The 72089-nt window shown below is 35.7% G+C and overlaps 5 protein-coding genes, 1 long non-coding RNA gene and 1 pseudogene across 22 annotated transcripts; 5 read left to right on the forward strand and 2 right to left on the reverse strand.

Annotated features, from left to right (window-relative positions):
• The first annotated feature begins 28638 nt into the window (after positions 1-28638).
• Positions 28639-33514, forward strand: LOC113358831 (DNA-(apurinic or apyrimidinic site) lyase-like). Of its 10 annotated transcripts, XM_026602543.1 has the most exons (8): positions 28639-28784; positions 29121-30428; positions 30540-30712; positions 31171-31606; positions 31723-32268; positions 32397-32524; positions 32648-32731; positions 33134-33514. In XM_026602543.1, the coding sequence occupies exon 2, from the start codon at positions 29124-29126 to the stop codon at positions 30231-30233; it is 1110 nt and encodes a 369-aa protein (XP_026458328.1). In that variant the 5' UTR covers positions 28639-28784; positions 29121-29123; the 3' UTR covers positions 30234-30428; positions 30540-30712; positions 31171-31606; positions 31723-32268; positions 32397-32524; positions 32648-32731; positions 33134-33514. The 10 variants fall into 10 exon arrangements, with proteins under 10 accessions (XP_026458328.1, XP_026458323.1, XP_026458324.1 ...); XM_026602538.1 differs by having other exon boundaries at positions 32397-32826; XM_026602539.1 differs by having other exon boundaries at positions 32397-32802.
• LOC113360758 (elongation factor 1-alpha-like) lies at positions 31367-32431 on the forward strand. The gene is made up of 4 exons (XM_026604225.1): positions 31367-31606; positions 31723-31871; positions 31978-32268; positions 32365-32431. Exons 1-4 carry the CDS (start codon positions 31367-31369, stop codon positions 32429-32431), a joined length of 747 nt encoding a protein of 248 aa, XP_026460010.1.
• An 842-nt stretch (positions 33515-34356) lies between the features above and the next one.
• On the forward strand, positions 34357-36532 carry LOC113362195 (protein NRT1/ PTR FAMILY 5.2-like). The gene is made up of 3 exons (XM_026605148.1): positions 34357-34796; positions 34909-35477; positions 35556-36532. Exons 1-3 carry the CDS (start codon positions 34425-34427, stop codon positions 36430-36432), a joined length of 1818 nt encoding a protein of 605 aa, XP_026460933.1. The 5' UTR covers positions 34357-34424; the 3' UTR covers positions 36433-36532.
• A 326-nt stretch (positions 36533-36858) lies between these two features.
• On the forward strand, positions 36859-37917 carry LOC113358833 (chlorophyll a-b binding protein of LHCII type 1-like). The gene has a single exon (XM_026602547.1). The coding sequence runs from the start codon at positions 36954-36956 to the stop codon at positions 37776-37778; it is 825 nt and encodes a 274-aa protein (XP_026458332.1). The 5' UTR covers positions 36859-36953; the 3' UTR covers positions 37779-37917.
• A 2109-nt stretch (positions 37918-40026) lies between these two features.
• On the reverse strand, positions 40027-44687 carry LOC113358836. Of its 4 annotated transcripts, XR_003364757.1 has the most exons (6): positions 44383-44687; positions 44194-44306; positions 43559-43712; positions 42521-42652; positions 40460-40655; positions 40027-40342 (listed from the first exon to the last, which is right to left on the reverse strand). It is a non-coding gene; the product is annotated as an uncharacterized LOC113358836 (long non-coding RNA). The 4 variants fall into 4 exon arrangements; XR_003364756.1 differs by lacking the exon at positions 40027-40342 and having other exon boundaries at positions 40344-40655; positions 44383-44681; XR_003364758.1 differs by lacking the exons at positions 40027-40342; positions 40460-40655 and adding an exon at positions 40696-41499 and having other exon boundaries at positions 44383-44682.
• A 124-nt stretch (positions 44688-44811) lies between these two features.
• Positions 44812-48347, forward strand: LOC113358834 (F-box protein At5g07610-like). Of its 5 annotated transcripts, none has more exons than XM_026602552.1 (5): positions 44814-45708; positions 46054-46221; positions 46660-46820; positions 47457-47523; positions 47676-48347. In XM_026602552.1, the coding sequence occupies exons 2-5, from the start codon at positions 46144-46146 to the stop codon at positions 47718-47720; spliced, it is 351 nt and encodes a 116-aa protein (XP_026458337.1). In that variant the 5' UTR covers positions 44814-45708; positions 46054-46143; the 3' UTR covers positions 47721-48347. The 5 variants fall into 5 exon arrangements, with proteins under 5 accessions (XP_026458334.1, XP_026458335.1, XP_026458333.1 ...); XM_026602551.1 differs by having other exon boundaries at positions 47681-48347; XM_026602549.1 differs by having other exon boundaries at positions 44812-45716; positions 47457-48347.
• Positions 48348-71408: 23061 nt separating this feature from the next.
• Positions 71409-72089, reverse strand: part of LOC113360759 — a 2438-nt pseudogene continuing 1757 nt past the window's right edge.

The following is a 72089-nucleotide window of genomic DNA, read 5'->3' on the forward strand; positions in this document are numbered from 1 at the left end:
CAAGATAATGTTTTAAGGATTTTTAGAAATTCGGAACAAAATGAAATGATAAATAATTTAAAGATAAACAAAATGAGTGTGGGTTATTAGGGTTTTCGGTTTCCACCAATTAATTAAGCAAATTCTACTATTCGTTAAAAATAAATTCCATGCATTTTCAAATATTGTTTCTCTGCTATAGTTTTCTTCGCTTCATGGGTAACGATTCTACAGCATTACCTATCAATCCTAAAGCATATCACGTCGAGGGATTTAACCAAAGAACGCCATATCAATTGAAAAGCATAAATAATCAATGAAATCACAAGAAAAATAAAATACCAAGCTATATGAAGAAAAACTACTAGTCATTCAAATCATTATTGAGCATATAAATATAGAGTTTACACAATTTATTGGTTTCTACCTAAACCCTAACATAACACTAGCTAGAAATAGCTTTCTCAAAAGTCATAAACATATTAAAATTAAACTCTAGCTAATGCAAAATGAAGAATCGAAAACAAAATTTCAAAACCCATCCTTCGTTGTGGCACTGTGGCCGGGTGCCCCCCATTTTCATTTATTCCACATCCTTCTTATACACCTTCCCTTTCTTTTATTTCATTAAACAAAGTATCAAAATAAATTATTCTATGAAATACTTGCACACAAGTTGATGTCGTCATTAGTATCTTTCCCCAAATAGTATTGCCACCTCGTTCTTCCAATGAAATAATAAACTCTCCTTATTTCCAAAATCTCCCAAATGAAGAAAGAATTATTTTATTTCCAAAATAATCTCACGTGTAAATATTCCTCAATTGATTCTTCACATGGCAAATAAATTATCTTCTTTCCCGGTGGAATATATTTGTAATAAAGTAAGAAAGATAAAATACTTCTCATTTTCAGTTTGCATGTGCCAACCCCATTTTGATTTCAATTCCTTTGTTGCGTTTGTTCCTCGCCTATGAAACAATTTTATGCTACTGATATATATGGAGATACAAGGCCAGCTACATTTTGTCATTTTTTTCATTGTAGTTGCTGATATATGGAAATACCAGGCCAACCTCATTTCATCATTGTGGTTGCTGATATATGGAAATACCAGGCCAACCCTATTTCATAATTGTGGTTGCTGATACATGGAAATACCAGGCCAACATAATAAGTGCTGCTGAAATATAGAAATACCAGGCCAGCATAATTAATCATTGTTGTTGATGATACATGGAAATACCAGGACAACCACATTTCATATTTGTGGTTGCTGATATATGGAAGTACCAGGCCAACCACATTTTTCCATGTTCGTCGCAAACACAATTATGTCTCACATTTTGCTGTTTATTCGCTAGATGATCGAATTCACTTGTACTTTCTACAAAATCACTAAAATGGTATTAGTAACTAAAATATTGTATCATAGCTAATATAAATATGGGTACAAGATGTAGCATATACATGCTTATCAACACCCCCAAACTTATATTTTGCTAGTCCTCGAGCAAAACAGAGATATTATGCAATTGATTTTTTTATTTTTTATTTTTTTAATTCTAAGAAAAGTGAAAACCTGCAAAAATATGGATAATTACCCATTCCCCCACACTTAAACATTACATTGTCCTCAATGTAATTGAGTCATCCAACGTAGAAATTAAGATGGGAAATACAAAAATAAACAATAAAAATAAGAGATAGAGACCTCTTTTATGGGTATCAATATTGGATTTTGCTAGGTTTTAGTAGATGTGTACATAGTTGTACACCATTATGTCCTGTCTCGTTGATGTATGACCTGTTTTACGGGTATGGATGTTGGATTTCTAGGTTTTGTAGATGTATACATAGTTGTACATCGTTGTCCCATCTCATAGATATATTACATGTTTTCTGAATTTTGGATGTTGAATTTTCAGTTTTTTTTTGTAGATGTGTATATTGTTGTAATCCATTGTCCTGTCTCATGGATATGTTCCCTATTCTGTGTAAGTATTAGAACTACACTTGTTTAATAAATCACTGTGCTGGGATACTTTGAAGCCATATTAAGTTTGTGTAGTTAGGCCCCAAGGGATTGTGTCTCTTTATTTCTTTGTTTCTTATATGGTTGTTGGTGAAAGGTTAATCACTTCTTTTTCAAGCTGCAGTTTCTTATATTTTATGGTCTTTTCCTCGATGCAGGTTAACTGCTAAACCAACCTCTGTAAACCCAGCTATTATCCAACTAGAGCTTGGCATGGTTGATATTTTTGTCAGTTTTTGTATACTAGAATGACAGTCTGGCTCTCATGGATGTTGGCTTTTTGCAGATTTGTACATGGATGATAGATGTATTCCAATGTAAATTAAAAAATCTAAAAATCATAATTGTATATTCATACAGGTACTCTTTTTGTAACTCTCGGGAAAAACTCTCCGAATATATAAAGTTTGCTAATCTTGGATATGGGGTTTGAAAGATAAATTATTTTTTAATTTAATTTTGTATTTTTAAAATTGCTGCACTATTAGTTACTTTGGACCAAACTGTTAACTTTTGGACTAAATTGTAAATGAGGAAGGTTATTTGTGTACTTTTCATAAAAAAAGACTAATTTGTACCTAGTTGAGTGGGTGAGGACTAACTAGTATATTTGGATAGGATTTTGGACTAAATCGTATTTTTCCCTCAACAGGGGCCGGCGGCTATTTGTACACTAAGGCTAAGTCCTATGGTCTTCTAACCTAGCTGCCAGATTAGCAACCCACGTCAGTTAGGGCAACCTCCTAAGTTATATGGGAGTGCTAATTAACAGCTAGATTAACAGTCCACGTCAGCTGGGACCATTGCCCAGCGTTGTTTGGTTCAGCGCTTTAAATTTCAGCCGTCAAATCAAATTTTGTGATTTTTCTAATCTGTGTGATTTTTGTGAGCGTTGAACGGTTCAGCGGTAACGTCACTTTTTGAACGTTGAACCATTCAGCGCTTCAATCTCGCTGCTAGTTGAACTGCGAGCACATACTAGGAAAGAGAACTAGTGTTAACTTTTAGGCCACATTTTTTTTTGAATTGCAACACTTAACTGCCAATCTAACAGCTTAATCTAGCCCAATAGGACTTAGCCTAAAGACAAAATGCTGGATATATCAAGCTGCTTGCGGATATGTTGATACTCTATTAAATGCATTTTCTTTTTAATTATGAAAAGGATCAAGAATATTTGGGAATACTTTTCAGCTAGCTTAGGGAGGAGATTTCATAAAACTTGAAGTACATTTATACACACGTTTTCAAAAATCTCTGGAACATTTTTCTGCCAGCATATTTTGCTGGACAAAAGAAGCAAAATATCACTAGTAACAACAAAGGCGCGGCTATTTGTCCACTAAACACAAATGCTAGATATTTCCACGAAAAGGGGACGAAAAAAGGGATTGCAGCAATGCAACATGAATACTTCAAAATTATAGATGTATGGGTGTCGTATCGAGCTTGAATACTTGAAGATTTATATAGGATACTCAAATGCATTTTTTTAGCAAGTGCAACTTTTTTCTTCAGTACCAAAAGTATAAGAAATATTTGGGGATATCTTTTGGATAGTTTAGGGAGGAGATATTTCGTACAACTTGACATATGTTTATAGTGGAAATTTTTGATAAATCCAAATTTAAACCCACTCGCTTCTATAAAGCCATCAATAAGAGTGGTGTATATTATAAGTATTTAATTATATAGATCGTTAACCATAGGATCTTGAACTTTATGATTATCACACAATAATATGTAAGTGAAGTTTACGAGGAATACCTAAAAATATCGAGCTTATACGAGTGACATATCAAGTTTGAATATTTGCAAATATGTATAGGATACTGTGCTAAATGCATTTTTTTTGATTCCCTCTGTACCACGTATATAGGCGGAGGGGGTCAATTCTTGTGGATTAAGAAAAGTGTCTTGAACTCATAATTTTTCATGTTTTTTCATCTTTTACCCTTTGTCCTATTCATAACACTATTATCTATTTAACATAAATAAGGGTATGTATGGAAATATTCATCCAGGAAATTGGACTCCGCCTATATGGAGATATTTCTTAACTTCACTTATATTTATATGCACATTTTAAATTATCTCATATTTTTGGTGATATTTTAAACTAGCGTACATATTTGAAACTAATATTTTGAGGATATGCTTGTCTTACAAGGTTATACATACTCACAAAAAATGAGCACATTTCGAAATACCAAACCTCACCATCTACCAATCTTAATGTTAACGGTTGAAAATTAGTTGATTTTCGAGGTTGATTTTTAAGGTAGTAAATGGCGGAGTTATAAATTTCGGAATGTGGTCATTTTTTTGTGGGCATGTAGATCTTGGTAAGATAAACATATCCCCAAAATGTTAGCTCCAAATATGCTACCATTTAAATTTTGTAAAAAAAATTAACATCGAACGTGTGGAATAGTGTAAATATAAGAATGTGAGGGGATCCTCTCTCTTTAAATAAAGGATATAAGATGAACCAACATGCCCACAAATAAGGAAATACAATTATCTCTTTATATTTCAAAAAGTGAAATTACAAGAAAGAAGAAAGTAAAAAGTAAATTATGAGATGTTGATGGAAATGCATTTGATCCATCGAAATATAGTCCTTTACCTCTAAAAAAGGAAAGCAATTAGACATATTGAAATCCCCTCCAGCATCCCAAACTTTATCATCCTCTAAGTCAAGATTGCTTAAGATTGAATTAGGTTCAGTACCAATCATTTAAAGGAGTTTCACCTAATTCGTCACATTTAGGACATTCCTATTGAAAATTAAAGTTCCAAGCAGAAATCTAAGGAGATACATTCACTCACAGTAGCATGTTTCTTTCAAATAGCATTACCTATTCATTCATCCTTTTAGAACATAACCTTACTACCATCATTCAACTGAAATTTTGTATTATGAACAATATGACTCTTGAAATTCAAAATGCCAGCCTATAAACTATAACTCGCTGAAAAACGGGGGTATAACAACCACACCCAATAATTCGTTCGGAAATATGTATGGAATAAACTCCAATGTAATTCCGAGAGCACCAACTTAAAAGTGAGACTCAATCAATAATTATATCAAAGAGTTTATATCTCTTTCTCAATACAATCAGCAAATCAAACAGATAGAAATCTGCGAGCCTGATTGATATGAGAAATAACTTGGATGGTACCAAAGACATCCAACAAACAAGGTCGGATTTATTAACTGATTGAACTACGCACAACCAGTGATATTTCAATTATATAAAAATATAATGCAGGAAAGAAATAACATAGACACCAGAAGTTTTGTTAACAAGGAAACCGCAAATGCAGAAAAACCCTGGAACCTAGTCCATATTTGAACACCACACTGTATTAAACCGCTACAGACTCTAGCCTACTACAAGTTAACTTCGGACTGGAATGTAGTTGCCCTAACCAAGTCTCACACCGATTAAGGTAGAGTCGCGTTCCTTACGCCTCTAAAGCCACGTCGTATTCTGCGCACTTGATTCCCTTAGCTGATCTCACCCACAACTAAGAGTTGCTACAACCTAAAGTCGAAGACTTATAATAAAATTTGTCTCCCACAGATATGTTTATTATTTATTCGAATTTTTGTTCAGTCTTTTGATAAATCAAGGTGAACAGGAACCAACTAATAATTCGGTCTTATACTACCGAAGAGCAACCTAGAAATATTAGTAACCTCACAATAACCTAACTGATTAACATGAAAATTTATCGCGGAATCACAAGAGTCTGAGAGGAAGAACTGTTGTGATTACTTTTTATATGTTACATATCGGAGATAAATCTCGAGTAAATATTAGAGAAGATAAAACTCAGTATGATAGAACAAGTAAGATCAGAATACGCAACTACAGAGAAAATAGTTGGATCTGGATTCACGAATCCCGATGAGTCTTCAAGTCGTTAACCTATAATGGTTCTGGAAAAACCTTGGTTAAATGAGAATCGACTCTAGGACGTAACTAGGAACACACATAACTGTGAGGATTAGGTTTTCCTATTGCTAGATTTCTCCCTTATATAGTCTTTCAAATTAGGGTTGCTTTCAATCAAAGCTAAGATAGCTTAGTAACAAAGCATTCAATATTTACTTTTAGATGAAAACCTGATTTAAGATTCAAGCTAAGTCTGCTAAAAAATAAAGCAATCAATCTCCACCGTTAGATGGTCTTAGCTTGTTACACACAAATTAAATATACCTTCATTTAGATATGGGTTACCGTACCTAAACGTGTATATTAAGTTGGCTCAATAAAAGTTAACCGAAGTTATCCATATGAACACTTTTGTCTTAGCCTATTCATCTAACACTTCTAGATCAAATATGAAGATCAATCAATCATGAAAGATAATCAAGTGAATCTAATTGTGTTTCAAATAGAGTTTTTCAATTGTTCACTATCTCATAGAAATATATGTGAACTAATTGAATCGAAATCGGTTTGATTCATAATCATACGTACACAGTACTTATACAAGAATCAATTCAAGAATATTAAGCCACGGTTTGAAAAGATTCCATTCCTAATGAGATCATAAATATTTTAATTCATGAGTATGAGAATCATACATGACCGATTTTCTAGAACTTTACTACTGTGTTCGCCAACCAGGTACACGAACAGCAGCTTCGGACCTTATCCTAGTCCAGCCGTTCGCAAACCCGGTTCGCGAACAACCGTTCCGGACCCAACTCAGGTAAACCCGTTCGCATACTAGGTACGCAAACAAGAGTTCCGGACTTTCAGGTAAACCCGTTCGCATACTAGGTACGCAAACAAGAGTTCCAAACCTGAATCATCACAATACAGTTCGCATACTAGGTATGCATACCGTGTTGTATCCAGACATGGATAATTGTTCTAAACTCACATTTCAATAATTGAAACATCCTTAGAAGACCACAATTAATGGTTGTCTCACACAAACCATTAGTTTCAAGTAATTTCCAAGTAATCGAATTTGATTAATACGAAACTTCCCAAGCTAACATCAAATAACTGTCTCACACAAATCATATAAGATGTTCAAGGTAATTTTCACATGATCATCTTTTGACATTATATTTAGTTTCCAACAAATAAATCGTATCTAACTAAACTCGTCGAATATGATGAAAATAGCTAAAGCAAAAGGCTTCCCACACATATTTCGAAAATAGATAAGCGAGTTAAACTCGGCTCCAAATATCAAATGTGTATAATGTAAAAGTATATATAGCTATACGACTTAGTCTCATTAGAAGATAGAATAAAATAGACTTCTGAGTGATAGATAGGTTTTAGTCTCCACATACCTTTTGTTGATGAAGTTCCTCCAAGCTCCTCAGTAGCTCTCCGTCTTCAATTGGTGAACGTTGTGACTCGTGAAGTCTAAATCTCAACTACACATTCTATCCTAATCCGAGACATAGCTATAAGTAGACTAAAAATCAAGTATATAGTTTTGATCAACTAAACTTGACAAACAAGATTGAGATAAAAACGCTTACGAGTTCAACCGAGCAGTGATCTAACACCCCCTGACTTAGAAGTATCACTAAGAAAATAAGATTTAGGGTTACCTCCAAATTTTTGAAAAACTATCTTCCTCAAGAGAGTGTTCTTCTCAGCCGCATATTTTCATATCCACTTACTGTAACACCCCTATTTTCGGGCCCGTATATTGCCCTGACCGAAACTCCGAAGTGATACGTCAATATCATAGCCAAAGCCCGGCTACTAAGCCTAAACTCGTTAAACAATTTATTTGGGCTAATTTAATTTATGTTCACTTACCAATTTTGCCGCAACAGAATACTGAGAAAATTATTTAGGAAAATCTAACTGTTGATTTAACCCAATTTTAAATCCACCGGAAGCAAAACACAATTTTGTTTTCAAATAAAAATACTACCAGCATTGAAGACTTAGGATTTAATTAATAGTTAATGATTTTAACACCAAATTGTAAAACTGAAAAACAAACAAAGGTATAGACTCCTCGAATTTTACAGGCTTCATATAAGCTTCAAAATTTATTATAATTATAGGGATAATATATTAATTAAAAATATCAATAGGTATCAATTTTCCAGAATTTTAAATTAAGTTTAACAACCTAAGACTACGGTCAAACACGTAGTTGACCAGCATTGCAGAAAATCAAAACTGTGACATTCTGTTTCACAAAAATTATATACAATCACACACAACTCAAAATTACATGAGGTCTGTCATTTTAGAAAGATAAAATATAGACGTTAATTTTTTTCACAAGGCACTAAGGTCTAAAAATTAGTGGGTCCAGGTTTTAAAATAGGATATTCACAAAATATTTTCAACTGTCAAATAAAGAATTATCTTGAAAATATGTATACAACTCAGAAAATTCTATACTTTTCACTAGATGTCCTTTAAGATGTTTTAAAATTATTACAACAAGAATCATACCAAAAATCGTAAGAAATTTTAAATGATAAACAGTCAACTCGCATCATACAATATTTTACGGATTTGAAACTAAGGCTAATTACATCTTAAAATAGAATTTTAAGGATATACGACAATTTTAAGCATGAAAAATCATTAATACTTATATACACTCAAATTTATAGAACAAAAACGATTTTGTTATGATAGTAAGTGCTGAACCGATATACGGCTGTCTACGTATCCAAAGGGATCAAGCACGACCGTGGTTCATCAAACAATTCACTGAATAAAACATGGTCAAAAACCATTGTAGCCAACCTTACCTGATAAGCTTGTAAAATCATTTAAAAAAAATTCGCCCTCCGGGAACCTGTTTATGTTAAACACAAAGGTCCGCTCGCCCCAAGGGAACCCCATGGGTTTAGCAATCAAATAGGAGGCAACCATCAACTCCTAATGAGCCCCATGTTGTTTCAGGGAGGCAACCTTCAACTCACAAGAATATCTCGTGTCTCGACAAAAAGGCAAGTTCTTTGGGAAGCAACCATTAATTCCCGAAGACTTTAATTTACGTTATGTATACATACATTGCACAATTTCAATATCATCATGAAATGAATAAGTATGATATTATCAACCCCACACCACCATGTTAATTAATACTGATAAAAATGAATTTTAATATTTTTAACTCAAATAAAAACAACATTTAGTTAGTGTTGCGCTTACCACAAACCCCCATTTAAACCAACACTACAAAGCACTAATACAACGAATCATACGTTCTCCACAAAATGATAAATAATATAGCACCGAAACTCTCTTCAAAGTTGTCTATTAACCACTAACTTTTGTTCTCCATCTAAAGTTTTCTATACACCGGGAGAAGATGATAAAAATATAAAAAGGAATTGCAGCTAACTATTGCCTTCCTTCTCTTCTTTTTCTGTACCGTACACTAAACCTAAAAGGAATAATACCCCCGACCTAAACTTTTTGGTCGACAATATAAGCAGGACTACAAGGCCCACTTATACCTTAGGCCCAATAACACAAGTAAACCTTATAACTATTGTAAGGCCCATTTCCTATAATTTAAATCAATTAATTGTTTACTTAACGTGCCTGATTTTTTTCTGTGAAAACTACACACAAACCCATTTTTCAGATTTTTTACACTGTGAAATCCACGCCCAGAAAAACTCAGGCGCGCACTCATTTTCTGTGAGATAATTTCTCACAAACCCAGCATTTATAAAATTATGTTCCGGTCTTTTTCTTTTTCTTCTAATATTCTATTTTTCTCTTCTCTTCTTTCTCTCGTTTTCTACTGTTCTTCTTGTCTCTCTGTCGACCTCAATTCAAAGGAATTGATCTTGATTTTGTGTGAATAATCTCTAGGAAGTTAGCAGCTTGATGAATCGAGGGAGAAGGTGATGGTGCTGAAGTCGATTGAGCTCTGGAAGAAGAAGAAAAGGGTAAGCTAATTTAGGGTTTCATAAATGATTGATATTTTGTGTGAAATCGATCAATTGTCGACGAGTTTGTTGTTAATTGGAGTAGAAATGGTTGTGAGAGGTTTAATTTTGGTTTTTTTAGGAAATTGAATTTCACAGATAGGGTTTCAATGAATGGAAGATGAAGATTAGGGTTCCTGAGTTGGGAAATCATAGATAGAAAAGATGAAATGAATAGTGGTAATTGATATTGAACTATTTGAATTAGGGTTCTGCAAGGAAGGATTAGAAGTTAGGGTTTTGAGAGAGATTCTGAAATTGAAAAAGAACAAAGAAATTCAGGGAATGGTTATAAATGAAATTCAGGTCACAAGAGAAAGGAATGAATGATTGTTGGTGTCCTTTGTGCATAGCTGGGTCTGGTGATCGTATTGCAGGTGTAATGACCCGTCCCTCCACCGATACTGTCCCCACTTAGCCACTGCGGTTATCCGGCAGTGTGGGGTTTACAACGGGCATCGCTGCGGTAATCCAGCAGAAACATCCCGGATGGTCACCCATCCTGGATTACTCCCGCCCGAGCACGCTTAGCTGCGGAGTTTTCTTCCAACTCTGTAGTCAATTGTACTGAAAAAGCATCGGTGTTAGGGAAGGACAAATCATTACTTATATTCCATTCGGCCAACCACTCCCGAATATCGGGGTATTACAATACCACCACCTTAAATGGGAGCTGTCCTCGGCTCCAGAATATATTCGCAAGCCCAGATCCCCGACGTTCCCTGACCCTCATGAGAAGCACCTGGACCAACCCCGTCGAGCGTACCTTCCCACCCTCGGAAGGTGACGCGTCGTCGGCTCTGATACCATTTGTAATACCCTGATATTCGGCAGTGGTTGGCCGAATGTAATATAAGTAATGATTTGTCCTTCCCTAACACCGAGGCCTTTTCAGTACAATTGGCTCCAGAGTTGGAAGAAAACTCTGCAGTTAAGCGTGCTCGGGCGGGAATAATCCAGGAATAGGTGACCATCCGGGAAGTTTCTGCTGGATTACCGCAGCGATGCCCGTTGAAAACCCCACACTACGGATAACCGCAGTGGCTAAGTGGGGACAGTATCAGTGGAGGGACGGGTCATTACAGCAGGTGTTGATGAGGTTGTTATGTTGGTGGAGGAATTGATTGTGACGGGAGATCAGTTGAGCTTTGCTCAATTAACAGTGGTAATGATGTGGTGATTTTTTGGTTGTACTTAGGGGCGTAAATTCGGGAAGGCCAGGCCGCCCGACCCAAACACTAAGACAGGCCATGCTTAATATTTGCGAGCCCGTAAAAAAATTCAGGTCGGGCAGGCCGGGTAAAAGTAGATAATTTGCTACCCAAAGCCCGCTTTTTATACGGGCAGGCCAGGTCGGGCCGGACTCGCCACTATTTTGAAAATATTTTTTTGTTAAAAAATTTTAAATTTTATAATGGATGGTATTAAATTTATTTATTTTTAATACAATATTCTTTTCTTTCTAACATAATTTATCATAAGTGATAGTATTATTTTATATTTAAATTACAATGAAAAATTTCTTATTTTATCCTATAATAAATAATTAACTAGAGTACAATAAACTTTCTAATAAGAAAATATATTATCATTAATGTTTTGAAAAGGTTAATTATATGTAAAAACAGATGTATATTTCATTTTTCTAGATACACAATTGACAATAATAAAAATGGTAACTTTTAAGTCTTTTTAAGAGGATACTAAATGATAGATGGCATAAAGAAGGCTTTCAGGTTGGGCACCAGGACGGGTATCAGGTCGGGCATCATAATTAGTTTCAAAGCCCGAGCCCGCCCAATAAATTAATACAGGCCAGGCGGCCCGCGACGGACCATAACAGGCTTTGGGATACTTCGGGTACAGGCAGGCTCAGGCGGGTACAGGAAGGCCAAGTATTTTTGGGGTGTTTCAGGTATAGGCTATGTATGTAGTGGTGAAGATTTTATCTTAGAACTGTGTTCTGGTGGAGTTGAGATAACAAATTGAGTTGAGGATGAACTGCAAAGGATGGTTGAAAGCTGTGAGGAAACGAAGCAGCAACTTAGGAGAACAGTTGAAATGAAATTTAGTCAAGTTATATGAGTCTGAAATAGGTTAAATTGCTAGAAAAGAGATTGTGGAGTTTAAGTATAATGGAGAATGATGTTTGAATGGAGTTAGCAAATGGATTTAGAGTCAGTCTATTTGTTTAGTTGGAGCCGAGATGCAGTGTGTTAGAACTGGAAGTGCAGGTGAAAATGGTTATGAAATGAGGAAGTGGTCAACATGAACAGTTCTTGCTTGAGACGGAAATGGCATGAAGAAGCTGTGATGTGACCAGAATTTATGCAGTCAGTGGTGGTGATGCTGTTATGACTGCATAATCTGTCATGCAGCTGAGAAAATGTCTGCATAACATGTTATGCAGTCGTGAAAATGGATGCATAACCTGTTATGCATCGGAAAATATGGTTGCATAATGCATCATGCATCAACTGTATCTGTACGCACTAAAATCAACCAAAACAATGGCTACATAACTTGTTATAGATGCATAGTTTGTTATGAAATCGAGAAAATGGTCGCATAATTCGCTATGCGTCTGCTTTTTCTGTTGGATTTAGGCATATACAGCGTTTTAGTGGCTGCATAACCAAAATAATTGATGCATGAACAAAAATATGGTTGCATAACGTGTTATGCATCTTTTGTGGTGTATGCATATTGTGTTACGCATCGTTTTTGTAGGCTGGACAACGAATATGTAGTTAGCTTTCGAAATTTTCCCCTAAAATGATGATCACCTCTGATTTTCTCGTGAAAAACAAAAATTTGATACTGTTGTTTGTACTCGTTGTGTAGCTCTTTTTAAAAGATTTCCAACGATATAAAATTTGTTATTCCAAGGTGCGGTTTTTTAGATATGTTATATCCAAGTTGTGTTGCCAATTATACCCCTGATGATATGCAGACACTTTTTCAAATTTCATATAATTATGGGTGTCATGGGAACAAAAATTAATCTTGGGACATGACAATAAGAATATTTTATTTTTTTTTGCCTGCGCCTAGGTTTCCTTTTTTTTTTTACATATATAAGTGCTACTTAGAGGTAAGTGTGAGGTTCACCTGTATGTAAACCAACAATCTATTGACTATACCCAAGTGTCAATTTCATTATACTTTTTGTCAATATTAACTTAACTAACCAATTAACTAATTAAAGAACAAGAAATATTTTTATTCTCGATGAGTCACTAGGTTTGCTAAAAGAAAATCATCAGTGTAAAAAATAAACAGATAAATAAATTACCAAAATACCTTTTTATATGAAATTACAAAAAAAAAAACTTTTGGTAAAAGACGATAATGCCCTTGCAATTCGGAAGGATATTACACTTACAATGCAAGACTTTATTGACCAGCTTCAACTTCCTAACACCAATACTTCATCTGTTCTTTGATACACAAACCTTTGGCCAATTAACCTAGCTTCATTTCTTTGTTGTAGCAGAGAAACCCTAGATAAAATCCGTCATAGTTTTTTCAATATTCTTCATAACACAAACATGCATTCGGAATAAAGAAAGATAATAACTTGGCAAGTTTGACAAAATACTATTAACCAACAACAATCTTTGACATTTCGAAAGATTTCGCCTTTTCCTAGTTGATAACTTCTAATGAGTTCTTTGAATGATTGTGTCTCAAATTAATATGCTTTCATTTAGGCTTACTACTTACTACTTAATGAAATGCTTAAATAATTTATTGGTAGCTTAGTTAGCATGGTTGCACGAATTCCAAAAAATTGAGAATATAAAGTGCCATTATCTTTTGAGCCAATATCAACAATAGCGTTTTTTCTACTTAACTGGCAAACCAGACACTAATGTTAAAGCAAAAAGAATAGTTTTGAATTAGCTACCTATTCCACAGAGTTATCCAAGAATACCACAAGATCATCCGCAGACTGTGGATGATGGATGACAGTATTTTGGTGCAACTTGGAAACCAGATATAAGTCCAATTGTCGCAGCTCTTTTTAACATCATACAAAGAATTCCATCCACCGTACGACCATATTAAAGAGAAACGGAGAAATGGGATCCCTTTTAGGGTTACCAACGGGTACCCGATTACCCGGAACCGAATCGTATTCGGGTATATCGGGTTCACTTAAGGGTCCTATGATGGAACTCATTAGCAAAATCACTATCCGGCGGGTGGACCATTAGGAACCGATAAGCTTTCAGATCCTAATGGGTATTACCCGTCGGATATCGGGTATCCGAATATTCATATTTTACTTGTTAATTTTACTTAAAATGAAAAGATTTCTTACAGTTTCGTTTAAATTTTTTTCATTTTCCCTTTATTTTCTTATATTTAACCTTAATTAGAACATATATATAGATATAATAATTTTATATGAAAAGTTATTAGAATCAAGCTAACATAACAATTATCAAGATATATTATTAAAAAATATAGTTGAATTTAGCCCAATATATACCCGGACCCGATAGATATTTAAAATTTTTATCGAGTCCGGCTCCGCGTCCATCAATTTAGGAACCGGACCCAGAACCGTTAGGATCCGAAACCGACTAAAATTACAGATTCTGGTTCTGGGTAGTACCCGATATGACCTGTTGGTACCCCTAATCCCCTTTTCTAATCCATTTTCGTGACTTGAACATCGAAGTGAATTCACCTTGCAAAAGAAACACATTACCTAATCCAATCTCTCCATATATGACCAAAACTACAGAAATCAAAATCTTATCAGTATGTCCCCAATTGATATTATTTAAGGCCTTCTCGAAATCCACTTTGCAAAAGATATAAGCTTTATCTTTCCTCTTTCTCGAATCAATAAGTTCAGAAACAATCAATAAGTTCAGAAACAATTAATATGCCATAACTGATCTTTCTATCATGGATAAATGTACCTTGAGATTATGAAATTATGGAAGAAAGGACAAACTTCAATATATCAGCTAACAAGTTAGAAATTTCTTGTAAACCCCTCGCATCAAACTTATAGGCCTGAAATTATGAAGATTTATATTTTCTTTCAAAATCAATTTTGGATTAATACAATCGAGTCTCCATTTGTGAAAGAAAGTAGTATAGAATTCCTTAACCATAGCCATAAAGTATGGCTCGATTACATCCCAAGTATGTTTATAGAATTCCACGGTAAAACCGTCCGGACCCGTGACTTTATTTCTCCCACGCCAAATGACATTCTTCTTCTGTAAAAGTTCTCTCTCAAGAGAAATTATTTCTTCAATCGAAATAAAAGGCAAGTTAATATCATGAAATTTAGGTCTAGAAATATGGTGCTCGGTAAAAAGATAAGTATCAAAATTATTTATCTCCTTCGCTATTCTATTTTTGTAATAAGTAAGATCACCATCTATGTTAAGACAATTAATGTTTTGACCTTATATTTGAAGGACGCTATTTGATGCAAATACTTGGTGATTCTTTTACTATCCTTAAACCTGCACTGCTATTTAGTTATTTGTCCCCATTTCCTAGCCAAATCTAGAGTTATGAAAGCCTGCTTAATTTTGGCATTTTCTCGAGCCAAAACATGTAGGAAACCTCTTCGGAGCTATCAAGCACATCTATTTCCTCTTCTAAAGAAGCAATTTGAGTTTATAAATTACCTAGTGATTTTTTCCAACTTTGATGAAAGAAAGCTTGTATCTTCTTAGCAAAAAATACCCAGGCTTTCCAAAAAAAATGTTAAGTTAGCCCACCACAGTTTAAAATTTTCAATAAAATAAGGATGAAACAAGAGATAATTATCCATCCTAAAGGGAGAAACAAACTTATCTCCAGAATTGCAATTAATCAGCACGGGAGCATGATCATAAATAAGTATCTTTAGTCTCATTTAAATAATAGTCTGACAATGAGCTACGTACCCAATCATCAGAGAAAAAAAATCTATCAAGCCTAACTAAAACGGGAGGTTGTTGGCTATTAATCCAAGTAAAGCGACAACCATTCATATGAACATAATTCAAAGCATTTACTTATAAAATTTTGAATTATCCTGGTAGCGATTCAACCTCCAGATAAATTTCTTCTAGACTGAAAAAGTATGGCATTAAAATCCCCTCTAACGACCCAAGGTTCGTCAAGTTGATGTACATAATTCAATTTACTCTAAAACTTCCCGTAATAACCTATATTGGAAGCGACATAAGCAGAGGTGAGTGCCCGTAAAATATTTGGAAAGATCTCGACGAGATCTACACAATGAGTACCTATTATAGAATGTCAGAACCTTAATTTTATTTTGTTGTAATGATAGTTCATATCAAAGAATGAACATTATGTTAGAACATGGTAGTTCATTCTAGTTATAGCAGTTCATCATTTCGTAGATTGAACTCGTATATGATAGTTAGTTCTAGCAATTTATTTTGTAAAATGAACTCGTAATAGTAGTTCGTTTTGGAGAATGAAGTCGTTGTGGTAGTTCATATTGTAGAATGAACTCGTGATAGCTGTTTTAATTGTAGGATAAACTCATAATGGTAGTTCATATTCTAGGGATGATAACTCATTTTGTAAAATGAAATTGTAATGATATATAAGTATGGTCGTTCATATTGTTAAATGAACTTGTAATATATGTCCATTATGGTCGTTCATATTGTATAATGAAGTCATATATGGTTATCCATATTGTAGAATGAACTCATGATAGGTGTCTGTGATGTATAATGAACTCCTAATGGTATTTCATATGGTAAAATGAATTCGTATATTAGTTCGTTTATTAGAATGAATTCGTATATTAGTTCATCCTAAGAGTTCATTTTGTAGAATGAACTCATATGCTAGTTTATTCAAAGTAGTTCACTTTTTACTTTTTAGAATGAACAAGCTAGCTAGATAGCATGGTAGTTCATTCAAGTAGTTAGAATGAACTCGTACGCATTGTAGTTCATGTTGTATCTAAAGGATAAGGTGGTACTAGTTAGATAGGTCTAGTCGAGATCTTTCCAAATAAATAAAGTTTATTATTTTTTGACATGTGATTCAAAATATATTTAAGATTTAAATTATTTATTTTTATGAAGAAGAAGAATTTTTTTTATTTCTACCACTATTTAGAAAATGATGACGTCATTCCACGTGGCCAACGTTCACCTTTAGGAGAAAAAAATAATATATGGACCAAACCAAAAATATAAACGTTAGAGAAATTGACCAAGTCAACAAGACCAAACAATCACATTTTTTCTAAATGGAAATGATATGAAACACTCTGATTTCTTTGTCCAGAAGGTTCTTGGTGCGAACCTAAATGGAAATGATATGAAAAGTATTTCCCGAAACCTATCATTAAAGGCGCGATGACAATATACAAGTTAAGGAACAAACTTAAAATTATATCAGCCTCAACCCGAGTTGTCAATCGATTAACATTATATCAGCAACACCCGGGTGAATTGCTTAACAGTAGGTAACAAGCTTAAAATTATTTAGGACTATAATAAAACTATAATTAAAGAAGATATGGGCATGTTGGTACATTGTAATTACACTATTTCATAAACTTTAGGAAGAACACCCAAATATTTAAAAACTATCTTTCTAATTTGTGGGTATTTAAATAGTCTCAAGTGTTACTCTTCTTTTACATCCATATATTTTTTTGCGAGGGTTATTGACCTAATCTAGTGGTATTTTATATTTGCTACTTCATTTTACTTAATTCTTGCATAATTATTTTTTGATCAATATCTACTTTTTATCTTGGTCAGAGGACATATATTAATTAGGTGATAAGAATATATTTTGAACGAAAGAGTTTTTCATGCAAATCATGGATCATTATGCAAAGAAATTTTTATGTTTAAGTATAACATATGGATTTCTTTACGACCGTAAGATATATTCACTAGTGGAAATTGGATTTTTTACCACTTCTTAGGATTCACGAAAACCACTATTGCCAGGCTGACATAACTATAGGTGCTGGGAGTCACAGTCGTTTTATTAAAACTTATCTCTGACACAATAGTTTCTTTAGGGGATATTTTTGTAAACATACAGAGCTACCTAATAGTTTCTACATAGAGTTGAAAAACGTCTGTGAGAGAAAGAAAATTCTATAATCCTCTCTCTATCTCTATCTCGGTCTGCACTCCTTCGGCTTCCTTCACTTCTCGCTCACCACCTATCTCTCACACCTTAATAACTCTCTATGTTTACTCGATTTTTTTCTCAAACATAACAATTATTCGCCTGTGAATTAGGTTTTTCTTTCACTTCTTCTTCAAAGAGATCCATCACAAATGAAATTCTTAAACCTACAGTTTTGAGATTTCTCTTAACCGAATCAGTATGAAGAAATCTAAGGTATCTAGGGTTCTTAAAGAGATCTCTGGGAAAGACTTACATATGGGTTTTATTTAATTTCTGTTTTTGATTCTCAGATTTGGGTTTTAGGGTTTCTACGCTGATAAGTTGATATTTTTTCAGTTTTGTTGGTGCAGAAAAAGGGTTTTGAATCAACGGCTTACTTCATGAGAAACAACTTCTAATCTATATAAACATTATATCTTCCCCCGATTTCAATTTGTCAAATTATGGATTTTAATTTTAACATGTTTTTCTTATCTGGAGTTCAAATTCGTAGATTTAGGCATTTTTATCGATTTCAATTGTTTATGTAGTTAGTAGATATTCAATTTTTCTATTGGTTTTCAGTTTTTCTCCTTTTTTTTTTTCAGTAATGAGTTTTCTTGAATGGATGAAGTTGTGCTATTGAATGGAGATTTCCTACCATTTTATTTGTATGTTGTTGTTGTTGTCGTGGTGGTGCTTCTTATTAGGTGGTTTTGGGTATATGGTTTTGGCCGGTGGTGGTAAATGTTCAGAGGTCTGTTTGATGATGTGCTCTCTCTTTTTCTCAGCTCATTAGGAATGATTGGAGTGACTGGAGTAGACTGTTTAATTCTGTTAGCGCTTCTACTTTAGTTAACAGGATTGATAGAAATGGGAGATGGAGATGCTGCTTTTAAATTCAAAACTACGTATTCTAGTGTGGTACTAATCATGAGTAATTTAGGTAATTGTGATGGAGTTAGATGATGCTATGATACAACACTAGACCCTGAACAAGAAAAAGCTAGAGAATTGCTGGAAGCTGCGATATGGGCTCAAAGAAAAAGAGTTACAAACCTACAAGCAGTGTAAGGGAAGTTAGTCTCTTTTCCGGAATGTATTTCTCACTACATTACTTTATGTTGCTGGATTTTTATCAGCCTGCTGACTTGTTGGATTGTTCTTCTAGGTAACGACAACCACCTGTGGGGACGATCGGTTTCTTGCATCAGTGAATATAAGGTCGGATTACCTTCTTTTTTTTCTTTTACATTTAGTTTGTTACTTGTGAGGTATCGCCTAACATGAAACTGTTTTGGATGCGGAGGTAGTGATGTGTGATCTTGGACTAAGTTCATAGCTGAAGTTGGCATGCAATTCTGCACTAATGAAAGTTATAGGGTGAGTGTAGACTCTACTAGCCATGTTTCTAAAGATTGTTCTGCTGATTTATCTAGATATTTGGTGTCTGGCTAATGGTGCGTTACAATTGATGTAACTATCTGAAGTTGTTTAAATCACTGCGTCCTACCTCTGAAGCAAGTCTGTTTCACTTGTAGTTACGTAAAGTAATTGTACCATATTGGTGTTTCTTACTATAGTAAACTGTATCACAGCTGATTGAATAATCTTATTTGCTTTAGATTACGAGAATCAATCTTATATGCACTCCAAAGGTTTTTTGTATCGGAACATCAAAATTGATATATGCGTCCTGGAAAGGAATCCAATCAAGTACTGAACTTCTTTCCTTGGTATCATATTTGATTTCTATGGAGTTGAAGTTTTCTGTATTTCCTCATTTTACATAATGTTAGATGTTTGCTTCACATAAATAATAATGTTTTCTTTATGTTTGTACTGCAGGCCTATATCATTGATTTTGGACTGGATAAAATATCGTGAGTCTACTACTAACCGCCATATTCCTTATAGGTATGCATTTTTCACTTGCTGCGATTTGGTGTGAAATGTAATTAAGTGATCCTCCTTTGCAATTTGATGTGAAATGTAATTAAGTGATCCTCCTTTAGACTTTAGTGTTAGCCGACCTTAAGAGGTTGATTGACGTCTGTTAACATATTTAATTAATGCAGATGCAATGTAGCCGTAAAATGTGTAACAATTAATCCCAGTGGAAGGCTCAATGTAATTAACTCATTTATGCTAGGTTACATGAGTGCCATCGTGGAGAAAAATCCTATTTCTGCACCTCAACAAGATAGTGGAAAATGTTGAAAGTAACATGCTGCTGTTGAGTGGTAATGTTAAAGTTTAATATCTTTTTGATGGAAAGTTAGTAAAATAGTTTTCTTAAGAATTACTTTCAGGACACGACATCATTTCTGAAATGCTACGCAGTATCTCAAGTGTGGAGTGTGTTAAGCAATTCCATTTATTGGATGTGCATTTAAAGGAGTATTCTTTCTTTAAATTTGATGTATGCTACTGATACGAATGTTGAGATGCTTGATTTACAGGGCACTGGGTTCAAGATGACAAAAAAGATATTTCTCCCCATGTCCGAGTGAAAACTTTGCTGCATCACAACTTCTATGAGTGACGACAAATGGATCTTTTTGGTTGTGCTCTGCCTCAAGTTGATGTGTTGGATATGCGCCACTTCGACACAATTATCATAGGTTGGATTACATTCTTTCTTGTTATAGCTTGAGTTCGTTTTTTAATTAGGTTTTCAACTGGTATGTGTGGCTTCAGGATTTATGATATCAGTCTGTGCTTCCTTGTTGTGCAGACTTAGCCTGTCCGTACTCCAAGACAAACTTGCCACTGGGCAGGTGACGAGTTGTATCATTTTTTGCAGAGTCTCTCTCAATGAATCATGTCATGACCGGTCTACATGTAGTGTGTTCTCGATCTTCTTCTGCCCTCAGTTCTTGCAGGTACTTGTATCGTTTCTGAAGCATTTGGTTGTGGAATAACGGTCATTAGTCAAGCTCTTTCTAAGGTTGGGTTGTTGTTTACGATTGATTTAGGTGTTGTAGATGTTGGAAAATCTTATCTGCACTTGCTCGTTTGTTACTAATTTGTAAGTATTCTTCAACCTTCTCTATTTCTATGTTCTAGTTAGTATTGTTGGTGTACTGAGTTTATCTTTGAAGGAGTTGTAAGCACTGTCAAAGACTAATGCAGCTTGTTATTATGTTGGTTGGGTACTCGTGTTTCGTATTGTAGGAGTTGCTGGATACACTTGCTGGATCCTCTTTGCTGGGAAGGATGATGACAAGTAAAGCATGTCTTCATGGAAGACATTGTGACCTACTAACTCACTTACTTGAATTCCCTAGATATGGTGCGTAACCTACGAATCCTTTAGTTTTGTATCCCTTAAGAGACACATTTTCAGTGAATATATAGTTAAGGATGAGGATCCGTGAGTGATTCATTACTTGAATTTATGATAGCAGGTGTATGTGAATGATCAGTTCTTGATCTGGGATCCCGAACATCAGATTATGACAGGATAGTATCATTCCGAGTATACCATTCCTTGTTCATGCACAATACGTAAGTGAAGTTTCCCTGCTCTTATTTTGTCTGGTGACAGTTTCTGCACCAATTTGATTAGATTTAGAATTCTGCACAATTTATAATGCTGGACAGTTCCCATATATAATCATTACACCTATTACATGACTTCTTCGAATAGCATAGACCTTAACCTTGCTAGGAGAGATATGGTCATCCTTGATGCTCATTGTTGTTGTTATTATTGTTGTATAGAATACTTGAGCATGCAGCCTACCGTTATGTATTTTTTATTTTTTCCATTGTTGATTAGTGATACTGTGGCCATATATGTGCAAATATGCTTTGCTTGAAGTATCCTTTATATTGGAGCCCTTTTGTCATACTTCAAGTGGAAGCTTACTTCTTCACTAAAGAGGATGAAGTTGTTGCTGGAAGTGCTCTTGCAGACATGATACTCAAAGAAACCAATCTATACTAGTGTTGCTGGAAGTGCTCTTGTACAATTGAAATTAATGAGTATATTTTCAAAGTTTTAATATGTTGATCTGGGGTAATATTTAGATGTTGAGGTTGTAAACTGAATCCACCGTTTAATATAAATGTTAACTTTGTTTCCATACATATTAATTTTAGCTTAAATTTTGATCTCAGTGCCGAATCAAATTTAAATTCAGCTGAATGAGCTGAATGATTCTGCCGAATCAAATCAAATTTTTTTTTTTGTAAAATTATGAATATAAACCACTGTGTCTATCAGAGTCTTGTCAATACAATGAATATACTGATGAAAGAAGTAGTTTTTTTTAAAGAAATCAACCTTTGCCAGACACAGTCGTTTTAGAAAAAACCACTTCTATATTCCAATTGATAAACACAGTCGTTTTTAAAGATATTACATCTTGTCTTGACAGTGGTTTAACTTCCATTTTCCACTAGTGATTAGTTAGTGGCCTGTTTGGATACCAGAAACAGAAGTCAGATGCAAAACATTTTTGCTTCACAAAAAGTTAACTTTTTATCTCTATAAGTCATTCTAAAATTGTGCATCCAAATTAACTTCTGACTTTTTTTTTCCACAAACCAAAAAGCAAAATAGGATAAAGTGTTTTCGAAAACAAGATATAAGTGTTTTTGAAAATAAAATAAGTTTAAAAACTGTTATTATGAAGTAACTCAAATTGCGATTGCTAAAGGAGTATCCGTCAAAATTACTTTGTTTTATGCGGATTGGTACCGACCCTAGCGTACCCGCATTTAGCAATCATGCTTAGATTTTGAAAGCTATTATTGGGGAGTCACGTTCCAATAGAGGGGCGTCACCAAATAAGACAAAAAATGATCACCCATGAGTAATTTCAAAAACCTTATCTAGAATAATTTTATAATGACTAAACAACCCTTATGTGATTAGTGCTAATAATCTAATAAACTAATAATTCGATTGATAAGATTTTTTATATGATTAGTGATAAAAAATCATACTAAGTGATTTTGGTGGGAAGAAAAAGTTGAAAAAAATGAGAAACTTTGGAGATTTTTGTCTAACTAAAACCCTAGATTTTAAATCACTCAACCAATGTTCTTTTTATTTCTCAAAATTGATGAAAGTAAGTAAAAAAAATTGAATTTTTTAGCTTTTCAGAGATGTTTACGGTTGGGTGTTTCCTTCGTAGCAAACCGTAAGACAAATTTACAGTTAGGTGATGATGAACTTCTAACCGTAACTAGGTAAACTTAGGAAAACCCAATTTTAAACCAGTTACGGCTGGGTTTTTTTCTGTCGAACCCAATTGTAAAATAGTTACGGCTGGGTTTTTATGATCGAACCAAACTGTAATTCAGTTACGGCTAGGTTTTTTTTGGTCGAACCCAACTGTAAAACAGTTACAGTTGGGTTTTTTTGAGGAAAACCCAACCGTAACTGGTTCTGAAACCTAACTTTTTCTACTGTTTCAATCAATCTAACCATTTCAGATGCAATTGTTTTGTTGATTACCATCACTTCTATCAATATATTTCTTCCGCACCTTTATTAGAAAATTCAATCGACGATTATAGATTTTTCGAACCGTCGACTGATCGAAGATGGTGAAATGATTTTGATTGAAAAAAAGAAGGGAATATTTATGGTTGATGAATGAGAGGAAGTTAAGAAGAAGAAGAAGAAGAAGAAGAGCAGATCTTTGAATGAGAATTAGGTTTTGATTTTAGTTTAAGTTTTTACGTTTTGATTTTAGTTGAAGGTTATTTTAGACATTTGGTATTGAATCAAGAATACCCCATAACCAATTTTTTGGTCACTAGAAATCCAAGTGAAGCCCTATATTGAATGTGACGCCCTAAGGCCGGTTCCTATGAGGGTTGGCTAAACCCTCCATTTGCCATGCCAGCTGGCCTGACAAACTGGCCACGCCACTATGGGGAAAAACTTAAGCGAACGAGACTCCACCGAGAGGTTGAGACTAGACCGAGAGGTTAAGACTAGACCGACAGGTCTTATGAAAACCGCTAGCGGTCTACATAAAACCGGTCGGTCTAGTCATCGTCGGTTATTAAATAGTGAAATAACGACCATTTCCCACCACGTCTCCCTATAAATTCACCCCATTCAATTCAATTTAATAACACCTCATTTTCTCATTAACTCTGTCATCTTACTCTTTTGTACCTTTAATCATCTGTTTAATTTTTATTTTCAACTCAATGGATTCTTCTGACGAAAAAGTGCGTATTCATATGGATCGATTTGAAGAACAACAACGAATATTCGTTCAGGCGTTGAAACAAATTGATGATGAGTTAGATGAAGATAAAGATCTAACCAACAACTTGTTGCAGCTATATTCATCGGGGCAAATACCTAGAGATCCAGAGCCAAAAGAAGTGTTCACAAGAAGATATACGTAGCGGGATCAGGATGAATGGCACGAGAAGCTGATGCACGATTATTTTCTTCTCGACTGTATGCTCTCTGATGAAAATTTTCAAGGCCGATTCCGCATGCCCCGACATTTGGTGCTCAACATTATTGGTGAGCTTTGTCAGGTAGAACCTCAATTTAATTATCAGTATGATGCACTAAATATTAGGGGTCATAACCCAGAACAAAAGGTTACTCCGGCCTTAAGGATTCTAGGATATGGCAGACCTCCAGATTTCAATGATGAGTACCTTCGCATTGGCAAAACAACCGCATACAAGTATCTTTCGTTGTTTTGCGAAACAATGATTAATCATTTTGGTCCAACCTATTTACGAAAACCAACTGACGCAGATGTTAGAGAAATATTAAACCAAAATCAGGAAGGGGGATATCTCGGAATGCTGGGTAGTCTTGACTGCATGCATTGGGTACGGACCGGATGCCCTACCTATTGGTCCGATTAGTATAAGGGTCACTACGCAAAACGAACGGTTATCCTTGAGGATGCTGCTTCATATGATTGTTGGATATGGCACGTTTTTTTTGGTCTCCTGGGATCTCAAAACGAAATAAATGTTTTACATAAATCGCCTTTATTTGAAGATTTAAAGTATGAAATTTCTCCTTGGGTAAATTTCAGTATCAACGGGAATCAATACACTCATGGTTATTATCTTGCAGATGGAATTTATCCAAAATGGTCAACTTTAGTTCAATGTTACCGTCATCCACCTTCCGGTGAAATGGGTCGTTCATACTCATATTTCAATAGTAGACAAATGGACCTGAGAAAGGATGTGAAACGTGCTTTTGGAATTCTGAAGCGGAAGTTCGCAATCATTTGTGAGCCTTGTCGTGGTTTAAGTGCTCTTGAAATGCATAAGAATATGCTGTCTTGTATCATTATGCATAACATGGTAATCCAGGAAACTCGTCCTAATAAGAATTTGACTAACCATCAAGACGAAGACTTAAGGCCTGAGATTATACCAGCAAGAGGATTACCTGCAAGGAACTATGCGCAAATGACCAGCCATATTGAGAACAGAACTCTGTATAACAGGTTAAGGGAAGATCTCAGAGCGAATATGTGGGCTGAGTTTGTAAGAGATGGAGGACGAATTTAGTAGTGTTGTTTCATTTGTTATTTTATAATATTTTTTTTTTGGAAATTTTTTAATTGTTTAAGTTTCATTTGTTATTCCATACTTTTTTTTGAAGCTATTTAAGTCTTATTTTTTTAACGGTCATTTAAAGTAGCGGTCTAGACTCAATCGCTAGCGGTCTAGACTCAACCGCCAGCATTCCTTATAAATATACCTTCGCTTCATCCATTTCAAAATCACACCTTCACCTCGCTTCATCCATTTCAAAATCACACCTTCACTTCTCTACAAAAATATTTTTCTGGTTAATTTATGGATGATCCCAGATTCACTGAAGATGAAGATTTATCTCTTTGTAGAAACTATGTAATATACTACCCGAAGAGAGGTGAAGAACGACGGATGTACGGTTTACCTAGTATGAGTTATTTGGGTAAAATTCATGATGCCTTCTTCACTGAGACAGGTAATCCTCATAACCGGGATCATGCTGCTTTGTTTTGCGATTCATAGATATCCAAAAATAGCTTGTGGATTTTATATCTATGAAAAGGATTGTCAGTCGATATCGTCTTAGAGGTGAGACCAATGCTGAATTGGGGATACGAACTCGAGACGAGTGGCGAATATGGAAACGAGAAGATTTTTAATACGAAGCGCATTACCAAATTCTTAAGGAGTTTCTAATAACTCATATGGGATGTTAGGCTTAATATTAGTTTTCATGGATGTTGTCAAGTTTAAGGTTTAATTTAATAAAAAAACTAGTTCAAGTTTTAATGTAATGAAAAAACTAGAACAATTTCATTCACCATAAGTTTTAACTACTACATCTTTTTTTTTGCTTAACAATATATTTTATTAATAACAAAAGGAGTTACAGAAAATTAGCCAAAGCCAATGTTCAAAAACATAACCAAAATAACAAAAATTACAACTTTTTCATGTTACTAAAGAAAGACTCTAGCTGAATCTATAGTAAGGCTGATCTTCAGTTTCAATTCTCTGTAAGAACGAAGGTTTGTGTGCATAATAAATAGTTTCTCCCCTTGACAAAGATGCTCTCTTTTTTAACATTAATTAACATTAAAGCTGATACATTAATTAATTAAGTGACATTATTTCATCGTGGTCTTCATCTTCCTCATATTCAGCTTGAACTCCAAATTGTTTTTCCAAATTTCTCTTGTTTCGTTTTTCTTCCAACTCCTCTGCCAACCTGTGCATCTCCATCTCCCATACCATATATTGTTTGGGATTCGTTGTTGTGGTGTTTGCATTTAGAATCTTATTCTTCTCATAGTCTGAAACAAATTTCTCTTGAGTTTGTCGATGTTTTTCGTCTCCCTAGTTAAGAACTGCCGGTCTACAGCTCTTTGCTTTTCGGAAATCTTCTGATTCTCTATCAAAGTATCCAAAACACCTTCACTTGGTTCTCCTTCTTGGGCAGCTTTTCTCGCCGCTCTTGCAGCGTTTCTTCCTAATAATTTTCTCTTAATCGCAGCATTGACATTCAAGTTAGAGTTGTTTTTTGTTGTGGTTTCTGGTGAAGAAAATGGATTCTCCGAAGGGGGATGAGATGATTGAGATGGTTGTGAAGCTGGCGTTGAAGGTGAAGAAGTGTATGGTGAACTTGCAGGTACATTCTGCATGTTTGCTAACACTTCTGGATTTTATTTAGGTAACACTTTCAAAATATGATAACAACTTTCATATGCAAAAATTTTCCCATGTTTATGGTGTCAATCAGTTCGACACTTTCGTTCGACATCAACATCGACAAGACCGCTCGCTCGAGTACGAGCAGCTTGCATTACAGCAGCGACATATAAGGCAACTTGGGCGTTGATTATAACGAAGCGACCGTACAATCCATTTGCATCACGATCGTTGATGTTCATAGTTTCATCATGAAATTTAGCAAATATGTTATCCCACAACTTAGTAGATTCTTGATGGGAACCATCGACACTATCTTGTGTATAGAACACATAGTTTCTGCAAATGCTTTCATCTTCGGCTACGGTAAATTTTGCACCCCTAATCTTCTTAGTTTTATTAGATTGAGACATATTAAAAAAATTATACAATACGAGTGAATGAAAGAGTTGGATGATGAAATTTGTTTTAGATTAACAAATGTGAAGAATAGAAAAGAGAAGGTGTGAGTTAAAATGGTAGAGGAATGTGGTATTTATAGGGGAGATTTATGGCCGTTGGATCAGATTCTACTCAGCGGTGTAAACTAGACCGGTCGGTCTTATAGGAACCGCTAGCGGTGTCTCGACCGCTCGGTAGAAACTTGACCTGGCCTGGCTAAGTAGCAAATTTTCCAATTAGCTAGGCCGGTTTGCCAATTTGCCAGCTCCATAGTGGGTGCAAAAATGGCAAACTCTTTGGTTTGCCACCCTATAGGAACTAGCCTAATAATAGGTTTCTAGATTTTGTGAAGAAGAAAAATAATTTTAAAATAAAAGGATAACTTGGTAATTATACTCTCTCCGTTCCATTTTAGATGAGTGTTTAGGGTTATTTTTTGTTCCATATTACTTGACAGTTTTCATATTTTTCCCACAAAACTACCATCAATACCCTCACATTTTGTCTTGGAACCATAAGTTTATTTTTAAACACACTAATAGCAATTAATGTTTGAAGACTTTTCTCAAAGGCATAAATCTCTCCATTTCTTAATCTGCGTGAAAATTCCAAAAACATCATCTAAAGTGGAACGGAGGGAGTATTTTAATGTACCATATTTATCAAGTCTATCGCTACTGCCTGAAAATAACCTAATCACCCAATGTGTCAAAAAAGAAAAAACAGCTGTTCTAAACGTACCGGGCACAAAAACAATATCTAAACCGCCTCCTCACATCACACGTGGGACCACCGTGCGGAAATTTGCAGGGAACCATTTTTGGGCCCCACCAATGAGAGAGTTGTGAGAGCCCGGATTTTGTTCTGTTTTTCAAGCTCGGTACGTTTAGATTTTTTGAAAAAAAAAAACCAATCACCCAAAATAATTTGCTCCTCGAAAACAAAATAATCTTCATCTTTTTATATCTGCTGCACCTTTGCGACTAGAACTTGAATGCATTTTCAGAAGTCTTGTGAAGTCTACACCATCTGGCTTGAGCTTTCATACTGCTTAACCGACAGGTGATGATACATCTCTAATTTGATTTGAATTCCTCTATCTAGGTCAATCTTTGGTTTTTACAAATTCCCGATAATGAGTGTTATAGAAGCTTGAAATAAATAATTAGGTTCAAATAGGGGTGACCTAGAAATTACTAATCGTCTTGATTTGGTGATTAAATATGGTTTTAATTGATTAATTTGGATGGTTTTTGTATTGCAGTTGTTACCATATAGTTTTTGTATCATTTTTGCTGCAAACCTTGAACAAAAAATTACTTCAATGTTAGATTAGATGACAGGTTTTTATCTCTTCCCTGCTAACTGTTTTGGGTTCTTGAATTGCTTATTAAACAGAGGATGAAACGATTCTTCCAACCAGTTGAAAAAGATGGATCTCTTAAGAAGAAACCCACTCTCACTACTTGTTCCTCACCATCAAAACCAGAAGAAAAAGAAGAACAAAATGGGGAAAGTGTAGTAGTAACAGAAGAAAAAAGAGACCCTTTGAAGTTCATATCATGGAATGCAAATAGTTTCCTGCTTCGTGTTAAAAATAACTGGCCAGAGTTTTCTAAGTTTATTGCAACCTTTGATCCTGATGTCATTGCTATACAGGAAGTGAGAATGCCTGCAGCTGGCTCTAAAGGTGGACCTAAAACTCAAGGAGAAGTGAAAGATGATACAAACTCTTCTCGAGAGGAAAAACAAACATTGATGCGTGCGCTTTCAAGTCCACCATTTCGAAATTACCAAGTTTGGTGGTCGCTAGCTGACTCAAAGTATGCTGGGACTGCTTTATTTGTGAAGAAGTGTTGCCAACCGAAAAACGTCACCTTCTCGCTTGACCAAACAGCATCCAAAAAGCATGAACCAGATGGCCGGGTAGTTTTGGCCGAGTTTGAGTCTTTCCGAGTGCTGAATACATATGTCCCAAATAATGGGTGGAAGGATGAGGAAAATTCTTTTCAGAGGAGAAGAAAATGGGATAAAAGAGTGCTTGAATTTGTTTTACGGAGTTCGGATAAGCCTTTGATTTGGTGTGGCGACCTGAATGTTAGCCATAAAGAGCTTGATGTGAGTCATCCGGATTTTTTTAGTAGCGCAAAGCTCAATGGTTATGTTCCTCCTAACAAAGAGGATTGTGGACAGCCTGGGTTTACTTTGAATGAAAGGAAGCGTTTCAGTACCATTTTATCTGAAGGAAAGCTGGTAGATGCATACAGATCCCTACATGAGGAACACGATATGGACAGTGGCTTCTCCTGGTCAGGAAATCCCATTGGGAAGTACCGGGGTAAGAGAATGAGGATAGACTATTTTCTAGTTTCCGAGTCACTCAAGGATAGGATTGTATCATGTGAGATGCAGGGCCATGGGATTGAATTAGAAGGATTCTTCGGAAGTGATCATTGCCCTGTTACCCTAGAGCTCTCACAGAAAACTAGTATAGATTCTGCTGATGGCTAGATTTAATTTCTATTTATTTGAATGGCATTTGAAGACCATATTGATGCCCCTGTGGCTTATAAGATAATTTTTATGTCAAATTATGTAGAAATTTTTATGTTTGTGAATATTTCATTGTCCAGTAAGAAAAATCAGCTGCTAAAAAAACAAAACAAAAGGGGTTCTTGAATTGCATGCAGTCCGGCTTAACTCAGGGTAACCTTCATCCTCGAGGGTTTTTCAGATTTTATTTAATTTGAAATTCAACCATTATTTTGATTTTGATAACTTTTGTAGTTACGAAAGTTTTGATGTGTTACATTGTAGTGCCAGTATTTCTGAAGCAGAACACCCAACAGGCAATAGACACCTCTATTACGAGTAATTCAGGTGGATTTAGAGCTTGGTAAGTGGATGGATCCGTTGTTGCCTTGACAAGTATATTCGGCTTCTTTGGCTGTATTGGTTTTGGAACCATATCTGAATACTTCCTCGAGTATGTAAGTATTCTCCTTCTCATATTTTTTTAAATTACTACATTGGATCATTTTTCAAAGGTTTTAACTTGGTGATAATCCAATTTACTGAATGAAGTTGGAAGCAATATCACTGTCTTGATTTGTTACCTCGGTTTGTGTTCATAACACTTTTATAAGATTGTCACACGTTAGAACTGTTCTGGGTCTTGTTGGCATTAAGTTTTTTTGTATCTGCTCACTTTTCTCTATTTATTTCCAATTTACCTTGACGTTTTAGTTGAATATGCAAAACCTGTGATGTTATGTGCTACCATTCACCAATGTCTTTTATGTACCTTTCTGTGTTATAATTGAGCAGAGTTCTTGGTGCAGTTGCTTGTTGTTTCAGTTTTTCTTTCTTAGAAATTGTATGTCACTTTTGATTCTAATTTCGAAGAGAAGTTACTTATTGTATGGTTCTTTTGATGGGATTCTTGCAGTTTCTTGCTAATAACTCAATATGGGTAAATAGAAGGTTCACATCACATTGTTGTCATTGGACCTGTTGACTCTGGGAAATCGACCACCACTGGTCACAGCTTGGAGGTGTTGACAAGCGTGTGATTGAGAGGTTCGAGAAAGAGGTTGCTGAGATGAACTAGAGGTCATTCAGGGTTCTTGGCAAGCTTAAGGCTGATGATATTGCCTTGGAAGTTTGAGACCACCAAGTATAACTGCACAGTTTTTGATGCTCCTGGACATCATGACTTTATTAAGAACATGATTACTGAGACCTCTCAGGCTGATTGGGTTGTCCTTATTATTGATTGCACTGGAGGTTTTAAGGCTGGTATCTCCAAGGATGGCCAGACTCGTGAGCATGCCCTTCTTACTTTCACACTTGGTGTCAAGCAGATGATCTGTTGCTGTAACAAGGTATAACTAGTTTCAAATACTATCTTGTTTATATAAGCTGGTTTCCAAATATATTTGTCTGCATTTTTGTATGATACCAGCTAATAGTGTTTTCATATTTTTTTTTATAACTTTAGATGGATGCCACCACCCCCAAGTACTCTAAGGCCAGATACAATAAAATTGTGAAGGAGGTCTCATCTTACTTGAAGAAGGTTGAGTACAACCCAGACAAAATTTCCTTTGTTCACATCTCTGGATTTGAGGGAGACAACATGATTGAGAGGTCCACCAACCTCAACTAGTACAAAGGACCAACTCTTCTTGAGGCTCTTGACAATATCTCTGAGCCAAAGAGGCCCTCAGACAAGCCCCTCCGTCTCCCACTTCAGGATGTTTACAAGATTGGAGGTTTTGGAACTGTGCCAGAGGGACATGTTGAAAACTGGTTTCATCAAGCCTGTTATGGTTGTCACTTTTGGATCCACTGGGTTGATTGCTGAAGTTGAGCCTGTGGAGATGCACCACGAGGCTCTCCAAGAAGCTCTTCCAGGTGACAATGTCGGGTTCAACGTTAAGAATGTTGCTGTCAAGGATACCAAGTGTGGTTTCGTCGCCTCCAACTCCAAGGATGACCCTGCCAACTGCACCTCCCCACCCACCCCCACCCTCCGGTCAGATTGGTAATGGTTATGCCCCAGTTCTTGACTGTGACAGTTCTCACACGAAAAACACACTTTTTCCTACTTCTCCTTTGATTGTCTCTTACTACCGTATAGTCATGCTAATCTTCCAATATTGACATTCTCAGGTAGCCAATGGTGGGCAATGTCTGTTCCAGAGTAGCTGCAATCCCAGAAGCACTTCTTACTGTAGGAAAAAAGGAATGTGATATTCAAGGCCTAATGTACGCGTTATGAGACATTATCACATTAACAGGTGAGCGGATGTGGGGTATCAATCAAACCTTTTTCTTCCTTTCCGTTACTCCCTTTATTTTCATTCTGGACTGATTTTTGTTATGCCAGTGTCTTGATGTCTTGCCATCTTTTGGTACGTCAGGAAATACAGCAAAAATGCAACTCTATTTCATAGCTTATTGATTTCTTCTATATCTCAAGAAATAATGTGAACGATAAGACTGAGGTATTGAACCCGTCTCATACTTAAAGGGATTAATCTTTATGTATCATCTGGTGGCATGTGATCGTCTAAAGGTACAAGAGACCTACATGCATATGGTAGTACTCCACCTGATCTTTTAATCATCTTATCATAAAACCTAATAGTAGTTTCCATTAAACGTATTACTACACATATTTGCGTTTTTGTATCACATTGTTGGACTGTCACGAAAAACTTATCAATATAAGTTTTGAATTGTTTTTTCAGTTAGTTGCACCTACTAATTATTTTGTATTTTAGATTTGGCCTGTATTCTCAGTTTATTGGTTCCCTGGTGGATGCAAGTAGTTTGATTACTGACACCTATTAAGAGAAGTAAGACATTTTGTTTTCTAAATATGAACTTGCTTCTTGTTGTAACAGGGATGCATTTCTAAGGTTTACCGAATTACGGAAGTGAAATTGGCCACCCGTGGCTAGAAATTGAAGCATATGAAGTTTGTCTATTAGATCAGACTTCTTCCCCATGGGAAAATCTGAGTTGAGAATAGAGACTTACGGGCATACTTATACTGATGCCGGAGCCGATTTGAGCTCAGAGTGTCAGGTGAAACTGAAAATTGGTGAAAAGCTGATTGGATAGCTACAACAATTGAGCAATGTTGATCACCTTTTTGTTGCTGGAGCAAGTGTTATAGTTTTTCATCGTTCAGGTTTTTTATCTTATAAATGGGAATCTGTAGAATTATCATTGTACCGGATAAAAGTTAGAATCTAATATATCCTTTTCAATGTTTATTTTAACATTGCATTGCAAATATTTTGTACCATGTTGCGAGAAATCATACATGAAATATTTTATTAATAGCACGTTTAGATATACATTATGAAGTAGGTTTTCGATTTCTAAAAGTCAAAAAACAAGAAGTTAGTTTGAGTATAAAATTTCAGAACGATTTCTAGGATTAACTTATTATGAAGAAAAATATCTTTGTTCTTGACTAGAAGCACTTCTGTTTTTGATATCCAAACGGGCTATATAAGTCAAAGCCCAACAATCAGACAAGAAAATATTTCTCCTTGCCAAATGAAGTTATCAGGAGACTGCTTGCTTAATAGAGTAGCATATCTCTCCCACATTGTAGCAACATAACACAACAAATGCTAGTTTCCTGGATCAAAGGTTCATTATCACCAGTAATTATCCTTATTTGACTGATCCAATAATGAGTCTTTTACTCTTATCACTATTCTTTCCACTAAAGACCCCTGACATAATCAGTTAATAGGATCAACTAAAAACCTTTTTCTTCTAAATCTCAACTAAAAGTAAGATTTACTATTTTCTTTTAACTATACTTAGGTAAGAATTTTCAGATTAAATGAACTTGTAATAAAAAAACACCTACTAAAATGGGGTAAGGTAATATTAGTTATGTTTTCAGATAGAGTGACCACATTTCTCTCCATTTTGACACTTTCAAATTCAGATTTGTAAACTACTGAACAGGTGTAACATTAAGATAAGATTAAGATTAGAACAATTCAGTCAGAAATCTCTCCTAATTTATCTACAATCCAAAGCCACAAACTTGTATATAAATAGTTACTATCATTACACTTGCTTAAACCTCAAACCACTCTTCTCTAACTGTTACTACTACACTGGTGAAACTGTTGTGTGTAACTAGCTAGAGAAGAACCTTAGGAAACAATGGTAGTAACTAATGCAGCTGCGGTAGTAGACGAACGAGGCGTGCAACGTAACAAAGAAGAAGAGTATACAGAAGATGGTACTGTGGATCTCAAGGGAAGGCCTGTTCTTCGGTCTAAGGGTGGGAGATGGAAAGCTTGTTATTTCATTGTGGCTTATGAAGCGTTTGAAAGGATGTCATTCTATGGTATCTCATCAAATTTGATCTTATATTTATCGCGAAATCTCCACCAAGGCACGGTGAGTTCGTCGAATAATGTGACTAATTGGGTTGCTACTACATGGATGACACCAATTATTGGTGCATATATTGCTGATGCTTATTTGGGTCGGTACTGGACTTTCCTCGCCGCATCTGCCATTTATCTCATGGTAAAAACCTCCATCTACGTTAACAGTTCTCTTTATATCTGAAGATTAACTACTGATTTTGTTAATCTTTGCGGATTAATATATGTTCATTTTGTTTTATGTGTTTATACAGGGAATGATCCTACTTACGATGTCAGTATCAGTGCCAGGATTGAAGCCACCTACCTGCGGACATGGGATAGCTGCAAAAGACTGTACCCTACAAGCTTCTAAATTTCAAGTTGGCATCTTTTACGCAGCACTCTACATAGTTGCTATAGGGACTGGCGGGACTAAGCCTAACATATCCACAATGGGAGCTGATCAGTTCGATGATTTCGAGCCTAATGAAAAAAAACAAAAGTTATCTTTTTTTAATTGGTGGAGTTTTAGCATTTTCTTTGGAACTCTTGCAGCAAACACATTCCTTGTATATATACAAGACAATGTAGGTTGGGGACTGGGATTCGGCGTACCCACAGTTGGAATAGCTGTTGCCATCGTAGTCTTCTTGATTGGAACACCATTTTATAGGCACAAACCTGCCACTGGCAGTCCATTTGCTAAAATGTATAAGGTTATGACTGCCGCTTTACAGAAACGGAAAGTACCGTATCCTAGTGACCCTAAAGAGCTTCATGAGCTAAGCTTAGATGAGTACACCAAGGGAAAATTCAGAATGGAACAGACCAATTCAATAAGGTTACTTCTTTTTTTCGTTTTCTTTTAAGTAAAAATTGATATGCTTGAGCTCACTATCCTTTTAACTTTTGTGTGCAGGATATTTGATAAGGCTGCTATAAAGACTAACAACAAGGCGCATAACCTTTGCACGGTGACGCAGGTGGAAGAAATCAAACAACTAATGAAAATGCTACCGGTTCTGATCACAACTTTCATACCGAGTGTCATGTACGCGCAGATAAACACCCTTTTTGTCAAACAAGGCACGACTCTTGATCGGAGAATGGGTCCCCATTTCAATTTGCCTCCAGCATGTATGACAGCGATCGTGACAATTGCAATGCTGATTAGCCTTGTGGTATATGATCGTTGCATTGTGCCCTTTATTAAACGGTACACCAAGAACGCTAGAGGGTTATCATTGTTGCAAAGAATGGGAACTGGTTATTGTTTCCACATCCTTGTCATGTCGGCTGCTGCTCTAAGTGACCGAAAGCGTTTGAGTGTGGCAAGGGAACACGGAGTTTTATCCAAGGATGAGACCATCCCTTTGACCATATTTATACTTGTTCCGCAAGCCGTATTAATGGGTATTGCTGATGCTCTAGTGTTAGTTTCACAGCTCGAGTTCTTTTATGACCAAGCACCAGAGGGAATGAAAAGCCTAGGAAGTTCATATTATTCTACTAGCATGGGAATCGGACATTTCCTTAGCAGCTTCATCTTATCCACAATGTCACAACTTACCAAGAAAAGTGAAAACGAAGGGTGGATAGTTAACAACTTAAACGTATCGCACATTGATAACTACTACTGGTTTCTCGCAGGGTTAAACGTGCTCAATCTAATAGCTTTTCTGATCGTTGCCAAGTTTTATGTCTATAGAGCTGACACAATGGAGTTGAAAACCAACGATATGCAACAAGGCACAGAGATGCAGGAGGACACTACTGTTCTTTCGGTAGAAAAATAAGATTACTAGTTAGGAAATTAATTAAGAGATTGATTTTGATTAACTAGTTAAAGTAGTTTTCTTTCAGTTTCAGTTTTTGACAATTTCGCGTCAGAAGAGAATGAACCTGTAATTTTTTATTCTTTTTTTGTGCTTAAATATATTGCACATTATAAGAACTTTCTTTGTGATTTTTCACTAAGCCAGAAAATCCTACATTGTGGTGCAGAAATCTTAGCTAGATAAAAAAAATCTGAAAATTTGTGTGGTGCAGAAATCACTCAGTTGGAATTGGTGGATATTAGAGAGCCAACTGTGCAGACAATGCAACTTGCAGAGCCAAATGAAAACCTTGCTAGCCAATGAGAAGAGAGTTAGAGATATTCCATGAAGATAATTACTTATCTTTACCCATGATGCCTGCAAGTATAAATCCCAACGCCAACACCCAGACAATAACACAAACAAATTAACCTTCTCATTCTACCATCTTTACTGTAACTCATTTCCTTTGTTCAGGGTTCAGGATTCAACACCCCTCAATGGCTGCTTCAACCATGGCTCTCTCTTCTCCATCTCTTGCTGGAAAGGCAGTTAAGCTTTCGCCAGCTTCTGATGTCATTTCTGAAGGAAGGTTCACTATGCTCTTCCAAAAGAAGACAGCGGCAGCAAAGACAGCAAAGCCAAGCAAATCTGTGTCCTCCGGTAGTCCATGGTACGGTGCCGACCGTGTGAAGTACTTAGGTCCCTTCTCTGGTGAGTCTCCATCTTACCTCACCGGTGAATTCCCTGGTGATTACGGTTGGGACACCGCCGGGCTCTCTGCTGACCCTGAAACCTTCTCCAAAAACCGTGAGCTAGAAGTTATTCACTGTAGATGGGCAATGCTTGGGGCTCTTGGTTGTGTCTTCCCTGAATTACTTTCCCGTAACGGAGTTAAGTTCGGCGAAGCCGTATGGTTCAAAGCTGGATCACAGATTTTCAGTGAGGGAGGATTGGACTACTTGGGTAACTCAAGTTTGGTTCATGCTCAGAGTATTCTAGCAATCTGGGCTACACAAGTTATCTTAATGGGAGCAGTTGAGGGTTACCGTGTTGCTGGTGGTCCACTAGGAGAGGTTGTCGACCCACTTTACCCAGGAGGTAGCTTTGATCCTCTTGGTCTCGCCGACGATCCAGAGGCATTTGCTGAATTGAAGGTAAAAGAGATCAAGAATGGAAGACTAGCAATGTTTTCAATGTTCGGGTTCTTTGTTCAGGCAATTGTGACTGGTAAGGGACCATTGGAAAATTTGGCTGATCACTTGGCAGATCCCGTTAGCAACAATGCTTGGAATTATGCCACCAACTTCGCACCAGGCAAGTGAAGAAAATTTTGTCTTAGACTGCCTATGTAGATTACTCAAAAATGATGGAGAGATGTGAAATATTTAGCGAGGTTGTGATTGTTTGTACATTTTTTGAAAGCTAATGAAGAATTTGTTGTTGAGATAATTGTGAATCTTCTTTGGTCTGTCTCCTGGTTGTGGTTGTTCTAAATTTGAGAATTTTTACTGCTTTGCACAAAGATTTTGGTGCACATTGTTGCTAGACTTCCGGTTGATAGTACTCACTCAAATTATTCAACTTCCCATTGCTCCTAACATGGAGGATGGGCGTGTTTGGGACTGCAGCACTTCAGGTGTTATTTATTTGAAGGATGCTTGTGAGTTTAGCAGGGGGGTGGGGGCAGGGAAGCTGTATCTTGAATAAAAAATTTCCTAAAGATGATAATGTCAGAGTTCCTTCGGCACCAGCTTGTTTATTGTGCTCATGTTTACGTTGCAGCGAAACTGATGTTTGATTGCAAGTGTTTCTACTTTCTAGTTATGACTTCCTGTCTAATTCTCATACTTATAGAATTGCTCAAGAGTACAATATGACATTCTATGAACATTTTACTGGCAATTTTTGTCTTACGGATTCACCGGGAGAATTGCTTACAGTTTTACGATACAGTAGTATAGATGACCATATTTATAGAGAAGGTAATACTTGTGCTGATAGGTTGGCAAAACGAGGTAAAAACTCAGAAACTCATTTTCGGTGGAATTCGAGCCCAGATTTTCTTCACTCTGTAGTACTGTAATAGGGGTAAACAAGAACCATAATATTGGGCATACCAAAATCTTCCAAGGCATAATGAATGAAGACAAAAAAGGTTGTGAAATAGCAAAATCAGATAACCCCTTAACCCGACTTTTTTTAATGGCAAATCTGCCCTTTACGTATTAGTGTTAATAATCTTGATTAGTGATTAAATATTTTGTTTAGTGATTAAAATAATTTTCAGAATTATAAGAGCTGTTTAGATGAAAAATTTGAGGAAAAAAAAATCAAAGTTTTGGTTTGGTTAAGAAGGAGAGAAAGAGAAGGAGAAAGTGAAAGTGAGAAAATTCTAATTCTTGATTCAATGGAGGATGAGGAGGGTCATATATCATCTAAAAAACCTAGGAAAATGCACATCAACTACACCAATGATTCCCAAACCATTGGAGGATGAAAAGGTTCGACTTACATTTATGAGCCGAACCGATCCCTTTATGAACAGTTCGGCTAGCTGAAACTGTTTAGGTACGCGCCGAACATTTGCTAGACACTAGTTCGGCTTGTATAAAATTTTCCTAGAAAGCCGAACCTATTCCTGAGAGTTCTGGAATAAAAATGTTAATGGTTCGGCTTATATAATGAAAATCGTATCAACCGAACTGTTCATATACACTTTCAGGCTGAAAATTTGAAGAACCGTTCGGCTTAAAAAACAACAACATTATGCACCGAACTTAGGCTCGGCTCACAACGCAACTATATTATGCGCCGAACCTAGGTTCGGCTCACAACTCACCTAAATTATGCGCCGAACCTTGATCTGAAACCTGGATATTGACAACTAATGAACAGTTCGGCAAGCTGAAAGTGTTATTGTTATGAGCCGAACCAACTAGTTCGGCTTGTTTAAAAACATCATAATGAGCCGAACCTAGTCCTGAGAGTTCTGGAATAAAAAATGTTAATGGTTCGACTTATATAATGAAAATCGTATCAGCCGAACTGTTCATATACACTTTCAGGTTGAAAATTTGAAGAACCGTTCGGCTTAAAAAACAACAACATTATGCGCCGAACTTAGGTTCGGCTCACAGCGCAACTATATTATGCGCCGAACCTAGGTTCGGCTCACAACTCACCTAAATTATGCGCCAAACCTTGATCTGAAACCTGGATATTGACAACTAATGAACAGTTCGGCAAGATGAAAGTGTTATTGTTATGAGCCGAACCAACTAGTTCGGCTTGTTTAAAAATATCATAATGAGCCGAACCTAGTCATGTGTGATCTGGAAGAAAAATTATGTGAGGTTCGGCTCATAGATGTAAGCCGAACTGTTCATCAATGGGTTGGTTCGGCTCATAGATGTAAGCCGAACTTTTCCTGAGAGTTCAGGAATAAAAAATGTTAATGGTTCAGCTTATATAATGAAAATCGTAGATTTTAACCCACTAAAATCAAGTAGATTTTATCTTCATCTTCAAGAGAATGAAAATACGAAGATAACGCAAAAGGAATGAGGTCATTCCGACATTGGACGAAGAAGTTATGATCAAAACAAGATCGAAAGAATTCAGTCTACAGCGGGAAGTTCGGCTGATAACTCATCAACACGAGTCAGCCGAACCTAAAGCCTATAAATCAATATTTTCAAAGTGTTTAAGGGTGTATAGGTCATTGCATACCCATTAGACACCCCTTATCAATACATCCTGGTTAGGAAAATGACTTTGTATGCCTATAAAGTTTTTAGTATGCCCAATATTATGGTTCGTAAACAATGGCCCATGAGACGAGGCACAACATCAGCTTATCTTCAAAGTGGGCTCTTAAGGTTGTCCGCTTCATTGACAAATATACATAAAAGAATCAATAAACTTGGCTTCAAGAAGTTGGTACTCTAAAACATTTATTTCAACAGTTCCCTATTTTAAGCTAACTGTGCACACAAAGATATACCTTAGGCACAAGCTGATGCTTTGAAATCTCTATTTGACCAGTCTCTGTAAGTGCCAACCATGGCCCATTTAGTAGCATAAATTCAAGTTGGTCACAGCGGGAACATTGGATGCGAAGACCGTAGTCCCCACCGATAAAAGTTCGTCAGCAAAAGGTTTTGTCGTTGAAGGTCGTCATCACCAGCTGATCTAAGTACCTAATCAAGCAAATAAAATGAGGTATAAAAGTAAGAGCGAAACTTTTGTCACTTGCATGGTTTAAAAAGTGCTTCTGGGCGCTTTTTTGCGCTTTAGGTCATAGGCGCTTCTAGAGCCCCGCCATGTGATTTGGTATATATTAGAAGATGAAAGGTTGGGCTTTGAGGCCCAATAGGGACTGCTAGTCAGACTCGAGGAAGAGAAAATGAATGGGGTTCAGTGACGAAGATTTCCCTATGGGGAATGACTGCCTACATGATATGAATGATGCAAACATATTTTTATAGCTCTTGATTATAATAGGCGTATCAGTATGCTTAGTTAGTTTAATTGTTCCTTTTAATTTGTCTGAAGTTCGTATTTTTCTTTTATTAGGTTGGAGACTTCTTATATATATTTTAAAAAGCTTGCTTTCGCTTTTGCAATGCTTCACGCTTCGATATGAAAGTGCTTCACGCTTCGATACGAAAGCGCTTTGCCCCACGCTTTCGCTTTTTAAAACCTTGGTCACTTGAGAGCGGTATAGGAATTATTATTGCTAAAAAAACAGACGACAAAGGGTTTCACAGTTTATGAGAGACGCTTGCACAACTATTATAAGAACTTCCTGATGCAAATGTAAAATTCTTTGCGTAGACATCACAGTTTGGCAGTTTTAGATGAGTTAGTGAGTTCCAGAAGCAGTAACTAAAAGTTTTAAAACAGAGGCTACTTTGAAGAAGCTAACAGAATTATATATACTCGAAATTTAAGATTGAAATCATGCATATTCATAAGACTCTCCTGATTTTCTGTTGACAAGGAATGTTCGGCATGTGAGCTCAACTGCAATTTATCAATACCCTAAAACACATACACAAGGCATCAGGTCACAGAACCAAAAAGGATTCTTCAATGCAATCTAGTCTGCTCTAGAATACGTTGAACGCTGAAAACTACATCCTTGGGTATGAAACACGCATATTTCAAGTTTTAGAGAATTAAAACAATACAAAGATGGGGCAGAACTATACAGAAAGTGAAAAATAGGAATGCGAATATCAACTTGCACTAACATCCTAATTAACTCATTTGAAACAGCTTCTACTTGGCAAAAGCTGAGCTGCAAAAGAACTCTGTCTGCAGGAAGCTAATTTCAAATGAGCAATTCTCTTTTCAGTAGCAAGGTTCAGAAGTCCAATGACCCAAATCCTTAGATGTCGAAAGCAACATGGAATCACAGACAAAAAATGATCCCACTACTGCACTGCATACTAGTGGTAGATAATGGTATATATGAGGTAATGAGTAGGCACCTTAATGCGCCCAGTCTGTTACCAATAAAACACAAATGCTTGAGGGGGGACAGGGGAGAGAAAAACACATTTGATCTTGTTTATTGACAAAAACACCTTTTCAGTTACTAATCGTGTCTTTACTAGACAAAGGATACCTAATAACGAATTTGTAATGAGTCATACCGAGATTGGCTTCCATAAACTAAATTTGTGGATCAAACATGAAAGCTACAATAAAAAGTGATTCAATCCACGACAAGCAATCCTATCAAAAATGTTAATTTCATAGCAAATTCCATGCCTTAGTCACTGATGATCATTACGAAGGATATCAATAATACAAGGAAAGGAATAACACCAGCCTCGAAAAGTACAGCTTTGAACTTTCTTAAAATTAAAAGTAAAATTTTGAGAAAATGCCTACTTATTACCAGATCAGAATATACAAAAAATATAAACATGAAACACCAAAAACAAAGCCACTTGAGAGTCATAAAAACAAAGTGTAAAATCTACTTATTCAACTAAGCCTACCAATTAACCCCGCCACAACATCTGAAATTTCCAAAAGAACGAGAAGAACTTACCTCCCAGAAACGGTCACAGGACAGCCCTCTTCTTCCTTCTTAACGCCCTCATTACCCAAATTCTGTGTTCCTTGAATGATATTGCAAAAGGAATCCGTCAGCACAGGTTCAGAACACGGAATCTTTGCATACCTAGGGAAATAATTAATATCAATAACAGGATAATGATCACCAATTCTCGAATCCCTTATAACATCAAAATTAAACATCCCTCTAGGAGTGTATGTATACCTAAATACAATCAATTTTAAGTAGCACGTCGCTGTATTACCTGGCGATACATGAGACCCTATGCGCAGTTCAATTATAACCAACGAGATCACACAATGCTAGGAAGTCTAATAAATTTGTAAAGCAGAAATAAGAGTACAAACCCCTAATTGACACAGAAACTATAGAAGTATACAGAAGATAAACCATCTCCACATGCTAAACAATGGCCGACTGCAGAGTGACAAGGCATTTGTTGACATCAACTTGAATAAAGTATGAGACAACTCATAATTCTAACATAATCGGAAGCACTGAAATCTAAAAGGAAATACTCTGCAGTGCTCCCACACTATCCCACTTATGCCGATTAAGAAAGATACAGGGATTTTCCTAGTGTACATGGAGAATTTTAAATTCAAATTAGTTACTCGGACTCGGTGTAAACTGATAATCGATCAATACTGTGACCAACTTCAAAAAAATCAAGTGAACAGCTAGAATTTAGACAAAAATTTATTAAAGTGAGAAAAACAAGACTTACTGATGAGAAGAGAAGTCATTATAGCGATCAGAAAACTACATTACTGATGAAACCTCTAATTTTATGTTAATATCTGAAATCTTTTAGCCAGCTTGAAACAAAATTGCAAGATGTGGAAAAATCCCATATACTTCATGACTTCAAGTGTTCAAGCTATTTCTATTGGTGCAGACGCAAGTGGTTTCATAGGAGAATTCATCCATTATGCCATCAGCATTGGAAGCACTATCGTGAAGCTTTTTCAATTATAACTTGATCTCAAGGAGTTTCATAAGAAAACTCACCATAACATGATCAGCATCATAAGCACTGTCTTTAAGCCTTTTCAACTAAAATTTGATCCAATTGCTTCACATGTTTTTTCTCAGCATCGCAATTTTAGGAAGAATCATGTGTAAGGTATTTTGAAGATATAGCATTCCATGTTTTTATGCATCTCTGCACCAAATAAAAGTCATGATATAATTTATTTATGTGGAACAATTTCAAGAAAAAAAAATAATGATATAGTTGAACAAAAAGTGTGCTAATAGCGGGCAACCTGAGTAAACAAATTTAGATAGAAATCAGTTGCATCCAAAATACTACAGAACTTGGATGCAACATTGTTTGATAGGTCCCCTCCTGAAAGGGTACATTTTGGTTGTAATAATCAGGACTGCTCTCTAGCTGAAATTCTCAAACATCTATCACTAGATGTGACATCATAAGTAAACCTTAATATAACAATCCAAGACTTTAGTGAGACACATTCCTTCACAGTAAGGAGAACCTAAAGGACATGTCTCCATGTTTGTTTCCAAAACCTAGATGTCATGAAAAAAACAAATACTTGAAACGCAAAGCGCTAATAACTTAATCATTTGGTGGTTGCAGGACCAATTTTTATAGTAAAGAGAGTGAATTCTTTGATACTTACATGAATAACCTTTATCTGTCGTCCTCTGCATCCACTTTCCAAGTAAATATCTTTTATCAGCAGTAGCATTGCTCTGTGTTGATGTAGATGCATGACTCAGCCACAGCCAATATCTGGATTAGGAGCAAGAGAATTTTGATTAAAGTTAGTCATACAAAATTAGACTAATTTTAGACGTTTTCTACTTACTCTTCCACATATGCTGAGGTGGTAAAGAACAAAGCGTTTGTAAAACCACATAACGCATTGAAGACGCATAAGAAATCCCCATTTTCGATTCCGCCTATACCAAAGAAAATCACCATTTTACGTTCCTCTCTCTCTCCAGGGAATATGAGACACAAAACTCATATTCCATTTGTAACCCGTCGATTCGTTTAGTGGTGATGGCGGTGGATTATAGCGGTGGTGGTGTTAGATCTGAAGATGGAAACGGCGGCGCTGTGTAGTGAAGGGAAGGAAGAGTGAGTTTGAGAGAGAAAATAACTGAAATGAGTTTTAGGAAAGTTGGATCGGTGTGTATAGGGTTTTTCCTCGGGAAATTACCGGAACTAGCCTTGTATGCTGTGTGCAAAGGGCAAACCAAATAGCAGTGTTGCCCAAAGGTCCCAACCCGCTTGTCCTTCAAAAAAAAAAGCAAATATTTTGGGTACACGAATCAAAGAAGGAAGAGGAGTTTGTTCTTTGCATTGGGGCATCTATCCATCTGGAAGAATAATTCAATCTGGAAGAAATATTTCGTACTGTTTCAGCTCCGTAAGTGCTTTGCAAAAACCCATTTTTGTCTTTGTTGTATTTAATTTGCAACCCCAATTTGAATTATTAGGTTTTGGATTGAATAAGGTCTGGGCAAATTAGCAAAATGACTAATTGGGGTTTTAAGAAAACACTTCACAGGGATCCATTACTAGTGTTAACAAATCATTGAAGTTGATTGTTGTTGTAACTTGTTTATAGTAGTCCACATTGGCGAGGTTAAATTTTCAATCTGGAATGTTATATTGGGAAATTTGATGAAACCCAATATAGGATTTTGTGTTCCGGACCGAGCTTTTACAGCTTCCCAGGGGAGGTGGTGACTGGCGAGGAATTGTCTTATAGTAGGACAATGTAGAGGAAGGTTTCAGTTTAAGAAATTGTGGAATTACTGGGGAAACTACGAAGAATCGGGTAACACTGGAATTGCTGGTGAAATTTAATTGCTCTTACAGCTTCCCACTAGAGGCGGTGATTGGCGAGGAATCGTTTGTCTTATGGTAGGAGAATGCAGGGGAAGGTTTCAGCTTAAGAAAGTGTAGAATTAATGGGGAAACCATGAAGAATCTGGTAATACTGAAATTACTGGCAAAATTTAAGTGCTTTATGAGACCGGATAAGAGGATTTATTGTTTCGGAGCGAGCTCTTTTGGCTTTCCAGTGGAGGTGGTGGAGTTGTCTTATGGAAGGAGAGTGCAGGGAAGGTTGCTGGCTTCGAAGTGATGTTGAAGTATCTACACATTCATGCTGGGGGATAAGGTAATGAGGTGATTTTTTATGGCTTCTTTGTATTGTTCTCTTTGACCCCTTATAAAACTGTTTGTCTGGTATGGCATTGCCAACCCTATCAACGTTCTGTGTCTCAGTGACTTTCAATTGTTTCTAGCTGATTAATTTTAGTGCTTGCATAGTTTTTGTTTGACCCCTTGAAATCACGTCACTAGGTAGTTGTTTACATAATTTCAATCCCTTGAAAGCACATCACTAGACTGTTAATCATGATATAGGAATATACCCTTCCGAAACAAACAGTTTTAGGGTGTCTGGATTCTTTGGCATTTCCTACATCATCTGATGATATATTCTATGCTATTTGGCCTTCAGATTTCAGTTTCTTGGGTTTGATTTGCGGAGGGCACAAGTTTCGGAATGACTAGTTAAGGTTCTTTGATTCATAATCACAAAAAGAGAGCTATGGATGTTATCTCAAGAGCAGTGATGGTTGAAAGGAAATTGATCTTTGAGTTTTTAGCTCAAGCTCGAAAGTCAAAAGTAAGTCTTCCTTTCAGTATCTACTTTGGTATAATTTGTGGTGAAAATCAATAATCACTGGGCTCTGAAAGACTCTTTTTACGCTACTTGAGTTTGTCGAGGTATTATCTGCTCCTTTTCTGGGGCATTTTTCAAGTGTGACTGTGTTCTTGCAAAAAGTTAGGCCCTTTCCTAGTGCAAAGTTGCTAACATGTTCTAAATTTTAATAATTTCTTTTTATTCTAAAAGCATCATAAAAGCATATTCTTTATTCTTAGCATTGTCATTGCAAGATACCATATTTATAAATCTCTGACTGAAATGTTCTTAACCCATCAAAAATTATAATTATTTTCTTAATAAAATTATAACTGTCAATCTGTCATCATTTGCGTGTCCTCGGGAAGACATTGATTTTAACTATGCTTACCATGGTTTTTGCCAAGCTATCTCTTTCAGCTTTCCACTTCAGGCGACAACAGAAGTCAAGGAAACCTTACAAAGGATTGCATAAAAGGCCTAAAATTGAAGAATGACAAGAAATATTACTCAATTCTAGCATTTTCATGCAATGATGGTTACATGAAACCTAATTTTCGAGTAACAAACCAAAAGAACTGGTGAGTTTTTGACTCTTTCGACTGTTTCTTTGTTTCAGTACATTTGGACCACTAGTCTTTGTTTGTTTAATAATTTTGCCAACTCCTTCACTTATTGTTCTTAAACTTAGTCAACAATTTTAACCCAATCTCATTGTAAAAATCTATATGAGGACTTTCATCTGTTTGTAACTCATTCATCCTCTTCTGAAATCAGTTTTAATCAGATTTCTTTGCATCAAAAGTCGTCGTCATGGTTGTTGATGAGATTTCAGATGATAATTTGTTGCCTGAAATTTCTTTACCAACATCATTGCCATTGTCGGCGATGTCAATTGTAGCCAATAATACTGATATTTTAAGTGAAGTTCTCTTGCGTCTACCACCGAAATCTCTCGCAGTTTCTAAATCTGTATCCAAACAGTGGCTATCTATCATCTCTGAACCACTTTTTGTTCAAAACTATTGCCATCAAAAGCTCCCCTCAGTCGAGGGATTGTTCTTAACAAAATGTTCATCAGGTGTCAACCAGGACATAGAATATATCGTTCTTGATGGAAAAGTCACTGAATCTGCTCCTGTGAAAACTCTAAGTTTTGTGAATATTCAAGCAAGTATAAGGATTGAACAATCTTGTAATGGTCTCTTTTGTTGCAGCAGTACCAGGTCAGCTATTGGTCAACCGAGATACTACGTCTACAGCCCCGTTACGAAGCATTTCAAGGTATTGTATAGACCTCAAGTGAATGAACATGGTTACCTTTGGATTTGCAGTGCTAGCTTAGCTTTTGACCCTCTCCAATCACCTCATTACAAAGTTGTTTGCATTTGGAGAAATGATATGGTTAATCATCATATTGAAATCTATTCTTCCAGTACAGACTCTTGGTGGGTTTCTGGATGTCCTGTGCCTGCACCTAAAATTATGTTCTACACTTCTGGTGTATTTTGGAATGGTTCATTGCATTGGATAAGCTTGCGAAATTCTTCCTTCTATTTTGATATTGATCAAGATGTAATAAAGGTAATGCCAATGCCACCTACCAATCCTGGAATTGATAAAATTAGGGTCGAGTATTTTGGGGTCTGCCAAGGTCATTTGAACCTTATTCAGACGAGTGGTTCCAGCATAACTAGATTTGACATCTTGGAGATGGAGAGTGATTACAGTGGGTGGAATGTGAAGTATCATGTTAATCTTGAAGCATTAACAGCTTTATACTCCGAAAGACCAGAGTTATTGAATCATTCTAGATTCTCAGTGTTACTTGTTCACGAAGAAGAAGAATCATCGTCATTGGTGTTACAGATACAAGATAAGATCATTTCTTATGATATCAGGAGCTGCAGGTTCATCAAACTGCATGATTTATCACAAATTCATGGAAATGTCTCGAAATTGTACCGATATTATGATGCCTATCAATATATTCCGACGCTCTCAAGCGTTTGATTACTGTATGCCTTTATGTTGTGTGTGTATATCAATGTACTTGTTTGAACCAAGAAGTTTGTGTACTATTAATGCAATGGCTTGTGTTTTGTTCTCGTTCCAGGTCCCAATTGCTTTAGACTTTGGCTTGAACGTATTTTTGGTTATTTTCTCAGTATACACCAATTATCAAGTATCAACCCATTTTGTATTTTTTTGTTCAATCGCAGTTCTAATGCTGTCATTGCTGTGGATATACATGACGAGAAAGCGGGAAGACATTTCTATCGGTACCCGTTCCAAGGTAGTATATTCGGTATGTCTAGTTTCATTTATCTCTTAATTATTGTTTAAATGAATATATTAAGCACATTTAAAAATAATTATTGACTTTGATAATGGAGAGAAGTAAAGTGATTAGCCAATTAGGAGTACTTCGGTTTTGAAGATTTAGGCGTGTTAGTTTTTCCTGATTCGGCGTCTGACATCTTCCCTGAGCCATAGTTCAGACTAGTTGTTCATTTTTATGATATCTGACTCAGTGTCTTGCTTGCATAACACATCTGATTTTTAGCCTTTTAAGTTAGGTACAATTCTATACCTGAATCACTCCATTTATCTCTGAACAATGATGTTCTTATTTCTTGCTCCACGAAGATTTTTGAGCCAGATTCAGATGAGTAAGATTTAATTGAGTCAGATTCAGATGAGTCAACTATGTAAGCAAAACTCAGTGCATCTCACAGGATGGTCAAGACTTAACCATTAAGTCTTCTTTGTTCTGCTAGCTTTTATACCTAGTATGGTCAGACTTATTGACTTAACCATTAAGCATAGCTCTAAAATCTAGACCTGAAAATTTTAAACAGAATTCCTCATAATCATCTTCTTCCTCTGTACCCTTGAAAACACAATCCAATTCAGTAAAGAAATTTCCAACTATTTCATTTTTCTTAATGAGTTTCTTATCCTTGAAACAGCTATGGTTCTTTGTTGCCCCTTCTCTTTCTTCCGAAGATTTATCAAATGAGAATTTGTTATCGTTGACATCTCTGTCTTCAGCGTCTTCGACTGAGGTTAGTAGCAACACAGATCTGTTAAGAGAATTTTTCTTGTGTTTACCAGTGAAATCCCTGCTCAGATTTAAATCTATTTCAAAAGAATGGCTTTCTGTAATCTCCAGTTCTGAATTCATCCGTGATCATTAGCATAAGCAAACTCGCAGTTCCCAACTAGTCCCTCGATTGTTCATTCTACAAGTAACAGTAGGCTTCCCACCCAAAAGTTTTAACATGTTTGACGGGAGACAACTTACTGGACTTGTTCCTTTTAAAACCTTCATTTTCTTCCTTAATGTAAACATATTTAGTGATTCATCAGCCCCATTTGAGACCCTTACTTTTAACAATGATCCTTCAGATATAAAGATATAAAGACCCTTACTCTGTCCTTCTCCCGTCCATATAATCATTTATCCTCACTCTCTACGTAACTAATTAGTCAAGGATCAACACATATATAAAGCTCATTTGGGGTTATAACTCTCAAGTCTTCTGTGAAAACGATTTTTGGGCATCTACGTATGGTTAATGTCGACAGGATCGATGCTTGTTATAACTCTCAAGTCTACGGATTTCACGCTTCATCTTTCATAGTGTGGTAGCATGCTAATGAATGAGTGGAAACGTCATTACGGGAAGTAGTAGTTCTTTAATCCTAGACTCTCTCCGTCTGCGTTTATAATTAGATTTATATTTATTTTTTCAAAAATCAATTATAAAAAATGCAAATGGTACATATATATATGAGCAGTGATAGACTCACTGAGCAAATTCACCGCAAAAAATCCCGACCCCTCACAGATTCTACGAGAGGTGGGAGGCTTTTCCGGATTATGCATTCGGTATGTTTATCATTTGTGTACATATATTTAAAAAACTTAAAGACAACCAAAAGAAAAAAATACTTAAATGATAAAGGAGGGACTTCTAAGGTTGGAAAAACAAAAATGCAAGGGAAAAAACAACACAAAATTGGTTTAAAAGACCAAAATCAATAATTCCTGGATGAAAAAGACATTCAGATTTTGATACTATTTAAATGGATAAAAATATAAAAATATCCAGGATGTAAACAATTTCATCCTACGCATTTTCAAATACTTTTTCTTATTTTTAATTTACATCATCAGGATGTATCCAGTTTCATCCTCGTTTTTTTTTTTAAGTTTAAGCTAGGATGAATCCAGTTTCATCCTTTCTATTTTTTTGATATCCATTTCACACATACTAACTTTTACTCGTCCATTTGAACCATGTTTTAAAAATATTTGAATAAATAATTCATTTTCCGAACAATTAAAAAAGGGGAGAAAAATAAAAAGAACATCTCAAAAGGTATTGTTACCTAGGATTCTCATTGGCCTATTTCATTTGAAATGAAAGTGGAACGAGAATTGGTTATGGAAAAATGACTCCGTCTTCTGTCAACCTAACTCGTTTGGAAGGAAGTCACCACTTTTGCACCCACTACGAACATCATATAGTGGCAAATAGAACCGTTTAAGTGGTATATATATTTACCTCTTAGCCAAGTCCGGTGTATAATCTCTACTGAGCGATAAAGATTTCATCACTCGATTGTCACTATATCGCTTTCATTATCTAACAGTCAGAAATCCATCCCTATAAATATTCATGCAAATTTATTTAAATTCATACCTTTTCTACATTTCTCATTCTCGCTCATATTTCTTCTAATCTAAAATAAAATATACTATTTGACATATACTCTACACTCACATTTTTATTTATTTTTTAATTTTCAGTATATTACTTTCAATTTCAGTTTCAAACTCAATCTGCAAAAGTAACAAAGTCCGATTTCAAAATTTATTGTCACCAAAGATGAACATAATTGTCGAAATTATGTTTATATTAAGATTGTATCAATGATGCACGACAACATGATAACACCATGTGGAAAAATATATTCCCCAAATATGAAGAATAAATCATAAACATCAATCGTCGTGTGCAAATGGGTTGTTAGGTCCTTTCGAAATAATAAATCGGGAAGTTTCCTTATATATTGTTGTATTAATGCAAGCGTTTCAAATTCGGGAAAGTGGTAATGTTGATACTGATGTGGAAAGAAAGTGTCGTACAACTTGAAAACACAAGTAAGGAAAAAGTTTCACATTCGAAAGTTGTTACCATATTTTAAAAGTGTTGTCCAAATATAATCCATAGTATTTAACAACTAATTAATGATCCAGTACCCGATAGATCATCATATACTCTCCTTCGTGTGTAGTGAATCATGGTAAAATATGTATGCGTAGTGAATCATGTTGAGTCGGTGATAATGGTTCTACTTTCTTAACTTCCACATAAGGGTGCACACGGTACGGTACGGTTCGGCTCGGTTCTTACCAAGACCGAGTACTTGTACCTCCCTAGACTCAGTTCTAAAATTTTGGACCGGTACTTGTACCCGGTACCTCGGCTCCGGTACTGTTCGGTACCAGTACGGTACGAGGTACGGTTCCGGTACTATACTCGGTTCCACACAAAAAATTTCCTGTTAATAAGGACCTGTTTTACTAAGCATGTATTGTTAACAATTAACAACTAACAAGAAGTAACGATACTATTAATACTAGCAAAGAAAACTATCAAATACCAAGTCTTAAAAAACTGAAAAAGTAACAAGTACCATAAGAGTCAAAGACTGACAGACAGTCACTCACACATTCACACACACAATTAAGCAGTAGTAAGAACTAAGAAGTAGTAAAAGAGTCCAAGTAACAACTAGCAGACTAGCAGTAGCACTGACTGGACATTGGTGGTAAAAATGTAACAAGTAGCACTGGTGGCAATGACAAATACAAAGCCTTGGATATCTATTCCATGGCAGCAGCACTGGTGGTGATGTAACAACTAGCTGTCCTGTCTCTAGTCCAATAACAGGCTTCAACAACTAATCAAGATAACCTGCAACAATACACTTGATCAAGTCAGATAAAGAAAGCAATCAAAATGAAATTTTAAAAACAAGACAAGAGACTTTTAGAAACATTGATCACAATTCAATCTTAGAGTCAATTTCAGTGTTCCAACATGTTTAACAATCAAAATACATGGCTAAGGGTTCTTGATGCTGAGTCCAGTGTCACTCAAGAATCTTTGTACAATCATATTCCACACAATCAAAAGAAATTGAAGAACACAATGCAATTCTACTTCTACATGATTCAATCACATATACTAGTAACCTTCAACACAATTAGATGCCCAATATGAAAAAAAATTCTAAAGAACACTACAATTGTGAAAGATTCAAATTATTCAATCACATAATCTAGTAAATTTCAGCACAATTAGATGCCCCCAATACGGATAAATCGAAAGAACACTACAATTATACATGATTCAATCACTAACAATCTACTAAAATTTCAGCACAATTCAACAAATTGACAGAACCCCATTACTCCAGTCCAGAACTCAAAATAAGTAAACACCATAAGAATTCATAACAATCCCAAGTCCCAATTAATCCAATCCCAGATTTCATTAAAAGCAAAGATTTTGATGAACTTACCCTTGGTTAACAATTTCTGAGATGGATTGATTGTTCCTTGGATCTTTTCCCTTCAAAAATCAAAATAAAGCTCAAATTAACAAAATCAAGTAACTCAGTAGTCCAAATCAAACGATTTAAACACAATAATGAATACAACTTGATTAAAATTGAAGAAGAAAAAAAGGGAAAAAAACTTACGAGGGAAACGATTTAATCACTTATTTTTTCTTCTTCTTCTTCTTCTGGATAGAGAGTGAAATATGGAGTTCGTGGAGTTGAAGTATGGAGAAGAGAAGAAATCTTCCCTGTAAGGCTGGATGTAACTCTAATGGAGTTCCTGTTCTTTTTTCTCAGAAAGAGAAGACAGGAAAAAAAAGAGACCAAATGAGAAACCCTAGCCAAAATTATCTGTATATACCAGCCCTAGATCTAATGGCTATCAGTAATCTACTACCCTTAAATCCTATGGTTAGAATTATTCGGTACTTTCGGTCCGGGACGACACGGGACTAGGGAAGGACCGTGTACCTGTACCTGCTTAGCCCCGGTTCCTAGTTTATGGACCGTTACCTGTACCCCCTTCCTCAGTTCGGTCCAAAATCAGGTACGGTTCCACCGGTTCCGGGACGGTCCGCCGGTTCGGCTCGGTTCCTGTGCACCCTTACTTCCACATGATATCTTTAACTGTGCACATGATTGCAATGTCGATAGAATGGCAAAGTGTTTTTTTTTTTGATAAGAAGATTGAATATATTAATTAAGCAAGATTATACAAAAGTTATACAATTTCGAAAAACATTAGAAATGATACTTTCTTTGTGGATTTGTTGTTGCATATGCTTCGAAAAGTGTTGCAGTCTTCTTATTCTTACTTCCTTCGCTACTGAGTCTGCTGCAGCATTGTAATCTCTGTTTATAAATTTTATCATGGCTTGTGGAAGAGTGTCCAGAATGGAAATAATGTCTTATATGGTATTCTCCGTCGTCCAGGCAACTGATGCATCTTTTTTGTTAATGCAATCTGACAGAACTTTATAATCTGTAGCAATAAAGACACTAGAGAGAATATTATCTTCTAGCCAATTTAAAGCCTTCAAAACTGATTTTGCTTCTGCGTGTAAAGCCGAGGAATCCCAATCTGAACCTGCAGAAATATGCGTAAAAGCTTCTTGTTCTACCGAGTAAAGAATGAAAGCATAACTCATTGTCAAATTCTCCTTGTTAAAGGAGGCATATGTAAAAAATTTCCAATCAGAGTTGAAATTGTTCCACTTATTTGTATTTGTCTTCTTTTTTTGAGAACTTTTTTGCAACTTCTCTTTATTAGGCGGTTGAGTTTGTAAAAAATTCATAATCTGTTGGATCAAAGCATATGGATCTGGGTTAGTTTTCCTAAAAATTACTTCACATCTATACTTCCACAGAAACCAAGTGACCGTTGCGTTGTGTTCACAATTTTTTGAGTATATAGTATTTGATATCCAGTTCTCAACCCACTTAACAATCGAATCTGTGTTGATTTGCGAGTTGATTGTGTTCAAGTCGCATCCAAACCAGATTGCTCTAGCGAAAGGACATTTTCTGAAAAGGTGATCTTTTGTTTCCGCCTCTTGGTTTTTACATAGAGGACACTCTGATGAGATTTCTGGGTTGTGGGATGCTAATCTGCTATTTGTTGGGAGCGCCTTTTGGATCATTTTCCAAATAAATAGTCGGATCCGAGGTATTGTCTTCAAATTCCAAATATTTTCCCACGTAATATAATATTTTCATCATCATTATTATGTTGATTGATAAGGTAGTTGTAAATATTTTTCGCCTAGAAAGCTCCCGATATATGGTGTTCCCATATGATTCTTTCTCTGTTTTCTTTATTCGGGGAAATTGCTAGAATTTTTTCTTTAATTTCTGTGGAAAAATATTCATCTAATTTTTCAATATCCCAGTCACCATCAGAATTTAGTAGCTCATGGACCTTTTGAGGTATCTGGTCCGTCTTATCACTTGGTTGGGTTAATGTGTTTGTGCCAGGTATCCATTTGTCTTCTCATATTCTTGTGTTTTTTGCGTTTTTCACTTGCCAGATGAAGTTTCCTTTTATAATATTGAGACCCTTCTGATACTTGTCCAAATCCACGAGAGTTCATAATTTCTTGTCGGTTGAAAAGGGTTCGATCCATGAAAATATTTCGTTTTTAGTAATTTTACTCATAGTTGATCCTTTTTTGTCATCACTCTACTTGCTAACTTCGTTAGAAGGGGCTATATTGAAGTTATGGGGATTCTTAATTCCTAGACCGCCTTGGGACTTTGGTTTGCACATGCCTTTCCACGCTTTTATATATCCACCTTTTGTTTTTGCCTTATCCTTATTCCGCCAAAAATCTCTCTGAATTTTGTCAAGTTTATCTAGAGTATCTTTTGGAAGGGCAAGCATCTGCATATGATGTGTTGGATACGACTGGAGAATTGATTGAATTAAAACTGTCCTACCCGCTTACAAAATTAACTTTGATTTCCACCCTTGTAGCGTATTATAGTACCTTTGCAAAATGGGTTCAAAGTTTTCTTTTTTATTTTTGTCGAAGAAAAGAGGCTTACCAAGATACCTGTCCTGTTTTGTCAGGATCGTGACTTTTAGGATTTTTGCTACTATCTTTGCATGTTTCGGGTAAATTTTTGGGCTGAAGTAAATCCACGATTTCTGTAAATTTACCATTTGACCCGTAATTTCCCCAAATTTGGATTATACATCCAAAAGGTTTTTTGCTTCTCATAAATCTTCCTTGTGAATAGAAAAAAGTCGTCTGCGAAAAAAAGATGGTGTTAGAGCATTTCTCGGTAGAACCCACCAAGCGTTGGTATGTCAAGTTTGGTTGTCATATTTTAGTGAATCAAAACTCATGTTAAGAGTCGCTTGATTATGTACTAGAGTCAACTTCGTATAGGTTCGCTTGAAAGTATTAGGATATGAGACATTACAAGTATTGCGAAGTCTTGAAGATGTGAAGAAGCAAGGAGTTACAACGATAACAATCATCCTTCCACTTGAGGTTAGTGATATTTGACTTGAACTGTTTCATTCCCTATCATATCTTTCAAGTCGTACATATTGAAAACATAACCGCGAAGCATATTTAAACTCTAGATAGACATAGTATTTAAGGAATACAATACGAGGTTTATTGCTTAACCATTAAACTTTGTAGATAAGACATTGCCATAATCATTTGAATGCTATGGTGATTATGTATGGGTATGAGGTGAGGATTTCATCCTAGGGAACAATGTTCACATGTGTTGTAAGGAACTAAGTTCATAAACTTGTTTGTGGACCGAAAAGGAAATTGCCAGGTGTTATTGGTTTTGTTATTCATTACATATCGTATGAACAACTAATATGTGTGATAGAGTATAACCGCTCACAACTTGTTTTGTTCTTGGATGAACTATTCACAAAGGCCTGACTTATGTATTGGTATAACTTTTACTAGTAAAACCGATCTTAAGTAATCACCTGTGGTATGATCGGATTTTGTATGTCTGACCAATTAAAAGGAAAGAGGAACCGATCCTTGTAAGGGTGCAGTACATCAAAGGGAACCGATCCATGTATGGGGTGCAAAAAGGTTTATAGCAGAAAGGGGAACCGATCCTATGGACATGTGCAACACATATAAGTTAGATACCATATATATGTGGGAAACCGATCCTAGTACCTAGTTAACCGACTTTTTGAAAAGCTAGTGTGACTATGCACAATACTCACATGGAGGTAGAACCGAAACTTATTTTGGTAGAATCGTTAAACCCACGATTGTGATTGAATGTTGGTTTGATCAATCCCATAGTTCTTGAAAGTCAGATGAACCAATTTTAAACTTGTTTGGAATTGTGGCAAATCGGTTTCAAGGTTGTAAGTGTGAAAGAGAACTTACAAAGTAAAGATGTCGACAAACTTTGAACACGTGCTTTGAATGTTTATTTCTTTAATTGTTCAAACATATTCCTTAACGTCTAAGGCAAGAGAATCCCAGGATCGAAACATAAGTAAGTTAAGAATCTTTTAATTAAGGTTATTAGTTTCATTTTGTAAGGAAATTACAGAATTATTAATGTGCATTTACTAATTAGATTTTCCGAGAGATTTCAATCGTGATTTTTGGACAGAGCATTTCCAAGAATTATGAAAACCGAATCTGTGCTTTTATAAATATCTTGAGAATATTTTCGGTTTTGGGAATTCCTTGGTGTCCAAACTTCCTTGTCTATAAATACTCGAAGTTTGTCTTTCTAGCAAACTAATCCTTCGTAGCAATAGATTTACTCTTTTGTTGTTGTTACTGGTGTAGCCTCTTATTCGGAGAGGAGAGTAACCTAATTAGGAGAAATCTCTTACGACCGCTCAGTTTAAAGTCTTCTTTGGGATTGAGAAGCTCTAGCGTGTACCGTTGGTGGGAAACTAGATAATTGTAGTTTATCTTTTGTTTTCGATTGATTTGATTGACTAACAGTGTTTGAAATCTGATTGCACCTAATTTGTTTATTCTTGAGAATCTTCTCTTCTGATATAAGTGAAAAAGCGGGGGTCTAACAATACCACCTAATATTTCGCTTAGCATTCTGTATGGACAAACTCGAATATACTTTTAAGAGAATCAACAAGACTCAATCAATTAAAAGTATATCAACGAGTTTATATCTCTCTTCTTGATTTGATTTAATCAAGAAAGAACTGCGAGTTCTAATCAAATACAAGGAATAACTTGGATGGTACCAAAGACTAATATCCAAGGATCAATCAATATCAATCGACAACCAAAGGTTGGCTTTCCAATTGATTGATTCAAACCCACAACCTGTATTATTTCAATTATATAAACAAACATAATACGGAAATAGAAATAATACAGACACCAGAAATTTTGTTAACGGGGAAACCGCAAATGCAGAAAAACCCCGGGACCTAGTCCAGATTGAACACACACTGTATATTAAGTCGCTACAGACACTAGCCTACTCCAAGCTAACTTCGGACTAGACTGTAGTTTAACCCCAATCTATCTCCCACTGATCCAAGGTACAGTTGTACTCCCTATGCCTATGATCCCAGCAGGATACTGCGCACTTGATTCCCTTAGCTGATCTCACCCACAACTAAGAGTTGCTACGACCAAAAATCGCAGGCTTTGACAATAAACAAATCTGCCTCACATAGACAAGTCTATCAAAGGATCAATCTGTCTCCCACAGATAAAACCTAAAGGTTCTGTTCCGTCTTTTGATAATAATCAAGGTGAACAGGAACCAATTGATAATCCGGTCTTATATTCCCGAAGAACATCCTAGAGTTATCAATCAGCTCACAACAATCTTAATTGTATGGTAGCGAAACAATATGTTGCGGAATCACAAACAATGAGACGAAGATGTTTGTGATTACTTTTTATATCTTGCCTATCGGAGATATCAATCTCAAGCCAATCAATCTGATTGTACTCGTACGATAGAAGATGCAAGATCAGACCACACAACTACGATAAAAGTAGTATCGGTCTGGCTTCACAATCCCAATGAAGTCTTTAAGTCGTTAGCCTAGTTTTAGAAAAAGAAAACCAAAGGTTAAAGGAGAAACGACTCTAGTACGCAAACTAATATCACGCGTAAGGTGTGGGGATTAGTTTTGCACAATACTAGATGTCTCCTTTATAGTCTTTCAAATCAGGGTTTGCAATCAATGTTAGCTTAGTAACAAAGCATTCAATATTCACCGTTAGATGAAACACATGATTTAGATTCAAGCTAATATTTCTCAACCGTTAGATCGAAAACTTATCTTGTTACACACACTTGACAGTGCACGCTTCTAGGTTTGTTAACCGTACCCAAACGTATGCACTTGTTGGTTCAACAATAGTTAACCAAAGTGTTAGCCATATGAGCATTTGATATCAATCATGTTCTTCTTCACCATAACTAGTTCAAATGACTTCAAATTAACTAGTTAGAGAATTTTTCAATTGCAAGGAAATCTTATGTACTACACAAGACACAATTGAAGCAATGATTATTTGATTCACTTGAATCGGTTCATGAAATTTTATATCCACGGTTTGCAAATTGCATTCCTTAGTATTTTTTAAGTTTAAGTTCAAAAATCATCTTCAGATATATAACCTTCTCAAGTTCGCAGACTAGGTTCGCGGACTTAAGTTACCGGGCAGAGTTTACAAACTACAGCAGAAATTCTCGGGTATGAGAACTTCGCCGGTTCGCAGACTGGGTTCGCGGACTTAGCTTCATGCAAGTAGTTTGTCAACTCCAGTAGAAATTCTCGGGTTTGAGAACTTCAGCAGTTCGCGGACTGAGTTTGCGGACTTGGCTCACGCTATTCTTCCGGTTCTCTTATCAACAAAGTTCGCAAAATTTGGTTCAAGGAATATGACTTATACATAAATGTGTTTCCACAACAATGCTTATGTCCACCATTGGTTATGTAATCTAAACTCTAATTTCAATCATTGAAACATTCTTAGAGGACGTTATATAGTTTTTACACCATTTTTCGTCAAAGCAATTTTCAAGATGATTGAAACATATCATGAATTTCGTCACATGGTAAAGATAAACTTGATCGAAGCGAAAATCTTACCAACACATATTTCAAGATATAGATAGGCGAGGTATACTCGGCTCGAAATACCAAATGTGTATAATCCAAGTACATATATATAGCACACAACTTCTTGTCTCAAAGAGTAGGAGATAGAGTAGATAGACTTTTGAGTGATTGATAAGTTCAAGTCTTCACATACCTTTTTGTCGAGAAGTTCCACCGGTTCCTTGAGTAGTTATTATACTTGTATGATGAATCTCCATGAAGTCCTTGAGCTCAACTACACTTTATATCCGAGTCTGATACTTAACTATAATAGACTAAAAATCAAGACTTATAGTTTTGATCACTAACATTGACAAACATGCTTGAGATAGAAACGCATGCGAGTTCGACCGAGCAATGCTCTAACAATCTCCCCCTTTGTCAATTTTAGTGACAAAACTATCAATACATATGGAATACAAAAAAGATAAAGAAACTTTAGTAGCTCCTATTCCACATGTCTAATCTTCAACATTCCTCGAAATCTTCGTCACTTCCAAGTACTCCAATGATCCCAAAGGTTGTAAGTTTATCATCACCGCTATTGAAGATCCGTAACTATAACAATGAGAAAACATAATTCTCGATCATTGTTATACGGTGTCATAGTATTATTACACAGCGTCAAAGTTCAATTGTATCACAACTTCAACAATAATACTATGGTGATATGTATCACTCCCCCTTAGTCAATACTCCATCTCACATGGAAACCACTCCCCCTTACACAATGATCCGAAAACCATATGTATTTGTTGTATGAAATACATATTAATTCTCCCCCTTTTTGTCAATAAAATTGGCAAAGGTACAAGAACGGGATCATAATGAAATTTCCGAGAGAGACATTTCATGACAAAAGGAAAAACATACATACCAACTAATTTAGATGCAATCATAAAGCCGAAGCTAAATGCATTCATCAAGGAGTTTAAAGATACAAGATAACCCCTCTAAAATTCCACAGCCGCACAGCCCTCAAGATATGACCATTAAGCACAAGTTCAAAAGAACTCTCCCCCATTTGATGTCATTCCCGAAAGAACAACAAGAGCGACCTTAATTTCAAAAAAAAAGAAGGATTTTTATTGGACACCAAAAACCATAAGAATGATTTTCTATATCCAAAAACTCAATCAAAGTAATCACAAGTAAACCCATGATTAATTTAATCAGAATACGCAATCAAATTAAACACAAGAGGTGATCAATTCAATTGATTGTGCTCAACATAAGAGAACTTATGGAGACACGAAAATACTCAACTAGATTAATTACAAGAGATCCCATAATTAATCTAATCGGAATACAAAACCAAACTAATCACAAAAGTAATTAATTTAATTGTCATTTGTTTTGCTCGACATAAGAAAACTTACGGAGCAATAACTAAATAACCAAACAAGATGATTAATTTAGTTCAATATGCTCGACATAACATATCTCACGGAACAACAACTAAGCTAAGAAAATCAACTTGGTTGTATAATGCTCAACATAAGATACATTACGGAGACTCACAGTAATACATAAAATATGGATCTGGGATGATCAATACTGCGGAATACACAAGGATTCATTCTATCTTCAATCACTATTTGCATAACGGTATTAATATACATAATCCTTGAAAACCAAAGATTTTAACCTATCTTCCATCAAATAATTGACAATATAGGCTTAACTTTTGTATTTGTCAAAAGTACATTCATTCTTTTACCAGTACGTGAATACCGAACACGAACGACTTTACTTTTGACAAAGTATGGGACAAACATAGTTCACGAACGTAAACACCAATATCCCATAACAAATTGCAATATATCAAATTATAAAGATTAATACTGCAAAAACATCATCCTCCAAATATCATTAGAATTTAAACCAAATAAACCTAAAAAAGAACAAGAAGATGAAAAATAATAGCTATGTGTAGTCACAATCATTGATATTCAAAGCACTAGATATTCTTCCAACAAAATCAAAAAGAAGACTTACTAGGCAACAAATAAAACAAGCTAACGGAAAACAGACTCCAATCCTATTCCGAACACGAACTAAGATCATATGGATGGTTCAGAATCCTTATGATACAAAGGGTCTTTGAGCTTGTGATCAACATCATTCATTGCAACATCGGAGAGGTGATTCTCTTTGCGAAAATCATTGATGTAAGACTTTATGAGACCAAGGTCAACAATAACCTTTTCCAACTCAATTTTCAATGCATCAAGATTTTTCAGAGTCACAATGAGCTCTTGTTTTGCTTCCCCAAAGTACTTAAGAAAGTCATGAACAACTTCATCAGAAATCATGTCATCCTTTTCAGCATCCTCATGAACATAGGAAAAATAACATGAAGCATTAGGATGATCTTCATCTACAAGGCTTCTTTTCTTCTTGGACTCAACAACACAACCTTTGTCAAGGAATCCTCTTGCAAAACCACCATAGCAAGATGAAGAAGAAGACATTCTTGACAACCCAGAAGCCAACATAGAGTATGCGTACGTGACTTTCTTAACTCAATAGGTTGATATTTAAGGGTCTCTTAGGGAAGGGATTCTAGGGTTTTCTAAAACAGTTGACTCGTCCCAGAACACGGATATCCGTTCGAGTACAACATGACCTCCTAAAAAAAATTAAGCCCAAAAGGGACTTTTGCAACAAAAGACTCGAAAAATTCCATAACTCAGGAAGGAAATTTTGAGCATAGTTGTAGCAAGAAACAACATTCAGAAGAAGACTTCCTAAAGAAAATGACACTTTAGACACAAACAATACTTTAAGCACAGTGAGTCTGCAATCAAAAAGCTTAGATATGGACGATAAAAAGATAGCTCAACTTAACAGACACAAATAAGGGTGCACACGGTACGGTTCGGCTCGGTTCTTGCCGAGTACCTGTACCCCCCAAAGGTCGGTACTGAACTTTTGGACCGGTACCGTGTACCTCGGTTCCGGTCCGGGACCGGTACCAGTCAGTACCTTTTCAGCGAAAAAACTGACTGCCTTTTCTTTTACCTGTTTTTTACCTGTTTTTTCTATATAACAAATTCTCATTGAAATCAGCAACTAATAAGTAGCAATATTACTAACAAACCAAACAAACAATGTCTTGAAAATATGGAAAAAAAAGTAGCAGTAGCCACAGACACACACACTAAGTCTTGAAAATGAGAAAATCTGAAAAAAAAAAAAAAAAAGAACAACTAGCAGTGCAGCTAGTGCTGCAGTAGTCTTGAATCTTGATCTTCTAATCCATGTCAGCAGCACTTGTTGTGTCATCAGTGTTGATAGGACCAAGTAACGCTGCAAAAACAAATAATAGCAGTTAGTAACTATTAGACTATATCTATTACTGCCAAACACAAGTAATAATGTAATATGTTACCTTCTTCAACTTCAACATCATCATCTGGTATGTAATCAGATAAAAGATCAAGTTGTATTGGCTTCCTTAGCCAGCTTTGTGTGCAAAGCAATGCCTCAACTGTCCTTGTAGATAAAGAGCTTCTACAAGGACTTAAGACTCGCTTTCCCGTGCTAAAAGCAGACTCAGAGGCAACAGAAGACACGGGAACTGGACATTGTTCTAAGCATAACTGCATAAGTTCTAAGCATAATTTCATTAAGCATAACTGCATAAGTTACAAATTCTAAGCATTATTTATGTGAGCTCTGTTATGATTAGGATTGCTGGGGCATCTTTTAAAGTGCTTCCACAAGGCAGAAGTTCCATTTCTGAACATGTTAGCCCTATAAGTCTTTCCACAATAATTGCAAGTGGCTTCTTCAACATTTCTCCGAGTGAAATGGCGCCATATTTCTATCACTGACAAGAGAAAAGACTTTTAATGATAACAAAAAGATACATCAAAAATTACTCAAAACTGAGTATGCAGCATAGCAATTCAAGGAACATTGAGATAAAATTTAGACACATTTGGTTCATCGAACAACTTATGAAGTAAATGGCATAGCCCTCCAACTTATGAACAATTTGTAGTTTCGGTTTTGATATTGGTTATCAGAACATGATGTGTGGCAAGTGTATTCTGAGATTTGTAAGATTCTTTTCGTGTTGTCCTTTATTTTTTCGTTTCTTTGTCATTTTTGTGACTAAAAGGGGGAGAAATATATGGAGTAAACAGGTGATGCTGGCATTGATTTTATATTGATTGACATCGCTAGGGAAAAAAACATTGGCACTTGAATGTTTTATCTAACGGAAGAGTGAAAGCACAGACTAAGGGGGAGTAACATGTCATATAAATTGGTATAACAAATACGTGCGGATTGAATATCTACCTATCTTCCTTAGGAAGAGTATTATCTTTGTTATTATTATGTCAACATCGGCATTTTCAAGGATTAAATGTAAGCAGTTTTACTGTGCTGTTGAATCGGGAATCAAGCGGATTGTAATGAATTTTTGTAATTTATTTATCCATATGATGTAAGAGTTTTGTCACTAAAATTGACAAAGGGGAAGATTGTTAGAGCATTGCTCGGTTGAACCCACCAAGCGTTGGTATGTCAAGTTTGGTTGTTATATTTTAGTGAATCAAAACTCATGTTAAGAGTCGCTTGATTATGTACTAGAGTCAACTTCGTATAGGTAATCTTGAAAGTATTAGGATATGAGACATTACAAGTATTGAGAAGTCTTGAAGATGTGAAGAAGCAAAGAGCTACAACAACAACAATCATCCTTCCACTTGAGGTTAGTGATATTTGACTTGAACGGTTTCATTCCCTAACGTATCTTTCAAGTCGTGCATATTGAAAACATAACTGTGAAGCATATTTTAACTCTAGATAGACATAGTATTAAGGAATACAATATGAGGTTTATTGCTTAACCATTAAACTTTGTATATAAGACATCGCCATAATCATTTGAATGCTATTGTGATTATGTATGGGTATGAGGTGAGGATTTCATCCTAGGGAACAATGTATACATGTGTTCTAAGGAAGTAAGTTCATAAACTTGTTTGTGGACCGAAAAGGAAATTTCCATGTGTTATTGGTTTTGTTATTCATTGCATATCTTATGAACAACCTATATGTTTGATAGAGTATAACCACTCACAACTTGTTGTGTTCTTGGTAGAACTATTCACAAAGGCCTGACTTATGTATTGGTATAACTTTTACTGGTAAAACTGATCTTAAGTAATCACCTGTGGTATGATCGGATTTTTTATGTCTGGAAAATTTAAAGGAAAGGGGAACCGATCCTTGTAAGGGATGCAGTACATCAAAGGAAACCGATCCTTGTATAGGGTGCAGCAAGGTTTATAACAGAAAGGGGAACCGATCCTATGGACATGTGCAACACGTTTTTAGGCAAAGGGGAACCAATCATATGGACATGTGCAACACATATAAGTTAGATACCATATATATGTGGGAAACCGATCCTAGTACCTGGTCAACCGAATTTTTGTAAAGCTAGTATGACTATGCACAGTACTCACATGGAGGTAGAATCGAAACTTGTTTTGGTAGAACCGTTAAACCCATGATTGTGATTGAATGTTGGTTTGATCAATCACATGGTTCTTGAAAGTCAGATGAACCAATTCTAAACTTGTTTGGAAGTGTGGAAAATTGGTCTCAAGGTTGTAAGTGTGAAAGAGAACTTACAAAGTAAAGATGTCGACAAACTTTGAACATGTGCTATGAATGTTTATTTCTTTAATTGTTCAAACATATTCCTTAACGGCTAAGGGAAGAGAATCCCAGCATCGAAACATAAGTAAGTTAAGAATATTTTAATTAAGGTTATTAATTTCATTTTGTAGGGAAATTACAGAATTAGTAATGTGCATTTACTAATTAGATTTTCCGAGAGATTTCGATCGTTATTTTTGGACAGAGCATTTCCAGGAATTATGAAAAGTGAATCTGTGCTTTTATGAATATCTTGAGAATATTTTCGATTTTGGAAATTCCTTGGTGTCCAAACTTCCTTGTCTATAAATACTCGAAGTTTGCCATTCTAGCAAACTAATCCTTCGTAACAACATATTTACTCTTTTGTTATTGTTACTGGTGTAGCCGCCTATTCGGAGAGGAGAGTAACCTAATTAGGAGAAATCTCTTACGGCCGCTCAGTTTAAAGTCTTTTTTGGGATTGAGAAGCTCTAGCGTGTACCGTTGGTGGGAAACTAGATAATTGCGGTTTATCTTTTGTTTTCGATTGATTTGATTGACTAACGGTAGTTGAAATCTGATTGCACCTAGTTTGTTTATTCTTGAGAATATTCTCTTCTGATATAAGATTCACTCAAACTAGTTCAGAGTTTCGACAGGGATGTTTAGACTGTTGTTAGTTATAAAGACGATCATGTGATAATCCATTGTTAACAGACTTTATTCTGTGCGTGATTGATCACAAGAGATTCAAGTTATTGTGTGCAGGTTTTTATTGAAGATTTAAGAAGATTTGAAGATAAAGAAGATATTGAAGATCTGACTTGGGTTGTATAATCTTTGGTGTGCACAATACTTGTTTCGGTAAAAGTTGATCCAATTAATAATCGGTTTATCCTTGTGGTAGATTGGATTGATTAATTGAGTAGATCGGCATCAACACGATTCTTCGGATTAAAGGTGTTGTTGGCTTAATCTTAAACGATTACCTTTGAGTGATTGAATATAAGATAGATCTAAGGACCTGACGAAGGAGTTTATGTTGAGATAAACGGAAGAGCCTTTGTCCGACTCATATCACTTGGTTGAATAGAGTTGATACCAAACATATTTTTTGTTCCTTTACTGTTTAGAATACGAACCAAAGGAGTTGTTCCAAGTACGTGACTTATTTATAAGTTGGATGCGTGGGAATACAGAGGAACTAGGTGAAATATAGGTTTAGTTACTTGGTCTCAACTATACGAAGTTAGTGTAATTTTGTGTAGCGGCTTAATCCTGAGAGTATTCAATTCTGGACTAGGTCCCGGGTTTTTTCTGCATTTACGGTTTCCTCGTTTACAAAATCTTGCTTTGTCATTTACTTTTATATTCCGCATTATAATTGTTTTATAATAATTAAAGTAAATTACACAAACGTTAATTCCTATTTACTTGATAAGCAATCCTATTGTGTTTGGTTAAGTCCGAACCTCTGTATCAAGTAAACGTACTTCGTTGTTGTATTATCTCGATCTCGTATCCATAGACGATCACACGAAGTGTGAACCAATTAGTTGTATTGTCTCGACTCAGTCCTAGACAATCACTTTCGGAGAAAGGACTTATAGGTAGGAAAAGTTTTAGCTTGAGGTATATTTGGGTACCCTCTCCTTTTCAGATGGGATATAGTAGGTGCATGTTTGTTTATTTTAATTCCCGAGATTATTTTTTGTACTGTGTCTTTCTCCAGGAGTCTTGAAAAGACTTCTATGCAAATTAGAAACAGATAAGGAGATAGAGGATCTACTTGTTTAAGGCCTCTAGAGGTGGAGAACGTTGGGCCTGGGGAACCATTTAGCAAGATCGAGTATGAGGTTGTGGAAATACATTGGGTGATGAGGTTGACCCCGCAATCACTAAATCCAAAAGATGATAAGGATTTTTGAATAAAGGACCACTCCACTCTATTAAAAGCTTTTGAAAGATAGATCTTGAGAGCTAGAAATTCTTTTTTCTTTTTAGACGTTTTCATCGAGTGTATCAGCTCATGGGCTATGATGATGTTGTCCGTTATTTGTCTTCCTGGGAGAAAAGCTGATTGATTTGGGTATATTAACCTATTCCGGATGGGTTTTAATCTGTTTGCAAGGATTTTTGAAATGAGTTTATATATTGTATTGCTGAGGCTAATTGGGTGGAAATCCGTCGGGGTTTGAGGAGTGGAGATTTTTGGAATGAGTTTAATGAAAGAGTGGTTCATTTCTTTTTCCAAAATCCCAATCCGAAAAATTCTTGTGTATAGTTAATTATGTATGGGCCCAGAATTTCCTAGTTTGCTTTGAGAAAGCCTGGCTGGAAACCATCTGTACTTGGAGCACCCCAAGGGTTCATGTTTGCAAGAGTTGACCATATTTCTTATTTTGTGGGGATTTTGATTAGGAGTGAATTTTCTGAATCAGAAAAGCAAGGATGTATAATTCCTTCTAGATCTACATTGGAGTTATTATTTTGGGAGGCCCCAATTTGGGAAAAGTGATTTATTAGGAGAGAATTCATTTGATCTCAGTCTGAAATCCAGAACCCTGATGGTTCTCCGAGAGAATGAATTGCGTTTATTTTTTCCCTATTTGAAGCAGAAGCATGGAAATATTCGGTATTTTAATCATATTCCTTGAAGAATTTATCCCAAGATAGTTGGTGGTAGTAATCATTTTTTATTTTATACCACTTTCCTAATTCATCTTGGAGGTTTTTGAGGATGTCGATCTTGGAAGCTACGTTTCCGGAATTATGAATATTGTCTATTTTCCTATTAAGGGTTTTTATATTTTTATGGATATTACCGAAAACATCAGAATTCTACTGGGCTAGATCTGAGGAGAGAGATTTCAAGGTTGAGATGAAATTTTTTGGACAAGAGTTGGAAGAATGATTACTCCAAGATGCTTCGACCACCGATTTAAGAGTCGGGTGAGATAACCAAGATCTAATGCATCTAAAAGGTTTATGTAATCGTTTTGATTCCAGGTTGGTATCTAAAAGTATAGGAGTATGGTTTGATCCCATTCTGTTAGGTGACTTACCTTTGTATTTGGGAATAATTGAATCCATTTATAGGATGTTAGAGCTCTATCTATCCTTTCGCATATATTTGCATCTCCACTCCTATTTTTTGACCATGTGAAAGGAGCGCCTTCGCAACCCGCATCTTAGATGCCCAGAGAATCTATAATCTGTCTAACAATTGTTTTTCTGCTTGATCTTGTGTTATTTCCTCTCTGCTTTTTTGCTGGGTTCAGGATAATGTTCAGATCCCCAATTAAAGCCCATGGTTTTTGGATTTGATTAGCTAAATTATAAATGTGAGACCATTGGATTATTTTTTCTTCAGCTTCGACTACACCATATATACAGGTTAAATCTTGTTAATAATCCAACTACCTGACGTTAACTCTTGTAACGATCTGTTTAGTTTGACTTGGTTGACTGACGGGTCAACGAACCAAACTCTTTGGACAAACTTATATTAGGATCCAAATGCAAATACATGCTTAAATTTATAACTTAAATGCAAAATAACTTTTATTTTTAAAACTGCCGGTGAATGTGAAAAGGAGGTCGCTAGAGGGTACCAAGTACACCACCAACTTTTTCGTTTGGCATCATTCATGGAAAATACCTAATACAATTGAAAGTAGGTTAAAAATAAAGACTTGTATATATAATTTTTCTCTTTCTCTTCCATAATAAATATGTATAAACCAAAGGTCCGTGTATGTGATTTTATAGAAGAGTTTTTGGACGATCTCAAAAATCAATATCTAAGATCAATCTAGTCGTATCCGAATTCTAACAAGTATAAAACTTATAATCTAAATTTCAAGATACAAATTCAACGAGAACGATTCTTGCTTTTGATATCCAATGATAAGGACTTAAACTATCTAGATTGATTACGTATTACTTATTCAATTCCTATTATAAAGTTAAAACATAATGCGGTTCAGGAAAACAGAAGACACCAAAAGAATTTGTTAACGAGGAAAAATACACCTGCACAAAATTCTTACAGACACTAGACTAGTATCGGGCTCCGAGATGGAATGCGCAGTTGAGACCGAATTGACCCTCCAAGTAATTCACCCGCAGTCATATTCCTTACATCTCTTGACCTTCGCAAGGTTCTACGCACTTGATTCCCTTAGCTGACCTTTACATCCTAAAAGTTGCTTCAACTTCAGTGAAGTTTTTTGATACCTATGTTCTCTAACAGATAACATGCATATTTGATTTATCTTTGATATGTTTCAATCTAGGTTTGGAAATATGCTTGTAGCAGACAAACTCCAGGAAATATCACGGATCAGGACCACTTATGCTTTGTTAGCAGAAAAGCCTTGATCACATAACCACCTCTCAAGAACAATACAAAAAAATCATAGAAGAGTTAATGTATCTATCTTAAGGAATCATAATGTCTGATACGGAAAAAAAACTTTTGTGATTTCTATCTATCTTGCTCCTGATCTAAAGTCCGTGAACTTCAATAATCAGTAGAACAAGATCTGGATACAAGAACTATCAGGTAAAAAATACATCAGGTCTTCACGAATTCCTTAGTGAAGTATTAAAATTCATAACCTAGGATACAGTTTTGTGAAGAACCTATGTTATAAAGAACGACTTTATCTTAGCATCTAATACACAAGGGTGCCAGGTATTGAGAAATATTGTTGCAAGTCTCTTTATTTATAGATATTATACGCTACATAAATATCTTTGAATTCAAGCTAAGGTTGCTTAAGATTTAAGAAAACACTTTCTGAATATAAATGAAATTCTTATTAGGAATACATGTAACCATGGGAATCGTCCGTCTTGAAATTACATAAAAGAATATGCATTATGGTTCAGGATTCTGGAACCATGCACAATGATAGTCCATAATAACAGGTATGCCTTTGAACTTACAAACATAATCGATGTTCAATAACACTCTATACTAAATAATAGTCCATAAACCCAAAGTAATTTTGTGAAGAAGTTAAGTTGTTTTAAAAGTGTCTATGAGAGTTGTAACAAAAGCGAACATAGCCATGTATAATAGTTCGCGAACTTTTGCTAATTCTGAAACTAGATTGGTCTGAAAACCTTTGAAGTTTTCATATTCATGCCACATGGGTTTTCAATCCTTGGCATATCACGAAGTCAGTAATTAGGGGTTGGAAAACCTACCTCATTCCCTAACTTCAAATGTAATTAAGGGGTTTGAAAACCGGGTTTGCAAACCTATATAGTTTCCGACTTTGGTAAAACATATTTTCATCTAATGTCTCATACATCTCCTCCGTCACATTTCTCCACATTACGAGTATGTATACCATACTCCAAGTAGTATTAAACCTCTTATAATTAAAACTGGAAAAAATCTCAATAGCCATGGCCAGTATGCTCTGTTGATTGAGCAATTTCCAAATGATCAACTTGAAACAAAAGTAGTTTGTGAACAATAAATTTTTCTAACTAAAATTGTTAAAGATCTATGAACATCCATTACTTGAGTCATATTTCGAGAGTTTAACCAAGACAAGCTTTAAACCGAAATTTCCTTTTTGTAATATTAAACCTAATAAAATCATATGACAAAGTCTCATAAGATAGAATGGTATATGCTACGAGTAAATAGGATATATAACAGTCTTCACATACTTTTTTGTTGACGAAGTTCTCGCAAATGTCTTTGTTTATTCTTCATTTAAGGGTTAATCAGTGATGTCTGATATTAAACTACTATACTCTAATCCTAGTCCGAGAATTGACTTTAGAAGACTAAAAATCAATATACAGTTTTGTGCAACTAATATTGACAACAAGCACTACACCATTTTTAGTGTTTAGTAACAGCGTATTTCAGTTGCAAAGAGGGGTCGCAACAGTTTGAATTTGTTACGAAAGTCGATGTTGCAATGTTTCGCAACGACACCTAAGCCGTTGCGAATTTTCGGTTGCAACAGTTTACGTGAATTTGTCGCAACAGTTTGAAACAGTTGCGAAATTAGGAGGTCGCAACAGTTTCAAACAGTTGCGAATTTTTTGCAACATTAAAAAAATGGTGGTTTTGACTGGTCAAAATCTGGCTTTGACCGGTCAAAAACCAGGCTCAAATTAAAGGTCCCTGTAACAAAATCAAGTTACCCCTGTTCATTTGGGAATCTAATTAATCCAACAAAATTGTCAAAAAAAAATTGAAATTGAATTAACATTATTAACTGACTTCATTTTACGAGTTCAACAAACTACAATCTCTTCCAAATGTGAAAACAATTTTACAAAAAGATTGAACAACCTTTCTTTGTGGTTCTTGGGTACACGGATCAGGACTACTAGGTTCATTCGGCTAAAATGCAACAAACACACACAAAAAAATCTCAGGACTACTAGGTTCATAAGAATTCTATGAACTAATTATTTATTTGTTGATGCTTCTAACTATAAAAACAAAATTCTTCATAAAAGGATTTAACGGTGAAAACCCAGAAAGTGAAATTAGAATAGAGAAAAGCAAAAGAAGGTATACTAGACACTACGATTCATATTTAGTGCTAATTTCGACCCTTGGTCCATTTGATTGATAGGTTGGATAGTTACCTGGAAAGGAATACCGTGTTTCAGGAACTACATTTTTATTCTCAAGAACCACCACTGTCCTTCCAACAACATCAAGATACGAGTAACTTGTCTGCAAGAATTCCACAAAGATATAATGTTTTAGATATGGGTGATTGAGTACATTTCTCATGCTAGAGTCAACAAAAATACGCAAATGTCTAGCAACTCTTAACAATAAGTCATTAATACCGTGTACGAGAAGAAATACCTCGAGATGTTGATCAACTGGAAAAGGAACGATTGCAGAAGGATCTTTTGATCCCTCGGGTAGCACCACCTGATGCATAACGTA

This window comes from Papaver somniferum, chromosome 3 (assembly GCF_003573695.1).
Source record: "Papaver somniferum cultivar HN1 chromosome 3, ASM357369v1, whole genome shotgun sequence".
Classification (NCBI taxonomy): domain Eukaryota; kingdom Viridiplantae; phylum Streptophyta; class Magnoliopsida; order Ranunculales; family Papaveraceae; genus Papaver; species Papaver somniferum.

Bases quoted from the DNA above. Each gene is read 5' to 3' on its own strand.
- LOC113360758 (XM_026604225.1), top strand. From the start codon at position 31,367: ATGATATTGCCTTGGAAGTTTGAGACCACCAAGTATAACTGCACAGTT. The intron at 31,607-31,722 runs GTATAACTAGTT...TTATAACTTTAG, and splicing joins TGATCTGTTGCTGTAACAAG to ATGGATGCCACCACCCCCAA. The intron at 32,269-32,364 runs GTAATGGTTATG...ACTACCGTATAG, and splicing joins CCCACCCTCCGGTCAGATTG to TCATGCTAATCTTCCAATAT.
- LOC113362195 (XM_026605148.1), top strand. From the start codon at position 34,425: ATGGTAGTAACTAATGCAGCTGCGGTAGTAGACGAACGAGGCGTGCAA. The intron at 34,797-34,908 runs GTAAAAACCTCC...GTGTTTATACAG, and splicing joins CATCTGCCATTTATCTCATG to GGAATGATCCTACTTACGAT. The intron at 35,478-35,555 runs GTTACTTCTTTT...TTTTGTGTGCAG, and splicing joins GAACAGACCAATTCAATAAG to GATATTTGATAAGGCTGCTA.
- LOC113358833 (XM_026602547.1), top strand. From the start codon at position 36,954: ATGGCTGCTTCAACCATGGCTCTCTCTTCTCCATCTCTTGCTGGAAAG.
- LOC113358834 (XM_026602549.1), top strand. From the start codon at position 46,144: ATGGATGTTATCTCAAGAGCAGTGATGGTTGAAAGGAAATTGATCTTT. The intron at 46,222-46,659 runs GTAAGTCTTCCT...TATCTCTTTCAG, and splicing joins CTCAAGCTCGAAAGTCAAAA to CTTTCCACTTCAGGCGACAA. The intron at 46,821-47,456 runs GTGAGTTTTTGA...CTTTTGTTGCAG, and splicing joins GTAACAAACCAAAAGAACTG to CAGTACCAGGTCAGCTATTG.
- LOC113358831 (XM_026602536.1), top strand. From the start codon at position 29,124: ATGAAACGATTCTTCCAACCAGTTGAAAAAGATGGATCTCTTAAGAAG.